At 39.2% G+C, this 72,089-nt stretch overlaps 1 protein-coding gene and 1 long non-coding RNA gene across 4 annotated transcripts; one reads left to right on the top strand and one right to left on the bottom strand.

The window, feature by feature from the left end:
• Positions 1 to 30,662: 30,662 nt before the first annotated feature.
• LOC126334065 (profilin) lies at positions 30,663 to 37,199 on the bottom strand. 2 transcript variants are annotated; one of them, XM_049996796.1, is made up of 4 exons: positions 36,152 to 37,199; positions 32,495 to 32,666; positions 32,255 to 32,354; positions 30,663 to 32,152 (listed from the first exon to the last, which is right to left on the bottom strand). In XM_049996796.1, exons 1-3 carry the CDS (start codon positions 36,260 to 36,262, stop codon positions 32,257 to 32,259), a joined length of 381 nt encoding a protein of 126 aa, XP_049852753.1. In that variant the 5' UTR covers positions 36,263 to 37,199; the 3' UTR covers positions 30,663 to 32,152; positions 32,255 to 32,256. The 2 variants fall into 2 exon arrangements, with proteins under 2 accessions (XP_049852753.1, XP_049852754.1); XM_049996797.1 differs by lacking the exon at positions 30,663 to 32,152 and having other exon boundaries at positions 32,252 to 32,354; positions 36,152 to 36,360.
• On the top strand, positions 36,577 to 69,388 carry LOC126334091 (uncharacterized). Of its 2 annotated transcripts, none has more exons than XR_007564557.1 (3): positions 36,577 to 36,622; positions 49,731 to 49,900; positions 68,827 to 69,388. It is a non-coding gene; the product is annotated as an uncharacterized LOC126334091 (long non-coding RNA). The 2 variants fall into 2 exon arrangements; XR_007564558.1 differs by lacking the exon at positions 68,827 to 69,388 and adding an exon at positions 67,405 to 67,471.
• The last annotated feature ends 2,701 nt before the right edge of the window (positions 69,389 to 72,089 follow it).

The following is a 72,089-nucleotide window of genomic DNA, read 5'->3' as shown; positions in this document are numbered from 1 at the left end:
CATAGTTAGCAAATGAAAGATTTTAATACAGGACAAACAACAGTCATAGCAGTTCATGACATCCATTCTTACAAATTTCAAAACTCCGCCATCTCTCTCCCCACATCCACCACTGCTGGCAGCTCACCTCCAACTGCGCAATGCTACGCGCTGTTCACAACCATCCGCCAAACGCTACAATGGCGAGTATTACAACAATGCCAACCAGCCACTGACTGCACGCAGCACAGCCAGTGATTTTTCATACAGAGCGCTATGTGGCGTTACCAATAAAAAACCCTGAACAGCCTACTTACATAGCCCCCATGCTCCCCACAAAAAAATTTACAAATTGATTTGGGCAGTGGCCAATACAGATTTGAAAATTTTTTTCATAATTACAATAACAAAGAAATGAAATGCACACACTTATCGATACAATGTTGGTCAAAAGCTAAAATTTTCTCACAGTCCATAAAGACAGTTCTGATCATTCATCGCAGTAAAATAGCAGTGTTTTTCTCAAAGACTGAGCAATAAAAGAAAATTCACTCAGAAGTAGTGGATTTCTAAGCAGCAGTCTTGAAAAAGTAGTGTTGTCCTTCCAACGGAAAGACAGTGCTGACTCTTGACATGCAGACAGGTAATGGGCCACAACAGAGCAAACCCACAGCAGAGTCAGTCGAAGTTGAAGACTATCGGTAGGTAGGTCATCACAGAGCAGACCCACTGTAGCCCTGGTAGAGATTGTGGTATTGGTGGGCCACCAGAGGTGAAGACCCACTGCAGTCCTTGTAGAAATAATGGTATTGGTGAGTCATCAAAGGTTTAGACCCACTGTAGTCCTTGTAGAGACGGCCAGCAGCCATCTGTTGCGATTGTGCAGGTGCACAATCAACATCGAAGAGTCTTGCAGAGAATATTGCAAGTCCATAAACCACCACTTGTGCACTCACAAAGTTTTGGAATTATCCTTAGAACCAGCAATGCTGTTAACCAGTCCCTTGCTGAATCGTCAACACACGTGCAAACACTATCAGTCCCTACTTCTCACATATTGTCCATATACTATGACCAACAGAAACGTGTGCAGTGAAATGTATTTACAAGTTACTTAATTTGATGAATTGGTGTCAATTACAATTTTATAACATAAGAATACAATAACAAAGGTACAAAATACATCATTAAAGAACATAACAGTACAGATAACATTTGTTGTAATACAGGCTTTACAAAAGAATCGAAATAACATATACATCAGTGTTACAGGAATTATGACATAAGTACATACATAAAAGATCAGAATAACTTTTGAAACATCAACTTCACACATGAGCATTAGAACAAAACTAAATAAATAATGTGTAAACATCTTCACAAAGTAAATAACATATTATTAATGCAAATTATATTTGAGGATAACAGTATTCCTCATCATAGTTCATGTAGCTGAGTATTAGAAAAATTCTGCAACATAAGTCTTATCAGATAAACATATAAAGACTGGAAGAACATTAACACACGGGTACACAAACACATAGTGGGATAACACAAGGAAAGGACAGGGTTTGTTTTCAATGTAACATTTGGTACTGCAGTCCAACCCAAAACTTTATTCCATAGATCTTTCGTCTTATTTCAACATTTGTTTCCACCAAAAAAATTCTGTCCAAGCATGCTTTTTGTATTTATATGTTCACATATTTCTTACCTAATTATTTATTTTCCATTATATTACCTCATCATTTATTTCCAAGAAAATTCTACCTAAACCTGTTGTCCCCAAACCCTACTTTTTTATTCCTATCCTCTTTCAAAATACTTTTTTGGCCAAACCATTTTCTTATAGCTTCTCAATGCATTCCTGCCAATTCATCGCAACTCATTCTCTTATATAGTCTACCCCCTCTTAAGCTAACTTAAATCTACTGAGCTCAGATGCTTAACTACGGGATGTGGCAATGCAGCAGCACAAAACAATTAATACAAACAGCAATGACAAAAAAATGCAAGTAAGCAAAGCAAGCAGCAATAAATGTAATAACTTATACCTAAACATGACAAACCCACAAGCAGAAAAAATATTACACTAAAGCCAACAACGCAGATAAGGGAAATGTATATTCACATCTTAATATCTATATAATTACAGTGGTGCACCACAAAAACTTATTCTATGGAATAAATTACTAAGTACTTGAAAAGAAAATTACGTATGCAGTTCCTGTGAAGGGAAATGTCTTTTTGTGCTCCCTCATTTTTTTGGAAGTATATCACATTATTATTATATACTGGATCTGTAGACAAAAAATATTTATATTAGTACATCTATAAAATTTTACTTTAACCAATGCTGCAGTGCATCTAGAAACTAGATATTAAACAAAATGGACAAAGCAAGGCGTGAAACGTCATTTATTAGCCATATGGCGTTTCATAGTGCAGTAAACAATCTTCCAACTAGCAAGACAATAGACATGAAACGTTTCTCATCATTTCATTTCAGTAAATATCATAAATTAAGAACTCTACAGTGTAATCATGTTTTCAAGTTTGAGGCTGTCGTATTTACGATGCTTTCTACAAAGGAATGTCAATAGCGAGGATAATGGCCTCTTTTTTTTCTCTCCACATTTGCCTCTGACAGGCACACACTAATGGCATTTTTCAAGGCATCTGTCGCGCAGCTGGGTGCCCACGACGCATTACTTGCACGTGGTCACTTAGCTTTCTTACCGAAATATTTACGACAGCAGTTTCCGCTACAGTGACAGTCTCATATAAAAATATTTCACAGGTTGAGAATTTGCGTTACAAATGTGTAGAAACAAAATCCTACAACAGTGTCCAAAAAATATTCGTCGGCATTGTAACACATTCATGCATATCCACACATTTCATAACTCTTAAAGTACGATTCTTGGTTTCCAACAACCTTCTTCACAAACCAGAGTCCCTAACCACTACTCATTATTCCTTACCTTATTCGTCGACACTTCTTCAATATTTCATCATAACAGATACGTAGCATAATCAAATTCCTCATATAGCATCAGCTTATTGATCATAAACATACCGCAACAGCATAATACACATCGTCATCATAACATCATAAAACCTCAGCCAAATCTCAAAATCGTCGTAGCTTCCTCCAATAATTTCAAAAGCTAAAAAAAATTCTCTGCTCAAGTCAAAAGCTTCATCAACCTCAAACGTACTTTAAAAATCATGATCCCATACCAAATACATCATTCAAAGCTCTCATAGTATCACAATGGTTCCGAAAAAATGTGAACATTTCACAAAGTACAGACAAAATACAATTTCATAAGTGTAAAGTTATCCAGCTGTGTAATTGCGTACACATCTGTCACTGACATAGTAAAAAAAATGTTTGTCTCTCTCAGTTAAATAATCAGATATCTGTGTAATTTATGTGTTAGAGAAATATGGTACCGATGTGTAAAGTTGTATAAGCAAATACCATATTAGCTAGGGCTCCTTGTGCTTGCCAAACACATGGTACACAAAGCAAGCGTGTACCCCCCTGAGGATTAATGTAATTATATTCTCAGGTGTTACAGATTACACCAATGGAATGAAATGTATCACGGAAAACTTTCTTTGTAATTGAAAACTCTTGAAAAATAAATTGTTTAAGTACAAAATTAATCACTCAAATGCGTGTCCTGTAGCGCTAAACTGTGCGTCGTGTTGTGAGATAATCTCTGTGGAAGTGTCGTAGTTATCGTCTTCCGAAAGATAAGTCCTGCAGAAGTCAATGTACTTACCTCATGATAAACAAAAGTGAAATGCTTTGCGTATAGATATCGTAGTTACTACGCTTATTGCTGTGATGAAGTAAGTACTGTACTGTAACGTATTGTTGTGCTACAGAAAAGGCTCTCTCATTGTAGCTATACCACAAAGTTACTACTGAAACATGTTTTCCTTTCCAGAAGAATTCAGAAAAACTGTGCAGATATAAAACAGATACACCGCAAAATCACAACGTAAATCGTGTCACACATTAGTAGTGTCGTGATATAATCGTGTAGCTATCAAAGAAACCAAAAGCTAAGTCATCTTTAATCTCACAGAAAGTACTTCAAATAAAGAATGTATTTTCAACTAAACCAAAATGTTGCATTAAAATCTCATTAACAGTATATGTTCTAAGTATGTAAGCCTTATAGTCGTTACGTAATCGTGCAACTAACAAGCAAGAATGTACAAGTACAACACTGTGTCGTCTGTTCACTATAACAATGCATTCGTAATTTCTGTTTAAATAAGTTCTCTTGGTTCTTGACTGGATATTTAACTTCAAACATTGTTGTATATTAACAATTTCTTAAGTGTGACAAAGCATACTAGTAATGTAAAGTGAAAAGTTATATGGCAAATACAAAGTTAAAAAGCAGATTATCTTTCAATAAACTGTTTTACATGTGAAATGTAGTACAATCCTTTACTCTTCCTAGTGCTCAGAGTTAACTTGAACGCAATTATCATGCGGTATACGTCGGTAAAGAATACTGGAATTTTTCTCAAGGTTAGCGTCTATGTTATTTTTCTCTGAGCCAGCCGGCACACGCGGCTGCCCGCGGTGCGAGTCATTGTCTGTCTCTTTGTTGGCGCGCGCCGTTATTGGGATTAGGAGACCCAACTTCTACAAATTCACCTTGCCGAGAGGGCCCAGCTCTGTTTGAATCCCGCCAGTTCTGATGAAATTCCGATCTGTCGTTATGATTATATCGTCTGTCGTCATGTCGGTAGTTCCCGTAGTTTCTTTCTTGTCGGTTAAGTGGTGGAGAATTTCTCCCTAAATTATCACTGCGCGGTGGACCCTTGCGTCTGAAATTATTCTGTCTCCCGTGATAGATAATAATAGTTCTGGTTGCCATATTGTCTGTTTCTATGATTGTCTGTGTAATATTCATTACTACGGAAATGCGATCTTTCTCTGTAACTATTACTCTGCTAGTGGTTGTCATATGGGTGGTGTCTGTTTAGGTCACGATTTGTGTTGTGAGAATAGCCTTGTCGTGTCCAGTTATTGTTTCTTTCATTGCGGAATTGCGACGGATGTGACCTGTAGTGTCGTGCTCTTGTTTTCGCGTTCCGAGATTGTCAGTGTCAATTTCTAATTCTTGTAAGAGCCCCTGAAAAGCTTCAGTGTCGTCCTTGCATCGTCCTGCTAAAATAATATGTCGTAAATGTTCCGGCAATTTGATTAAGCAAATGCGGATGAGTTCTGAGGGGCTGTATGAGTTTGAAAGTTGCTGATTCTTATGCAACATGTCTTCAAAATACTTCACAAGACTGGGGAACTCAGATTGTTCGAAATGTTTCATCATTATGATGCTATGTTTTATTCGGTCTTGTGTAGCTTGAGACCAATATGCTGAGAGGAAGGCATGATAAAATTCTCCTTCACTGTGACAATCGTGAATGACCGATCGCATTCTTGCAGCTGGTTCATTCTCCAAGTAGCCACACATAAATTCTAATCTGTGCTCTGATGACCAGTTGGGAGGAAAACAATGAGACAATTGATGGAGCCACGCTTGTGGATGAATGTCGTTGCCAGAATTCTTAAATGTTTTGAATTTACGTGCAGTAATGAACAGCTTATAGTCAAAATCATCGTGTCGGCGAGTAGCATATCGGTCATTGTTACGTTGTGTCGGCGGTTCCATCTCAAAATTCGGTGCACCTTGCCAATTTCTTTCATGATTTCCGAAATGCCCTGTGTTATTATTTTGTGGCTTTTCCGTATTTCTAAGTTTCTCTTCCCGTGTTGGAGTGCGAGTGTCCTCTGAAATATGTAATTTTGGTATTACCTGCGTCAACTGATCTTGTACTTCCCGGATTTCTCTTTTGTACTGTGTATTGATTTGATTTTGTTTGAATTTTCTAATTTTTTCATACTCTTCTGTGTCAGTGATGGCTACAGGTCTTGTGTCATTCAGATCATCATCTACCTTTGCAGATAAATTAGTGAACTGATCCGAAAGTTCGGCTACTTTCTCTGATAGTGAACACATTTCCTCAGTGTGTTTTTCTGAACCAAGTTTCAGAGTGTCCATTTGTGTTGAAATCGAATCTACTGTGTCCTTGAAGTTTTCCTGAGTTTTTGCAAGTTCCGTAACCGAATCGGTGGATGCAACTGAGTCCAGTTTAGCTTTCAAGGTGTTGTGATTTTCACGAACAATAGTTTGCAATTCTTTTACGGCTGCTTCGTGATTCTGTAATGCATTTTCATGACGCGGAAAAATAGGTTGGAAATGCTCACAAATTTGTGTTTTTACGTCATTACAGACTTTTTGACATTTCGATTCAATGTTATGGAACTCAGTAGTTAAATCTTCACATGTTTGTTTAAGTGTGGTGTCTAACTTTTGAAGCTTTTGCTGTGTTTGTCTCTGATTTTGTTCCATTGTGTCTAACTGTTGCTGCGTTTTTCTCTGGTGTTGTTCCATTGTGTCTAACTGTTGCTGTGTTTGTCTCTGGTGTTGTTCCACTGTGTCTAACTTCTGAAGATTTTGTTCCATTGTGTCTAACTTTTGAAGATTTAGTTTCATTGTGTCTAACTTTTGAAGCTTTTGCTGTGTTTGTCTCTGATTTTGTTCCATTGTGTCTAACTTTTGAAGATTTAGTTCCATTGTGTCTAACTTTTGAAGATTTTGTCCCATTTGTTTCTGATTTTGTTCAAGCTTTGTGTCTAACTTTTGTAGCCTTTGTCCCATTTGTTGCATTAACTGTAATAACAGTGCACTGGTGTCTGAAACATGTTCCTCAGTGCTATTTGGCAGTGCATTTGAACCGACAATATTCGCATTTTGAAAAGCAGAAAATGTTTCTTGACTTATTTGGGAAAACGGCGAGAACGCAAAACCTGAATCTACAGTGTTTGCAAGATTGTGTACTGTCATTTCGGATTCCTGAGGCGAGCTGTTGCCGACCGATCGATCGATAATGCTTCCCTGTTCACTAATTGTTTCATTGCTTACACCATTATTTTCAGCCCGCTCCATTTCCCTATGTACAATTACCTAATTACTACTTTGAAAATTAATTAATTCATTACTCGGTGGCGCTAACACACTGCTTTCGTCTTCACTGTCATTTCTCAGTTTACTTTGGATCCTAGTATTACGTTTTTCACACGCCATTATTGTCACAATATTTCACATGACAACACAGAAAAACACAATTTGAAGAGCAAAAATAAGAGAACACATTAACATAGCACTGAAAATAATATCTAGTTAATTGCAAGCGCAGCTGCGAAATACTTGGTGCAAATCTACATGCATGCCACAACTGTTTTACTGTACAACAATGAAAAACTACAACTACAAAGGAAATTCTCTCTATAATTACGCGCTAGCAATAAACAAAATCTACACTAATTACACAAACTACAAGAAAAAGTCAGAATATTCCAGTGAGGTATCCTCGGCTAAGGGTCGACATATGAAACGTCCCCTTATAAAAATTGTGCAAGACTGTGCTTAAACTGACACACAATATTTGTAGCGCAACGCAATCTGACTTTCAAAAATCCCTACAAGAGAATGGCCCTGACTAACATTGACCTATACGTTTCACAAATCACTTACCTCACAAAAATCTTCGTTACTCAAGCTACTGCAATACAGCGAGCGCCACTACTGCCAGCTAAATAAAAGATTCGAACTACTGAAGGCACTAACTACTGATAGGCATAGTTAGCAAATGAAAGATTTTAATACAGAACAAACAATGTATTTACCTTAATAGTGTTCAAAAGTGATAATATGTATAGCAGTTCATGACATCCATTCTTACAAATTTCAAAACTCCGCAATCTCTCTCCCCACATCCACCACTGCTGGCGGCTCACCTCCAACTGCGCAACGCTACGCGCCGCTAACAGCCAACTGCCCAACGCTACAATGGCGAGTATTACAACAATGCTAACCAGCCACTGACTGCACGCAGCACAGCCAGTGATTTTTCATACAGAGCGCTATGTGGCGTTACCAATAAAAAAAAACCTAAACAGACTACTTGCAAGAGGCGCATATTCGCATTTTTTGTGCTCTGACAGGAGCATATTTTAGCTGGTTCCCTTCTTCCCTGTTACAACAGAGGGTGTTGCATATATAAAACGAATTCTGTAGGTCAGGGAAGTTTTGACAGTTTATTTATGTACGAGATATATTGAAAAAAAATCCAGAACATTCGTAATATCACGCCAAAGGCGTGATGGAGCGAAACGCAGTTGGCATCCCTGCACACGCCTGTGTTTAATGTGTAAGTTTCATGGTTGTTCAGTGCTGTACTGAGTAGAAAGTTGTGTCGCACATTTTGCGAATTTCGAGGTGGCAGAGTTAGAGGACCAATGCGTCTGCACTAAATTTTGCGTGAAACTCAAGAAAACCTTCACAGAGACACACCAAATGATACAGAAAACCTATGGTGGTGAGTACTGAAGCGGTACTCTGTGTTACGAATGGTTCACACTGTTTAAAATGGCCAGGTGGAAGTAAAAGATGATCCTCGTTCAGGACGCCCCTCGCCGTCTATCAACGACACTCAAGTCAGGAACGTCAACGAAATTGTGCTTGTCAATCAAAGACTGATTGTCAAATGTTCAAATGTGTATGAAATCTTATGCGACTATGTCATCAGTCCCTAACCTTACACACTACTTAACCTAAATTATCCTAAGGACAAACACACACACCCATGCCCGAGGGAGGAGTCGAACCTCCGCCGGGACCAGCCTCACAGTCCATGACTGCAGCGCCTAAGACCGCTCGGCTAATCCCGCGCGGCGAGTGACTGACAGAAAGATTTAGGAAGACTGTAACATTTCAGTTGGATCGTGCAATGAAATCCTGTCACGGCATCTTTGAATGCATCGTGTTGCCGCCAAGTTCGCCCCACGGCTCATGAATCAAGACGAGAAAGACCTTCGACTCACAGTCTGTAAAGAACTTTTGGATCGCGCAAATGAAATAGAGATGTAGCTTAAGAGAATCATAACAGGTGATGAGACGTGGGTCTACGGTCATGATGTTGAGATCAATGTTCTGTCTTCACAATGGGTCGGGAAAGGTTCTCTAAGACGAAAAAAAGCTCGTCAGGTCAGGTCAAATGTCAAAGCCATGCTAATACTTTTCTTTGACTTTTAAAAGATTAGTTCAACATGAATTCGTTCCACAGGGACAAAAGTTAGAGGGTACTGTCAGTAAGTGTTGCGACGCCTGCGAAAAAATGTGAGAATGAAACGTTTTGAAATGACGCGATACAGTTCATGGCTCTTGCATGACAATAACGTACCCACACACACATCCCTGTTGGTGCGTGGCTATTGCACAAAAACCGAAACCATTGTGCTGCCTCATACTCCGTACTCTCCACACCTAGTCCATGTGGATTTTTTTGTTTCCAAAATTAAAAACCCTGTTGAAAGGACAAAGATTTACAACGACTGACGAAATAAAAGAAAATTCCCAGACGGCGCTTCGCGCGATTCACTACGAGGCGTAGCAAGACTGCCACCCAAAGTGGAAAGGGCGTTGGGTGGTGTGTATTAATTGCGGAGAAGAGCATTCCGAAGGACAACATGCACAATAAGTAAAAGGTAAGAGTAGAAAAATTTTGCGGACAAAGTTTCGGGAATTTTTTGAACAGATCTCGTACTTCGGCACAAAGCAAGTTCACTTTACTCTACTTTACGTAAAAACGCACAACATTTTTTTGGCTACATCTACGAAAAAGTGTACCAAAAATGCGTTGTTTGCTTTGAAAATACAAAGCATTTCGTATGACAAAATAATTTCTGCAAGGTTCTTACGCCGCCAGGTGGCACGATCGAATAATTTTCGGCTCAAACAAGCCTGTATAGGCATTACATATAAGTTATACCGAGACAGACCTCATTAAGTTTTATAGATAATAAATTGCAACTAAAAACTTAGTTTTGCGACATCAGAGCGGTTGCGATGACTCCAGAAGCCTCCCCACGTGTTCATTACGCCACTTAAAACTACATTTACCCCTCAGACCGTATTTTATGTGCATGTTTCACGTACAGAAGTACGATTAATTTGAATCCCTGAATTCCCCGAGAACATCATCTTAAGAACATAAGGTAAAAATATCGATGATTTACCATGAATAGAAATTGTAGAAGTGACCATCCCCACAAATTTCACTTTTGGTGCACAAAAATCGTGGTTTTTGGATATATCTTGATAACGAATAAATATTTCTGGAAAGGCAAATTGGCGCTCCTAGATAAATGTCTAAGGAGTGTAAGTTAAAATTTGGTCCATTTTGTATGCTTAATTATTCAGATAATTGCGATCCACGCTGCAAAAAACCGCTAATAACCCGTTGTTACTGTTTTGGAACCTACGGACCTCATTAATGTATAATGATATCGAAAAAATGTTCGGAGCTCCCTGATAATGCAAACTTAAGAACATACAGGGTATGGCAAAAAAATTCGACGAATTACCATGGCTGAAGTAGGCATCTACGCAACTGATACTTTTGGTGCTCAAAAATCCTGGTTTTCCGGGTTTTATCAGGACTCGCCCATAAACAAATGGTGATTTTATAAGCCTCTAAGGTGCACGCTAGAATACATCTAAGGCAAAAGAACCAACTGATTTTCTCAATTTACTTGTCTTGGAGGAAGTGTGTAATATTTAAAATTTGGCCCTGTATTGGAGGATAGCTATAGCATCCCCGTTATGCCGATAAATAAGCAAATAAGGTCAAGAACTATCTGAAACACTTCACCCCTCATCTCTGTGATCAATAGAACCTGAGATACGACTGCCTGTAAAATCGCATTTGCGCACGTAGCTTTTTGGAATAATATAATTACAGTTACAACATTAGGTCATAAAATCGTACAGATAATTTGTTAGAATTTGGTGATATATTTCTGAGGCAATTGCTCGATAAATTTTGATCGAGTGGGAGTGTATTGCCAGTCAGTGTGTTGAATGTATACACTTTTCGAGCAGTTGTTACCTTCAGATACGATTCATGTATTACCTACGTATATTCTACAGATTTCAAAACAGCTATGCTTATATTAAAATAAACATAGATGAAAAACTGTAGTACTATTGCCTGTGACATGAAGAATGTGTATGTGCATTTAAAAATCCTAACGTAAGGAAGGACGGAGGTTAATATATGACACTACAAAGTAAAAACGGAAGACTTTATTGCCTGCAAAAAAAATTCAGAGGGCGATAAACCCATAATTTGCTGCAGGACATAACCACAAATTCGATGTTTCTGTCACGACACTTTCAGCTTGTCACGTGAAGAAGCTGTGATACATGGAAGTTCTATTGCACCCTTTGTTGTACACACAAATACGATTTATTATATGACCAAGAAACACACTGAAATTTACCAACTTTGCCCAACGATTCCAGGAATGAAAGTAGTGGCCAAAAACCTCATGGCCAGTATGGTAGTGTGCAATCTTCGCCAAACTAAATCTCCAGATTAACACGATTTCCGTCACAGAAAAAATAACAATGAAATAATTACTGTTGAAGTTAGTAGTCTTATCATTTCCTCTTATTACAGGTATCCTAAGCTGATATTTTCATTTAATCCTCCTGCTGCTTTCGACAGTCAGAAAACATCTAGCCACGGCACCGTATGGGGTTACCCTCAAGACGATTCAAGTGGACATTCGAGAGTGGACAGAACTACATCAACTATCTTTGTCCATAATAACGAACTTCCGTTATCTTTTGACAGTGGCAGATGGCAAAGTGCATACGATCCTGATCTTGTTTTTGTGAGTGAAAAATTAGCAGAACAAAGAATAGAATGAGTTTGCACACGGATCGCTCACAAACAACACCTTCCAGTGTCAGTTAATACCAGCAATCCGCCCACATATCGTGAACTTCAGGGGGCATGAACAATTTCAAGAAGACAAACTGACAAAAAAATGGGATCCATCTCCAGAAATATACATAGAGTTGCTGGAAGTCGTCCAGTGTAGCCCAAGAAAAACTATTCCTATAAGCTGTACATCCATTTACATTCAAGATTTTATCTCTGGAATATCCACTCTATTAACTAATGAGGAGGTACTGAATAGAATTGGGGAGAAGAGGAACTTGTGGCAGAACTTGACTGGAGGAAGGGATCGGTAGGTGGGACATGTTCTGAGAAATCGAGGGATCACCAATTTAGTATTGGAGGGCAGCGTGGAGGGTAAAAATCGTAGGAGGAGACCAAGAGATGAATACTTTAAGCAGATTCATAAGGATGTAGGCTGCAGTAGGTACTGGGAGATGAAGATGGGACTTAATATCTATGGTCATCAGTCCCCTAGAACTTAGAACTACTTAAACCTAACTAACCTAAGGACATCACACACATCCATGCCCGAGGCAGGATTCGAACCTGCGACCGTAGCAGTCGCGCGGCTCCGGACTGAGCGCCTAAAACCGCTAGACCACCGCGGCCGGCAGCTGCATCAAACCAGTCTCAGGACTGAAGACCACAACAACATCCACTCTATTGGAAGAATATCGATGCCTATTCGAAAAGGACAACTCCAGCGACGAGACTGTCTCAAGTGGGCAGCATTTGCATATCTTCAACTGCTGAATTCAAACGCAAACATTCGATAAAATTAACGGCAGAGCTGTATACAGGGTGAGTCACTAACTATTGCCACCTAGAACAACTCCGAAAGTATGACAGGAGCTGAAAAGTTTGTGGGACAGATGTTGCATGGGACAACGAGGGACATAATATGACGTTGATATTTTGTTGCTAGGTGGGGTCGCGTCAGAGATATGAAGGTCAACTTTGTTTTTTTTAATGGGATGCTATAGTTTGTTACTTATTTTCTGATAGCGGCTATCGAGACTAATCCAATAATGTGTAACAGTAAGGTCTTTGCAGGTCAACGAAGCTCACAAAGGTGGCATGAACGTCCATTTACAGAAGGTCTTCGACGTGATGACCATAGGTATCATAAATGCAGTGCTTGCAATCTTCTTACCATGGATTGAGTGGCATTCCTTATCACTTCGGCATTTAAGGACGCAGGCATCTAAAAAATAGTATGTAATACTTGCAGATCCCTCTATATAGGCCAAACTGAGAGAGACTTCCATACAAGATATAATGAACACATAAATGCTTACCACACTAACAATTACAATAGATCAGCAATAGCCACCCACATAAAAGACACAGGCCACCCATTCCATGATATTGCGTATAATCTTCATATATCACATAAAAAGAATAAGGGACACCAAATGGACTTATGTGAAGAACTGGAAATCTTCGTTCATGGCACAGCACATTATTAAATGATTAGCTTGAAAGTAAAAATGTTGACTTCTCCAAAAACTTCAACATTATGTTTATTTCATTGACAGAATAGTTTTCATTAAGTATCCATGTAACAAAATCAAATGGCTCTAAGCACTATGGGATTTAACATCTGAGGTCATCAGTCCCCTAGACTTAGACTACTTAAACCTAACTAACCTAAGGACATCACACACATCCATGCCCGAGGCAGAATTAGAACTTGCGACCGTGGCAGCAGCGCAGTTTCGCACGGAAGCGCCTAGAACCGCTCGGCCACAGCGGCCGGCTCCATGTAACATTCTCCATATTGCCAATACATCTAGATAAAAGTTCTGATCTTCACTACAAGTATATATAATTGTGTTTGAAATTGTAAGTAGTTTAGCTTACATTTTATAACTTTCTGGAAAGATGTTAACTGTCTTTTAAATTGTAAGTAGTTTATCTTAGATTTTTAAAACTCTTTGGAAAGATGTAAATAGGTGTTTGTGAAAATACTAAGTTGTGATTTACCTGCTACTATGCTCTGTGTGCCAGAAAATGAAATCGCCAACAGAAATGTAAGTAAACGTATTAATATATTACCTAATCAAGCTATTTATATAATGTACAAACCGTAATTGATTTATCCTTCCACAAGATTTAGTTTTCGATTCTTAACCCCACTGGCACACACAGCTAATGTAACACCCTATCAGCTGATGTATAAGTAACTGTATAATGCACCTGTTGATGGCAGCATGCTGCCGAAATGCATTGTGCTAGTAAAATATTAGTAAAAAGTGACTGCAGCAGTATAAATTATTCCACATAATCTTATAATACAGTCGCAGACCTCAAACAACATCCACATAACATGGATAAATTTAAACTAGGCAGTTACTATCAAGAGAAATACCTGAAGCCGAATCCATCAAAAACAGGAGCCTACGCCAGCCATCCCACAAAAAAAAGACATGCAACAAGACAGCTGCACGTAATTTTGGAAAGTACACAACTCGAACACTGTTTTATTTCTGAACAACTAGTAGTAACTCTTGACAATGCACTCACCTACAGAGCACACAGTGAAACCAAAATAAAGGCATCAGCAAGGAACAATATTCTGGTACAATATGGCTGAGGCGCAGCCTTACATCCGAATATCTTCAGCTATAACCCTTTGTTATTCAGTTGCAAAATGTGCCTGCCCTTCCTGGTGCAGATCTAACCACACGAATCAAGTAGATGCTGCCTGCAGGTTGGATGATGGATGCCTTCTGGTAGCCCCCCCCCCCCCCCCCCCTCCTGGCCACGAGGAAAGTTGATCTTATGGAATACGCTCAATAGGCTACGTTCTGGAGTCGGTAAAACGAAGATCAACACGAGAAAGTGGGGATTTGCTTACGACCCTACATTATTCGGATATGGTGAAGAAGAGAGTATGAACCATCTGCAAGTTGTGGCCAACTACATGCTTTCTTCAGAACATGACTGATACTGCCAAGGAAGAATGTGAATTAGTTGCATACCAATCACACCCTATTTAATATGTATTTGTCCTGCATATAATTAGCCGAACCCATTATCTGTCAGCAAAAATGATAACGCTTATAGTACCAGTCTGGTTGAAACGTTGTTGTTGATATTGCTGATACCCTGTAAGCTACAGTGTATGCTTCTGACGCGCACAAATAAATAAAAATTTTAGAAAGCTATTTCCCAATGCCACCGAAGAATGATTATTAAAACAGAGACTCAGCAATACGACTAAGTGGAGCAAAAAGTCAAAAAACTAGCTTGGCTTTCCTTCCTTTTCCTATAGCAAAAAATAGGGACCTCTGAGTTGTGACACTTGCCGCAAACAAGCGGAGTGCCCTCCTTGTATTCATCTCTTCACAGCTTTAAGCCAAGTTCAGTCCAGGTATCGACAGTAAATGATTAAGGTGCTTATAAAACGCAAGTACAAAACGCACAGCACTTTGGAGCCAGATGCCTCTGTAATTGCAGAGCGCTTACGGGCGGATCTTACGCTGCTTAGTAGTCACGTAGCTTCTGCAGGCAGTGATGCTGGCGCAAAAATTCTATTCTTTGCATCTGAATGATCACTCTATAAATATTTTTACTCTATGGTAGTCCCTCATGATACGTAATTTCGAAGGCAGCCAATTCGAATCCCAGTTACAAAGAAATTTTCATATCTGGTGTCCGACTGATACAGAATACTCTTGAGTGAATTGCTTTGAATTACGTTCAGGGCAAGTCCTTAGAGGTTACAGGATAGGGAGCAGTACACATTAGTCATGGACACTTCTGTCGCACAACAGCGTTAAGCCTGGCGGCTCAACTCGACAGAACTGTCTTCGGGTGGTGTCGGAAAATAGTGCTGTCAGTCACCTAATCGACACACAACCAGACTTACGCGTCTTGTAGCTTCTGACGCAGAAGGTCACACGGCAGGAAAGAAATAGCCAAGTACAAACTTGGAACAAAATGGTTCAAATGGCTCTGACCACTAAGTGACTTAACTTCGAAGGTCATCAGTCCCCTAGAACTCAGAACTAATTAAACCTAACTAACCTAAGGTAATCACACACATCCATGCCCGGGGCAGGATTGGAACCTGCGACCGTAGCGGTCGCAAGGTTCCAGACTGTAGCGCCTAGAACCGCTCGGCTACTCCTGCCGGATCTTGGAACAGATATCTGATATGCCGAAAATATAATGTCACAAGCATCCAAATGCACACCATAAGATTTCCAGTCTGACAATAGCTGTTGTCAGGGCTAAGGAATAAAGGTGCCAATTTTTTTCGTGGTTTTCCTAGAACACTTAAGGCAAATGACAGAGTGGTTAATTTGTAAAGGACGCAGCCGATTTCCTTTCTTATCCTTCCCCAGCATCAGCTTGAGCTCAGGCTTCGACTTCGTCACAGACAGGATTTGAAACACTGTTCTGCCAGCCTTCCTTTGTTGCTCACCATAATCGTCGAAAGCCAAAGCAGAAAAAGTAGAGTGATACTGTGCATGATTAACGCCATGCAAGTGTACACTGGCGTGACAAAAGTCATCGGTTACTTCCTAATATCGTTTATGACTTCATTTTGCCCGGCATAGCGCAGCAACTCGACGTAGCATGGAGTCAACAAGTCGATGGAAGTCCCCTGTAGAAATATTGACCCATGCTGCTCTACAGCCGTCCATAATTGCGAAAGTGTTGCCGATGCAGGATTTTGCGGATGAACTGCATCTTGATTATGTCCAATAAATGTTCGATGAGATTCGCCTTGGGCAATGCGGATGGCCAAATCACTCGCTTGAACTGTCTAGAATGTTCTTCAAACTAGTCGTGAACAATTGTGGCCCAATGACATGGCGCATCGTCATCCATAAAAATTCCGTCGTTGTTTGGGAACATGATGTATATGAATTGCTGCAAATGGTCTCCGTGTCTTCCAGTCACTGAACCTTTTAGTTGCCCAGCGGACCCAGTCCATTACATGTAACCACAGTTCACACCATTACGGAGCCACCACCAGATTACACAGTGACTTGTTGACAACTAGGATCCACGGCTTCGTGGGATCTTCACAACACTCGAACCGTACCATCAGTTCTTACCAACTGAAATCGGAACTTATCCGTCCAGTTCACGGTTTTCCAGTCGTCTAGCGTCCACCCAATACGGTCACGAGCCCAGGAGACGCGTTGCAGGCGATGTATTGCTATTAGCAAAGGCACTCGCGTCGGTCGTCTGCTGCCATAGCCCATAAACGCTGAATTTCGCCGCACTGTCCTAACGGATACGTTCGTCGTATGTCCCACATTGATTTCTGCGGTTATTTCACTAATATTGCTTATCTGTCAGCACTGACAACTCTACGCAAATGCCGCTGCTCTGCCACGCGGGGTAGCCGCGCGGTCTAAGGGCTCCGTGCCACGGTTTACGCGGCTCACACCGCCGGACGTTCGAGTCCTCTCTCGGGCATGGGTGTGGGTGTTGTCCTTAGCGTAAGTTAGTTTAAGTAGTGTGTAAGCCTAGGGACTAACGACCTCAGCAGTTCGGTCCCATAGTAACTTAACCACCACTGCTGCTGCTGTCGGTTGTTAGGTGAAGACCGTCGGCCTTCAACATCATCTTCAACATTCTCGGAACACGCTTAGCTCCGTAGATCTCCGAATATTGAATTGGATAACGATTTCCGAAACTGAATGTCCCATGCATCTAGCACCAACCACCAGTCTGCGTTCAAAGTCTATTAATTTCTCTCGTGCGCCCATAAACACGTCGGACACCTTGTCACACGAATCACCAACCTACAAAAGATAGCTCCACCAAAGCAGTGCCCTTTTATACCTTGTCTACGCTGGTACTACCGTCGTGTGTAAATGTGCATATCGCTGTCACATGGCTTCTGTCACATGTAGGGTGACCAGATGCAACTGTTTAAAAAGGAGGACAAACAGCTTCAAAAAGGAGGACAAAAGAATAAAAAAAGAGGACACATCAAACGGGCCAACTGCAGGTCAGATTTGGGCAAGTCACGTGTCTGCCGGGAATTACCGGTAAAACTAGTGGCTGTCACTGACAGTCAGGTAGTGCTTAACTGAAAAATATTAAAAAAATTATAAACATTGATTGTGGTGACAGTGTGGCGTCAATTGCTTTGTTATGTCAACAACACGAAATTGTTTACAAAGCGAGAAACGTAAGACCATTCACATCCCTTCATTCGACGCACCGCTACCAACATCTACAATTCAAGCAGCAGCTGACGACATGTAAACCGCACTTTAACCTTCTGAATACAAATAAATTGAATGACTATGAAACGATGAAATAAAACCATGACACTTTATCTGTCGAGTTATTTCTTGCCTTTATTGGCCACTGAGACGTAGCCTACGTTCCAGCTCCACATATCTTACATTCCGTTTCAATTTCATTTCTCTCTTTCTTAAAGCCGGATATTTGCAGGAAACGACATCAGAAAATGTACACTTTCGTTTAGGCATAGCCAAATATTTTACGTAACTCACTCGCTTAAAAATTACACCGCAAATCACACGTGCACTACAGGAAGCCAAGCCACTACAAAGTGAAGAAACGAAAATTTTAAATAATCGATATTTGCATTCGATCACATCGACGATCCTGGTGCCACCTACTAACACCGCCTTCGTGCGAGTTTATCACTAAGGCTGTGCCTAGGGACTAATGACCTCAGCAGTTTGGTCCCATAGTAACTTAACCACCACTGCTGCTGCTCTCGGTTGTTAGGCGAAGACCGTCGGCCACTGGGACATCTGGCTTGGCTAGTGCTGTCCAAGTTAAATGCTAAGGTAAAGTTGTTGTCCCATATTACCGCAAGAAAAGAGCAATAGAACGGGACGAATTGTAAATTTAACTGTATTACGCTCAACTTTGCAAAAAAGCCGGACACTGTAAAAATACGCCCGGACCCCGGACAAAGAGCTAAAAAGGAGGACATGTCCGGATTAATCCGGATGTTTAGTCACATGGGGTGAAATCCCTGCAATACACTCTTATGTCACATACAGCTACCTGACAAAAATTACCCTGTGTTTAAGTCAGGAATTTCCATCACTCATGTTTTCCTATACAATGCTATGTTAGCTAAGAACGAGAACATTTATCTTTCCGCCTGGTCCTTAAGAAGCGTATTGCCGACGTTCTGCCGTATTTTATTTCACTCAGTTTACAAATGAAATGACTTTGAAACTATATTATTTCTCTGCTCGTTTCTTTCTTCGTCTTAGTTGCAACTGCTCACATCACTGCAGGATAGTTGGACCATCTGGCTTGGCCAGTGCTGTCCAAGTTAAAAGCTAAGGTAAAGTAGTTGTCCCATGTTACCGCTCATCCGTTAACGCACAGCATAAATCGTATCCTTATTATAGTGCTTAAGTGCACTCGAGACAGCTTGGTTTCCGCTCCACGTGAAACGAAATCCAATGAGTTTCCGGCAAATGCGGAAGAATACACCGTGTAATGTGCGTATCAGGTTTATTCCAATAAGAAACACAGTAGTGGGTAATTTTCCTGCTCCACAACAACGTATATCTTTCACAACACAGCGACATTCGGAATGTTTTCTGAAGCAATGCAGTAACATATTCGCCGTTTGTAAGTAGAGTAAAAATACGCATTTTCCTCCGTCAGTGGATGTATTCCCCTAAAAAGGCGAAAGGTTAGGACTCAGAAGTGCCATACTAGTAGTATTTTAACTTTCGTAAAAAAAAAAAAAACCTTTGCCGCATTGGTGTGCTAAACAACTTCACATCATCAGATTCCGTCCTCACGTTAACGGTAGCCAGCTAAGAAAGATTTTAGTATTTTGTTGGTCAGAAATGCAAGACCTACTTTATGTTCTATGCCAACATAAAATGTAATCAATTGTGCACTGCCCAATGTTGTCAGAAATCGACAGTAATTGGGAAATTAATACATGTAAAATGTAAATACTCGGCAGAAATATGTTCCGGGTGTCATGAGGGCCCTCCGCCCCCAAGGATTCGCTATCGTTTATTCCAGAAAATATTTAAAGACTGAAAAAGTTAATCACCCATAAATTTAGAACTACAGTCTTAATGTCATCATACATAGCACAAAGATAGACATTTGTATTGTGAAGTCCTATAAACTGTACAATTAATGAAACTTCCTTCGATATCTCAAGACTCTAGTTTCTAGCATTCTTTGTGCGGTGGTGTACGCTACTCTCCAGGAGTCTTAGATTATTTGTAACAGTCTATTTCACTTCTTTATTCTTTCTGCCGAGGCCATTGCGGTTCACTTACTTGACAAATAAGCTCACTGGACGAAATATTATTCTTCGTCCTAAACGGAATATGCTTGTCGCTTTAGGGCGCTGTAAATAGCGCGGAATTGGTATCAGGCGCTCATGTGACCCTCCACCGATGACGTAAGTCATGGTACTGAAGTGCTGTGTTATGTACCAGTCGGTTATGTGGAATAAGTGCAGCGTGATAGGTCGATGTGCAGACGTGACAGGACGGAGAGGACCTATCGTATTTGGGCGATAGACTGATTTGTCTGTGCATCAATTTGAACTGTCCAACTCTTCTACAAAAAGAGCTGGTGTACCACTCGTTGTCATGGAACAAGATGTAAGAGCAATGATCCTGAAAAGAACATAACCAACACGGGCCGTGGATGATTGTCACGCCTTGTCAACAACAAGCAGCATCAAACCCGAATGGAATGCCGGCGTTCGCGAATGCACACCCATCTCAATCAGTTACCACGCGAACGATGTGTAGGGAGCTGCATTCAATGATTATTAGGAGTTAGTTGCCTCGGAAAAGGCCTTTGCTCACAGCTGCACGTGCTAAACAGCTCAGAGACTTGACAGTACATGACTTTAGGAGTGTAGTGTGGCCTGATGGGTAGAATTTTACTTATTTCCAAACGAAGCAAGGTGTCGAGTGCACACTTGGCCAAATGAGGCGTTTAACATGCAGTGTGTGGAGGGTGTAGTTGAGGCTGGAGGTGGATCTGTAATGCTTTGTGGTGTATTTTGTACCATGATTTTGGTCTTTTCTTTCAGCTTACCGTGAACATGAACCACGATATTTTTATTGTAACGTGCTCGGTGACTAAGTATTGCCCTTTGCTCTACATCTTCATGATGACATCACTCATGTTTACAGGACTAAATGCATATGTTCTGCCGCGCAGGATTAGCCGAGCGGTGCAAGGCGCTGCAGTCATGGACTGTGCGGCTGGTCCTGGCGGAGGTTTGAGTCCTCCCTCGGGCATGGGTGTGTGTGTTTGTCCTTAGGATAATTTAGGTTAAGTAGTGTGTAAGCTTAGGGACTGATGACCATAAGATTTCACACACGTCTGTGTTCCTGGTTTCATGAATACTCACGTCCACAGCAGCACCTCGACTGGCCAAATAAATAAACAGACCTCTGTTCCACAGAAAGTATCTGAGACTATTTGGAAAAGCAGGTGAAACGTAGCAGCCATCATCTCCCCGATTCGGTAACTCTGCGGGATCTAACCAGCAATGAGTGGCTTCAGCTGTATAAGATTTTAAAGGCTTTCGTGGTCACTTGTTGACAAAATGCTTATGGCATCTGTCTTGGGTTCTTCAGCCGACGTTTGTTGCTGATTTCTCTGATGTTTCCCCAGCGCGAGTGGCCGAAATTGCCAGTGTTGGTGGTGGAGAGCAGTCTTGTGTTTTTTCTGACGTTTCGCCTGTACGAATGGCTGACATTGTCAGTGCTTAACCCCCCCCCCCCCCCCCCCCCCCGGCTAACTGCTGGTGGTGAACTGTAGTCCAGCTCGCGGTCGCCAGCTATGTGTACCTGGGCGCGCCAGCATTCAAGGGCTTTTCTGTGGTCATTTCTGCTGCAGCTCTCCCCTTACTACGTGCAGCGGTCGTTCACTGCAGCGCGGGAACTCAGAATCCGTTCACCCTGAGGCTTTTTTCTTTCTTGTTTAAGCTATTGTCATATTTGTGTGTCCAAACACTCGGCAAAGTGCCACATCGGAAAAAGAAACGTCGGGTACGGCCTTTCTGCCGTATGTTCCCACAGTGATGAACAGAATCGGCCGTACATTACGCAAACAGTGTTTAATAACTATCTATAAACCGACAAAGATGATGTTGAGTGTCTCTGATCGGCAAAAGAAAAAAGGGACTCACTTGCAATGTCGGGAATATCATGCATACCACGTACATGCGGGAAAGTCTTCGTTGGAAGAGTGGACGATCAATCAGCATCAGGATCATCGAACGTAAGGGGCATTGCAGGTTGGGGCAGGTGCAGAAATCGGCCGTGGCGGTGCAACCGCTGTGTGCGACCGACCACGTAGTAAAATTCGCCGGCACGGAAGTTCTTGCTGTAGAGAAAAGCTGCCACATCCGCTTGTTCAGAGAAGCTATAGAATTACACAAAAGTGACAACTGCTTCAATAAGAAAGTCGCAAGGTGAACGGCTCGTGGATTCTCGTGCTGCAGAGAACGACCGTTGCAGGTAGCAAGGGGAGAACCGCAGCTGAAATGATCACGGAAAAGCCTTTAGACGTAGGGACGCTTGTAATCAGCGGCCACGAGCTCAACTCCAATCCACCGCCAACAGTGGGGGGTGAAACTTCGACAATACCAGCCACTCGTACAGGCGAAACGTCAGAAAAATCATCAAACAAACGTCGCCGGAGAACTCGAGACACAAGACAGTTCGTTCAGCTGTAGACGCCATACTTACACAAACCTATAGACTGTCTTAATCGCCTAACAGAAGCGATTATATAGATTAGATGCGATGGTAATCAATATTACCGAGCTATCTCCTGGGGATATTAGTATTTGTGAATCAATTACTAACAAAGAGATAGAGGTGGTGGCCAGTACTTACCTCAGCTCAGTACAGCCGATAGAAACACAAAAAACAACCGAAAATTTCAGTTCCTAGCTTTCGGAATAAATGTTCCTTCATCCCTGATGAAGGAAATTTAAATTTTCGGTTGTTTTTTGTGTTTCTATCGGCTGTACTGAGCTGAGGTCAGTACTGGCCAGCCCCTCTATCTCTTTGTAAGTAATTGTTTCATATCTTTATATGAGATTTTCCATTAATTAGTTGGATATTAGTATTTGTCTGATATACTTACCTGTAAACTATGCAGTAACCATGTAACTTACGTACCACCGTTCTGTCATACACACTTAATGGTGAAGTTATAGAAACAGTTCAAGAATTTGTATTCAAGAGCGGAAAACAAAAAACAGGCACGCACATAAAAAAAGTAAATGAACAATGGGGTAAAAATGGCTGAGTTCACTTGAGGAACTGAATTGCTGTATTCATATTTAACTCCCAGTGTCTCGTGCTCGCGAAGCCTACAAGGATTAATAATGAATAAAAAAAGTAGAAGTGCGGGTAAGCTACTCGGGTAAGCTACTACAAACAGCATAGTGAACGCATTATTGTGGCCAAGGTAGACACGAAGTTCACGCCTGCTACAGTAGTACAAGTTTATATGCCAACTAGCTACGCAGATGACAAAGAGATTAGTGAAATGTATGATGAGATAAATGAAATTATTCAGGTAGGGAAGGGAGACGAAAATTTAATAGTCATGGGTGACTGGAATTCGAGAGTAGGAAAAGGGAGAGAAGGAAACATAGTGGGTGAATATGGATTGGGGGAGAGAAATGAAAGAGGAAGTCGTCTTGTAGAAGTTCGCACAGAGCATAAGTTAATCATAGCTAACACTTGGTTCAAGAATCATAAAAGAAGGTTGTATACATGGAAGAATCCTGGAGATACTAGAAGGTACGAGATAGATTATATAATGGTAAGACAGAGATTTAGGAACCAGGTTTTAAATTGTAAAACATTTCCAGGGGCAGATGTGGACTCTGACCACAATCTATTGGTTATGAACTGTAGATTAAAACTGAAGAAACTGCAACAAGGTGGGAATTTAAGGAGATGGTACCTGGATAGATTGACTAAACCAGAGGTTGTACAGAGTTTCAGGTAGAGCATAAGGGAACAATTGACAGGAATGGGGGAAAGAAATACAGTAGAAGAAGAATGGGTAGCTTTGAGGGATGAAATAGTGAAGGCAGCAGATGATCAAGTAGATAAAAAGACGAGAGCTAGTAGAAATCCTTGGGTAACAGAAGAAATATTGAATTTAATTGATGAAAGGAGAAAATATGAAAACGCAGTAAATGAAGCAGGCAAAAGGGAATACAAACGCCTCAAAAATGAGACTGACAGGAAGTGCAAAATGGCTAAGCAGGGATGGTTAGAGGATAAATGTAAGGACGTAGAGGCTTATCTCACTAGGGGTAAGATAGATACTGCCTACAGGAAAATTAAAGAGGCCTTTGGAGAAAAGAGAACCACTTGTATGAATATCAAGAGCTCAGATGGAAGCCCAGTTCTAAGCAAAGAAGGGAAAGCAGAAAGTAGAAGGAGTATATAGATGGTCTATACAAGGGTGATGTATTTGAGGACAATATTATGGAAATGGAAGAGGATGTTGATAAATATGAAATGGGAGATACAATACTGTGTGAAGAGTTTGACAGAGCACTGAAAGACCTGAGTCGAAATAAGGTAGACAACATTCCATTAGAACTACTGACAGCCTTGAGAGAGCCAGTCCTCACAAAACTCTACCATCTGGTGAGCAAGATTATTGAGACAGGCGAAATACCCTCAGACTTCAAGAAGAATGTAATAATCCCAATCCCAAAGAAAGCAGGTGTTGACAGATGTGAAAATTACGGTACTATCAGTTTAATAAGTTACAGCTGCAAAATACTAACACGAGTTCTTTACAGACGAATGGAAAAACTGGTAGAAGCCAACCACGGGGAAGATCAGTTTGGATTCCATAGCAATATTGGAACATGTGAGGCAATACTGACCTTACGTCTTATCTTACAAGAAATATTAAGGAAAGGCAAACCTACATTTCTAGCAATTGTAGACTTACAGAAATCTTTTGACAATGTTGACTGGAATACTCTCTTTCAAATTCTAAAGGTGGCAGTGGTAAAATACAGGGAGCGAAAGACTATTTACAATTTGTAACGAAACCAGATGGCAGTAATAAGAGTCGAGGGGCATGAAAGGGAAGCAGTGGTTGTGAAGGGAGTGAGACAGGGTTGTAGCCTCTCCGCAATGTTACTCAATCTGTATATTGAGCAAGCAGTAAAGGAAACGAAAGAAAAATTCGGAGTAGGTATTAAAATCCATGGAGAAGAAATAAACATTTTGAGGTTCGCCAATGACATTGTAACTCTGTCAGAGACAGCAAAGGACTTGGAAGAGCAGTTGAATGGAATGGACAGTGTCTTGAAATGAGGACTTAAGATGAACATCAACAAAAGTAAAACGAGATTAATTGAATGTAGCCGAACTAAGTCGGGTGATGCTGAGGGAATTAAATTAGGAAATGAGACACTTAAAGTAGTAAAGGAGTTTTGCTCTTTGGGGAGCAAAATAACGGATGATGGTCGAAGTAGAGAGGATATAAAATGTAGACTGGCAATGGCAAGGAAAGCGTTTCTGAAGAAGAGAAATTCGTTACCTTCGAGCATTGATTTAAGTGTCAGGAAGTCGTTTCTGAAAGTATTTGTATGGAGAGTAGCCATGTATGGAAGTGAAACATGGACAGTAACTAGTTTGGACAAGAAGAGAATAGAAGCTTTCGAAATGTGGTGCTACAGAAGAATGCTGAAGATTATATGGGTAGATCATATAACTAATGAGGAGATATTGAATAGAATTGGGGAGAAGAGTTTGTGGCACAACTTGACAAGAAGAAGGGACCTGTTGGTAGCACATATTCTGGGGCATCAAGGGCTCACAAATTTAGCATTGGAGGGCAGCATGGAGGGTAAAAATCGTAGAGGGAGACAAAGAGATGAATACACTAAGCAGATTCAGAAGGATGTAGGTTGCAGTAAGTACTGGGAGATGAAGCTTGCACAGAATAGAGTAGCATGGAGAGCTGCATCAAACCAGTCTCATGACTGAAGACCACAACAACAACAACAACAACTCTAAAAGTGGAACAATTACAGTAAATGCGCAAAAAACAAATCAGAAGATGAGGTTTCCCAAAGAGCAGACAAAGTATGCATGTTGGATGTAGCAAGAAGGCACAGAAAATAAACAAATGGATAGCTAAAAAAGTTTACGATGTGATAGCGACCATTACGAAACTGAAATGAAGGTGCGCTGGTCATGCTGTCAAAGAAATGATTCTTGCTGGTAAGAAAAGTGCTAAAGAACGATGTAACGGAAGATGAATTGACGACATAAAGAAACTTGCAGGCCAAACTTGAATGCGAAATGTTGAAAATTGTAATGTACGAAGAGTGGAAGAGACCTGTATGCAGCTGTTCATGATTAAAGGCTGATTAAGTTTTCAGAATCTCTGAAACCCAACTGGGTTTGTGTTTCAATGTTGAACCACCCTATCATGTTTCTCAGTGCAGTCACGGAAATAGTAACTTCCGTCATCGTCTTGCATCAAGATGAGTGTGTCCCATGCACAAAATGGGTCCGAAAGACTCCGCTCCGCAAAGGACGCCTTCTGTGACATCGGAGGCACGAAATGTCGAAACTGCAGACTTTTTTCTGCCAGAAAAGTCAGTGCGGACAACTGAGCTTGATTTGAACGTAACTGCTAGAGTCCACAAGTATAGGCAATTTATCGAAGATTTTCGCGAGCGTTAAAAGTGGATTCACTGTTAGTGGTCGTCGCGTAAAATTGAAAGGTCAGTAGTATTAAACTCAAGCTCCGGTACGTCCCATAAGCTACCACCTCTAAAGCATATTACATCTGGAACACCTCGTAACGAAGTCAGCGGGAGAAAGACCCGCAATAGCAATACAGCTTTTATAGTCGGCCAGCGATCGACAAACAAGTGACTGCACCAGTTCTGTGTGATATCTTTTATATAATCTTCGTATTTTTTATGACGCCTCATGTAGTGTTACGTATGAAATTTATTTTGTGTATGCAGTGCTTATGATGTGGGTACTAAAGTAATTTATCCTGAGAAGACTTACTTGATAACTTGCAATTGTTTGACGTACGACAAGTTTTACTTAATTTTAAACTTAGTTACTGGGTCACAAAACGTTTTCAACGAATCAGTTACATAAAAAAATTGCAATTTCAGAATTTTGCCCCCCCCCCCCCCATTATAAATTTCTACAGCCTCCCATGAACATAGGATTCATCCAACGCTAAAGAACTATTAATCTGTCGTAGCGGCATTGTAATTTCGTGGTCGTCTGATCTGAAGTTTTCTACTAGTTTGGCCACGGGAAAATAAACAATTTCCCTACAAAGTATTTACGTACCAATTAAGTCCCTCGCCAGGAAGCATAAAAAAATGTTGCCTTTAGGTTATAAAACTTAATGAAGACTTACCCAAATATTTAACTTTACGATATGCGCAAATCCCTAAAGTATCACAGGCCTTAAAAAGGTAAAAAACGGTTGTCTGGAAACTTCGCCACATTATTTTGTCAAAAGAGTAAGAAAAATAGTTCCACATTGACAGCACAACTATGGTCACAGCGGAAAAACTGTCTTGCAACATTTCACTGGACAGTGCCGTGTCTACAGACAGCTGCACTCAACTTGAAGGTTGGTCTATACGCCATAGTATTTTACTACGTGTCACCTCTCACGTAATTACGCTGAACAGCAAGCTGAGGCGTTGCATTTATTTAACAATGGTATGTGGTTGTAAGATTGTTCACATACATGTGCTTACCTTTGATGGAAAAATTGAGAATGGATGCAAAAGCGAAATAAACACTTAGATGCGAAATTGTGCAGTCGAGGTGTGCCAATACAAAGGTGGACACAGGCTTGGATGAATGTACCCGTTGAGAGCGCAAGCTCGTTTGAGGCTTCAACCAACAAAGGCGATCTGGTACTTCGCGATTTTTGATACCATGGTAAGTACAATGATTGTTTGCTCAGCATCTTCAGGCATAGAGTCACACAGCTAGAAAACAAGAACCCTAACATTTGCAACATACTGAAGTAACAACAAATAATAACCCTTGCAGGAAAAGCAGAGCTAACTATACTGCTCATGATGAGCCACGTGTTCTATGTATGTAAAACATACAAGCAACATAGGCATGTCCATTTACAATTACTATTTCTTATGTAGCAGTTGCTATAGTGTACAGCCTTGAACCAATAGAGGAATTTATTGCACCGGAAGAAAAATTTAAACTGACAACACAAATAGTGATGAACATTTCACCCCCAAGGCCAGGCCACAGTGTTAGGCTCTGCTGTGGCCACCAGATGTCCCACAGTAGTCAACATTTTATTAGAAGTCCTCACAAATCTTACACAGAACATACTAATATTGTAAGTACTAAGAGTACTTGATCTGGTTACAGAGATGAGTAAAGAATTTTACTGTTTCAATAACCACCCACATACTATAGAAACAAAAAATTAAAACCATGAATGTGGTTAACATTTTGGGCCCCAACTAAAAGTGTAATGCCTTTACCATCTTGCTTTATTCAGCAATATAGACAATGTTATAAAGAGATAATCACAAGTTCATTTCTATGTACTGTACAAAGTGCCGTATTTCTACAATTATAACTTGTCAGTCCCAGCAGAACTGTCATATGACATCTCACATGGTTACTATTCCCTCAGTCAACTGAATTGATGTTAATACAGTATGATGAAGTTATCACTTCATCTGGCAACAACACATTCCTAGATACAGCTTTCAGTAAACACACAACAGGAGTGGGGTAGATTTAAAACTGTGGTACATTTTTAAAGCAGTGTAGCAAATATTCATTCTCAGCCAAGTATGTACTTCAAGATGATTTAACAGTTATGTTCACCTCTACCTGCTTCTTGATTATCAACATCTGTTTGTACAATTTGAACACCTACATTCACTTTGTGGTATCAAAAGAATTCCCCCAATATCTCTTGAAGAGGTACTTTCACAATTATCCCATAACATCAGGTGTAAATGTCATGGTGTACACTGCTACTTTCAGGCATAACAATTATGAAAGCATTGAATATTGGGCTACACTTAGATGAGTCCTATTTTATTAGTGGCTACAATCATTCAGAACATTAACTGCACACACTGGTAATAAGAATGTTTCTATCCAGTGCACACTTCTACTTTTAACCAATTTTCAATGAAAAAACTGCCACAGGTATTTTATGTAGCCTTACTACAGGCAGCACTCTTATCAAATGCTTTCCTAAAATAATGAATAACGGCAATTTTAATGAAATGAAAAATGTCTACTTTTGGGAAGCACATGAGGTACAACCACAAAACGTACACACCACAATAACTAATGACCTATGTGACTCATAAAACATTGTTTAAATTTTTTCCTGGATTACTAAGCACCTGTTTTTCTAAGGCTTTATAAATTTGGTATTATAACAAATCTGAAATGAATAACAGCACAATACGCAGCCACAAAACATTCCTGCATGACCCCTTAATTCAGTACACGTCAGAAGAAATTACTGATTAACATCCAGACTAACAGCAACCCAGATTTCCATTCAAAGTTCTAAGAACAAGAAACAATATTCATCCCAATTTTCCACTGAAAAAACTTTTCTGTTAATGAAGATATATTCCTCCAAGGAGCTGTCAACAATTTATCACGTTCTGCATACCTGACTGGTCCCATTGCTTTCATAGCAAGAATTACACACTGGTAAAATACTACATGTTCATTTATAACAAAATGTCATAGGCAAATGCAGCCTGACAACCACTACTTTATAAACATATCAGTTATATCAAATCTTACAATGTTCCAACAGTACTACTAAAATTTGAACTTTTTCAACACATTTCCACTGAAACAGGCTGATTACTTCAACACAATTAACTGAATTTTAGTCATAGCAAAGGTTGAATTTTTTAGTTTGGTGTTACAACAGAAAACAACCACCTGTCATTTGATGCTCTATCCTTCCGACAGCAAATTAACACCATTTAGACATACTTCTGAATTATGGAAGCATCTTACTTCATGTTTTCAACCAAAAGTAATAACACAGCTAATAATTTCTCCCTACTTTGGGAAAAATCTAATGTGCTTAGCAGCTTTATGGTCTAGTAATTCCACAGCCTGTGCTCAGCACTACTGCACATGTTGATCCATCAATCATGCAGTCCCCAAAGTTGCCAAGCAGTAAATAAATCACAAACATTAACTGAAGCTTCCATCAAATCTTCAAACAAGGCTCCCAGCATTACAACATGGTGTAGATGAAGCTCTTTGCTTTGGAAAACATTTGAGAACTGAGCAACCATATCAAATTCCCGTTTATGAACCATTTATCACTCAGTGCCTGCAGTACAACTAATGGTTATATTCATTCCATTATTTCAATGGAATATTACGATTTTAGACAACCACAGCTCAAAGTTAAGAAGCCACATTACCTTATTTCTTACATCATTTCAGTGAAGATGCATCAAGGGATTTACATGCAGAACAGGTTTACTAAACATGACTTCAATATATCCATCTATGGAATGTCCATTAAACCAGACACTACTGGGCTTAGCATCATTAACAGCTCCCAGACATTTCAGGAAAATGTATTCAACAATTCTTTTGTTCAAAAAATAAAAACAAAGCATTTTATAAAGTCTTTGGAGTTACATTTATGTGATTTTGAAAATTATTTTCTCAACATTTCCACACAGGAGCACTTCATAATTATCATCAATAAGAAAATTGAAATAACAAAAATAAAAGTAAAAGTTTTTATACTTATGAAAAATTTATAACAATTACATTAAGTGTGGTGAAAGAAACAGCTAACAAAACAGACATGGCTTCTCTTACATGAGCAGAAAAATTTTATTTCAGAATCATGTTTAATGCATAAACAATTGAGTTCATATTGCACAAATATGTAAGTAAAAATAAAGAAATGCAAAAGTATACCCTGAACTACTGAGAACAATACTAAATTTGGAAGAGGTTTAACAAGAAAAATCTAGGTCTTGACTTAAATGAAATAAATACAACACACTTTTTGATTAATTTTTATTGGGGGCCCTGAAGGGGAACAGTACAATTCATAAGAATAACGAAAAATACTGGAATACAGTGGTCATTAAAATCAGTACAAAATGTATAAATCCAGCAGGAGACTAACCTGAAGTTGGTATACAATTGGCACACAATTGCTCTCGCCCCCTGAAGTAGAGCACAAAAGGCCGGGGCCAAGATAATTCCATTTTACAGACAAAAATATCTCTTTAAATTATAGGAAACAAGATATATAAACTTTGCTACACTAACGCTTTACATAAAAAAGATTACTGTAAAATTCATATTCCCCCAGTTTTCACATTAGCTGAAAAACTTTTACTTCAACAAAGTTGCAGTAAAAGTCATTCAACTGACTATGCCATACTTTTATACAAATTTGATTTTGGTAAATTTCTCAAATTCCATATTCAATTCTTTTACAAAGCTAATTATTGTTTAAATTAGACCGTAGTAAAAATCAAAGCCACCACAAATCCTTTCAGCAACATAGCACTAAAACGAGCTTTTATCCATTATATTTATAGTCTGCAAACCATCTTAAAATTACACCACAATCACAGTGCAGGCAGGAGACACTACGCACACTGCGCTAGCCCTCCTTCTGAGCTCCACCAATATTTGTCATTCAAGCTTCCGACTTTATTGGTTGTGATACATATAGACAAGGAATGAGTACACTGGGTTCTAAAGCATTGAAGACTTCGCCAATAAATTAATTTTCAACAAAATTTCACACGGCAAAGGGAAAGATATGGGGTAGAAAGAGCAGGACTAGAGATTATAAAAATCCTAATGACTCAGTATCAAATGCAATGGTCATACTAGTATCAGCTACAATTCTTCAATTTTCATTCCAGGCGAACTTCGAGGTACACCTTGGATTACTAGCCAAAGTGTACTTTGGAGAACGTTGCCAACAATTTGTCCACTTCCAAGAGCCCATGATATGCTCAATGCCTCATTCGCAAACTGAAGCAATATTTGCCACAAACATCCGGACACAAGGTACTGAGAAAAGAAAAATGCAGTTCAAGATTTTCACCATATGAGTTTAAACTCAAACTGAATTATTAGCCAGAACCATGATGCACATTACAGTTCGCTGTATAGAAAAAAACGACCATCTCTGTTGTTGCTGCTGCTGCTTCTTCATATCACCACATGAGAACAGTCTATTATACCTGGAAGAGAAAGAAGGGTTAGAATTTGTCAACTTAGAATAGAATAATAATAATAATAATAATAATAATAATAATAATAATAATCACTACAAAGCATCTTACCTCTAGTATCCACAGGACACTAAGTAATCCCCTAATTTTTCCACAACAGAGGCTGCCTGTTGTGGTTGAATGGGATCCTCATATAGTGAAACTACAACAGCTGTAATGGAAAACAAAATTAAAATAATGTATTTCACCACCAAGGATATTTCAGACATTTTATAACCAATATAACTAATAGGTAGCAACAAATAAAGCTACACACTTTAAGAAGTATGTCGAAGTTCACTCATAACTCACCTTGCTGTGTCTTCATGCAATGCACACCAACCTTTCCAAGTTTTGCCCTAATAACTCTATCAGTTCCAGACAGGTAAATATATCTGTTGCCAGCCAACGTGACACCAGAAGACGTCAAGATATCTTGTTTCTCAAAACCTTGCACCAACTTTGCAATTTCTTCTTTCGATACCTGATAAGAAACAAGTTCAAAATCAAATTAGTCCCAAAGTAACAACCATCAACTCAATTTAACATTAATGTCTTCATTGATGAACTCTGTATACTACATATAGCCTTAATAAAGGCCTGTCCTAACAAGAACACTAGGACTTACTGACATAGCTGCAGAGCAAAATTCCATTTGTATTTTGAATTGCAGGGTCTGTCAGCAAATTTTATTCATGAAATCTTTTTGTGACATTGAGTGGCAGGATCATCATCTTGTTACCTTCATACAAAACAATACCACAACTGTTGCCACTGTGCTGCTACTCCAAAAAATTTCAGGAATCGTTCTTATGGTTTAAGGTAATTGCAACGACCGAGAAAATCTCTGGGCTTACTATACTTTTATCTCCCACTGAAGATTTTAGTCTGGTTACAAATTTGTTTAAAAATTAATTTGGGTATAAATAGCTAAATTTTACAACTTTAAATGTGACAGCACCACATACTAAGTTGTAACATGAATCTATGACACTTCCATGTGTAACAGACAGTACCACTTATTTACATTGATTTTATCACATTCTTCAGAACACACAAACCTATATACTTACTAAATTTAGCTTTGGTGTTGTGACTTTCAGATCACTAACTTTGCTGTGGATGGAAAGTCTAATAAGCATTACTTGTGTTTTCTAGAAAACAAATTGTAGCAGCCAATAGTGTGCTGCCTTATCTCCTTATCCATTGAGCTAACAAGCTTTACACCGAATCAGTGTAGCATTAAAATTTTAAGAGAGGCAGAAACAGGGAAGTGCTGTAGCAAACTATGCAGTAAGTGTTGCTTTGATCCTCTCCCAAATTTTAGTACAAAAACTTACTACCTCTAATAATGACCAAAAGGTTTTAGAAAAACCATGAAATTCTACATTTAACAATAACCATCACAGAACAGCCACTGCAAATGAATAAACATACCAGACTAAAAACATCTCAAACTTGTCACACTGCCAACCACACAAAATTTACTAATATCAGCTGCTCAGAAATATGTTGCATTATCAGTGTATGACAGCAATTCCTTCACACTTCAAATGTCCACTTTAAACATAGTTTACAAACACAGAATAGAAGTACACATGATATCTCCTCGCCATTTACCCTCGCTTCCACTTACTGGCGAAAGATGTGTAAGAAAGTTTTTACATAATTCTCAATTCAAAAATGAAATATTTTATACATTAGACCAGTTTCATTCCAAACTTAAGAGAATAAGTTGGTCTATAAAATATCTTTAATGCAAATATGCACAGATTAACAAGTTAACTGTGAGCTTATCTTGTGCTGCAGACATTCTTAATTTGAATTAAACAAATTAGGAATTGTAAGCATACTTGTTTTTCGAACTATCCTAACACTATTGTCTAAAATGAAAGACATCATAATGTGTATTTATTTGTGACTGTCAGCCTCATGCCACACAGCAATTCTGTGGGTTTGGAGCCATCAGTAGAAATTCAGAAATATTTCAGGAAGCAGCCAGCAACGAGATTCTTACTATGAAGCAGTCTCCTTAGGTTGAGTAATCCCAACATCAGTATTTCATGCATTACAGTGTAAAACTGGCTCTCTAATGTACCACCACAATTTATTCACAGCATCTTTACTATGTGACAACTAAAAACTAAATGGATTGCTGTCTGAGAATATGAAAATTTGAACTATATTATGAATCCTAATTACCATCTCCATGGCTTACTGAAAAGATTTATATTCCATAAAACAGCTATGTCAGCTCCAAAACCTGTATCAAAAACAACTATTAACATTAAATGCTGTAATGTCACATCAGTATAACAGTCTCAATACTTTTTAACACCAAACCAAATTGAGAAGTTAAAGAGTGATCCAAACAGGATATAAAGCAGGAAATTTTTGGTGCAAGTACTAGCTGCACTAGCTCTAGTGCTGCTAATCCATAAATTACTGCTTTTGACAGCAAGACCAATACATACCTTTCTATGTAAAACTGTTTAGCACTGTTTTATGTACTTTTTGGTTTGCTCAATATGATTACAGAAGAAAGGTTACATTTATGTCAGTAGATTTCAATATGCCTTAAATTAGTTGCAAAGCTGCAACCGTTCATCGCTATCTTAGACAACTAATTGCAGCTCTCATAGCCAACTCACGATGAGGTATAATTGAGTAAACCAGATTGAGAAATTGATCTTGCAGAACAATGTGGAAAAATACCTAGTTGGGATTTTGTTTTAAAATATTACACCAATATGTTAAGGCAGTCTCCAAGAACACAAATGCTCCATAACAGCACCACAAAGTATGCTTCAGTGTAATGATACTGTACTTTCCTATGCCCTATGGCAATGGTTACTATTTTCCCAATCTTATTATTGCGATCTAAACATCTTTCATGGCCTTCCTATACAGCAGGCTACAGAAACTTTACAGGTTTAATTAAGAAACACCTAAAGCAAACTGAATATATCTAATGTACTAAGTTACTTGCACGTCTTCCACCTAGCATATACGACACGTAACACCAGACTCGAGATCTTCGACCAAACGAGGAATTTGTCACTCTGGAATGTTATAGGTTTACTTTGTGTACTATCAAGCCATCTTCAATTTTCTACTTGTGATTGACTTAAAATGCTTTCGCAGTTTCTAACAAACATTGTCCGAGACGGCGCTTACCTTGACGATCTTGAATCATACAGAAAGGTCGTTTAGGATACATTCTCACAGTTACAATAACCGGTCGCCAACATTTTCATAAATACGATTTTACCGATTGCTCAGATGGATCAAGGCTTTTACACAAAGCCGGCAAAGGAAATATCAAATCTGATAAACGATTTAGTGAGAATTCTCCAAAGGTAACTTATGACGCAAATAGTCAGGCACTGCGGAATACTTGCCTAAATGAAACAGCAACGATACGGGAGAAAACATTGTAAATCTGCTGACGAAGGTCCCAGACACTAAAGGCAATTTCACTCTACCTGCCATTCTTATAAGTAATTCGTTCAGGTAATATTTTCGAAGAATATACCAAAACATCGGGGCAGATTGTTAAATATTCACAGAGGTCAGAAGCAATTAAAAATCAAAATCCGTGCACATGTCGGTTAATTCTACGTGCCGCCATTTTGACATCTGAACAGCCTAATGTCTTGTTCATAAAACCGGTAAAATTTTAATTCACTTTAAGCACTGTTGGTATCACGCAATTATGTTGCAAAAATGACAAACAGAAACTCTGAAATCTTGGTAATAACCACAGTAAAGGCATTTGCTTTTATGAGCCATGTCGGATTCTGTTAACTCTTTTAGTCTTAACCATGTTATAGGTTATGTTATTGTATTAACTCAGTAACACCTATTTAAGTAATTTTGAAGTTTCACAGACGAAAATAAAAGGCTTGAACCTAAACGTTCATATCAATATGCTCTGAGCGAGCTAGCTCAGTGTGATAATATACTTACTTCAAATCCTTCCGATTTCGCCCAAACATTTCCGTCATGTCCAGCAATTGCTGCTTTAGTAACACATTTAGAAGCCAGCAACTGCTTGTCTACATAATCCTGCCAGCTCATGGTGCACACAAATTTACTCAAACCCTTGAACACGCACAAACTCAACCACACTAACTACACCCGATCACTACCTCTGTCTGAAAGAACTACCGAGCCCACGTATTCTTAAAGCATGTATCCTTCCGCGGTATGAATCATCTGCACACTCATACATTTTCAGCGTAATAAAACTTATTCTGAGAAGAGTAATGTAAAGAAATTTATGAATTTTGCAATTTATTTTGTTAAAAGTAACCGCTGGACCTACGTGAATAATTTTGTTTTAGGACTAATTTATGTGAACATCCGGTATGCCGCCACAGTTAATACGTGGAGAACTCGGCAGATGGCTCTAAGAGAGAGCGGGACAGATGAATTGAGGTAGTTTTACAATTTCAAACTGAAATGCTATCTAGACATAAATAATATGATATATGAACAGTTTTAGCTTAAAAGAGAACGCATAGCTATTTGTACTATCTTTACTTCGAAATAGTGGCGAACCAAGTGTGAACTTGTGGATAGGAATTCTGAAACTCCTAGTGTAGAGGCCTATACACAGAAATCGCAGTATTAAATACTATTCGACGTATCACAAGTATAATAGGAGCATAAAATAAAATAATGGAAAAAGAGAGCATGGAAATATGGTGTAATGCTGCTGCGTGTGACTATATTTCGATACAGTTATCCTTTTGTTTGAATAAAGTTTGACAGAACCGGTTCTCTTTATTTGCCCCTACCCGACTAAACATCTGGCCTATCTTCAAAGACAAGCATTTCAGCACAGGAACGGCCAATTGTTCCCATTTCGTGCGAAAGATAATCTCATTAATTTTTCGAATCAGTGAGCAGTATCAAATTTTCTGAAAACGGCAATCCTCCGCGAACCCTCCCAGGGCTTGATATGATTTCAGATGTTACCGATTAAGATACCAATTGTCCTGTTGGCATATGCCCAGTGATAGTGTAAACAAAATAATTTGCCATCTTCTCTGGTATTTGTCAAACTCACACCAAATGTGTGCCGTACACCTCATTCAATGTTTCAGCCATATTTCGTATCTAAAGAAAATGTATTTGTCATGATAATATATGTGCCGACATTCGAGAAATACAACACAAGCCATAATCAAGAGATGAAACCACATTAGGACAATTCTGTAAACTCTAGCTTCTTTTCCTAGGTACAGTAAGAACAGAAAATAAGTATTCAAGTCCAAAACAAAGACAAAAAACACCGTGCTTGTTAGATAATTTCTACTTTGTTCATAAATGTGGTGGCTCTCACAATTTCAACGTCAGATAAGTACCCTACATCACTACTACTGTTACGCAGTAATTCACAGAGTGATAGGTGAAACTAAATTTACAGTTATCTTATTTACCATAATCTTGGCTCTTTGCCACTGTAGCACCAGATATTTTAATTTAGTAAAGGTTTCTGTAACATGACTGAAGATGAGTATCCTCTGATCAGTTGTTCCCCACCTTTACTTCTCTGCTAATGATGTTCCTTGCCTTATGTATCCCATCAGTTAGTAGCCTGTTTCAAGAAGATAAAATACAAAATACATTTAGAATACAGAAAACAAACATCAGAGTGATAGAGCAAGCTAAATACAGGGAATCCTGTGAACTAGTATTTAACAACTAAAAATACTGCATCTACCTTGCCTGTGCATATCTTCAAACATAACTATCATTTCTACACTTAGGAAACTTGACAAAAGGTTAACAAGCATGTAAACTCAGAAAGCACAAATTTATACAAAAGGAGTGTATGTCATAGTGAAATTATATATGCATGTGGCTTCTTATTGAGAATGCATACCAACATTAAATACATTTAAAGTGAAACTGAAACAACTCTTGCTTGACCACTGCTTTTACTCTGTGTCCAAATTTTTGTAACATCATCATAAGTAAATCTGATTTATGTAATACTGTTAATTGTATTATGTAATGTGTATCGCACTTTATATTATACTTATACACTGATGCATTCTGGAACACCTTACTGAATGCTGTCAAAGTGATACTCCAATATTTCCATGCTTGTGGGATTCTTTGATTCAGATTTCAACCTTATGTGAGCTTCTTTACAGTACAGAAAGCATCCGTTTCTGCAGGTTACGAATTATATGGGTACATGGTGGCTATTGCACGTTTTCAACAAGGCAGAAATTTGTCTAGTGGAGATAGCAACACAACATGCTCAGAGTACATCTTATATCATCTTTCAGGCTCTGGAAAAGATCAGATGATTGACATGGTGGGCATGGGAGCACCATATCAACAGATTGTACAATCAACTGTAGTGCAATGGCTGCAGAATGGGAGGTGATGAGATGGACTCAGGACAGCAGTGTGGCGAGAAAAGGAGGCACGGGTTCTGTCAGGAGGACTGCACCACAAGGTGATCATAGGATTGTTCAACAGTTTCTGATTAATAGATGAATGACAAATAAATAAATAAACAGCTGAAATCAGGACAGAGGTTATGGGCAGTGGCATCCTGAGCCATCAGGTTACTGGAATCCAGTTTGAGATCTTGAATTGCCATGAATCGTTTATGACTGATATTGTACCACAGAAAAAGAAGGCTTCCATGATGTAGAGCCAGAGTGAGATGGGACATTGATTGACATCCACTTGTGATCAGCTATGAGTTTCACTTCTGTTTGGGATTGTCAGATCAGTGTGAATGTATCTGTAGACTACCTGGTGACAATTCACGGGAAACAGCAAGTGTCTAGGGCCGTAGCTCTCCAGCTAGTGGAATCTTGGTGTAGGGAGCTGTGAGATACAACAACAAAGCTGATTCTGTATTGTTGAAAGGACTCACTAATATATAGCAAGAATGGCAACTCTGTTATCACGATCAGGGTACCGAATAGCGTATTCCCACTGGATGCAAGAAATGAACAGACCATGGACTAGCATGCTTGGTCCCCTGATTCATCACTCATAGAGCATGTCTGTAATGTGACAGGAGATGTATATTTCCATACCAGCAAAATTCATAGTCAAGACAGCATTTGTTTCAGGTGTGGCAAGAAACTCTCCAAGATGATTTACAGAAAAAGAAGGTATCCACCCCTACAACGTTCGCATTTCCTACTCCTGTCGATGGTGGACATTAGTGCAAAACAAAATGAAAGTGTAATTGCTATGAACATCTTCACAAAATTTGATAAATTATGGACTGATACTTCATAGGGTAACAATTTCCATTTATGTCTCTGTATTATTATTTACTTTGATTGTGTTGAACTGATACTCACTTATTAACTAATAAAGGTAAAAATTAATTGTGTAAACCCTGACTCATCTGAATGATATGTATAAACAACCAACTAACATTAACATTGAAATTAAATAAATGTTACAAATTACCTTTGGGGGTGCCTGTAACACTGCAGCATACTCCAACTAAAATCTTCCAAGAGATACATAGGAATGATTCTTTGTACCCTTGCTCTCAACATTTCGTGCCTTCACTATCAAAAACATTATAGAGGATTGTATAGTTAAGTTGCACCAGTGCCGCTGCTCTCACTGTTGTCAGCACATACCCTGGGGGAAATTGCTGACACAGTATTACGACCATAGGTGGTAGTGCAAATTCAGCTGATGTGCGAAGTACTAACATTACATCTGCTAGATGAAGTGAATGTGTGCTTTACTAAAGTAAATAAGTGTATGGATAGCAGCAAGGGTGATTTAAGTGAGGTAGTGTATGGGTGATTATGGGTGTCATTTAGCAGCAGAGGAGCCGTGCCCAGATGTACAGGGATGCACATGTGCCAATGATTTTTGTGTCATGCAGAGTTGTGCTGCAGACAGTAACTTTGTTGTAGATTCTCTGGAGGATGCACAGGAAGTGGTTGATCATGCTGCAGATGTTGTGAGTAATGAACTGGTACAGATGAATTTCTTTCTTAAGGATGCAGATCTGTTGCCACCTGTGGTGGCATCGCCTCATCAGCAGCAGGAAGGGGGTAGGAGAAGAAAGAGAAAACATGTTTGTAAGGTTAATGATCAGGGCGACAAGGATGAATCTTTTGAGGAATGTGTACCTGAAGATCAGAAGGTTATGGAGCATCAAGCACTAGGTCACAACCATGAGAAGTAGCAGGAAGCACAGATTGCTGATGCAGTTTGCAAGCTATTTGCAATGCAGCTATAGTTCACTGTACACAATGGTTGTAATGTAGGTAAAAGGTACTGTGCAAGCCTAGGGTTAGATTTTCAATTCAATCAGCTTGCCATAATTGACGTTTGGCAATATGTGGTGAAATTTAGGTGGACAATGTTCCAGCTGGAGGAGCTGTCGCCAATTAAATATTGTGACAAGGTTTGTCTGTCTTGAGAGACAACCGGTTAAACTGTGGACAAAATCATTACAGCTTTATTTACATGATATCATGCCGCAAGGCACCAGGAACTTGCTTCGGTTGAACAGGGGTTTGAGAAAGCATAGCACTGTGAGAAGAATTCCTTATGTGATTGGCACTATCATGAGGGAAATAAGTGGAACTACCTGTCAGGTTATTGTGTTTGGCCGTACCATATGGAGATTTTGTGGGTGTGTAGTCTTTGAGGTGTGCTTTCTAGGGAAATGTGAGGAGAACTGTTGTCACAGAGACAGAGTCCTGAGAAACGTGGCCGAAGAAACCACTGAATAGACAAAAAGAGACACTGAGCATGAAAAAAACAGATGAGTTGGACTATTTACTATTAAAGGTGGTTTGTTAAAGATAATTTGTCAAGTGAGAAAGAGTTGTCCAGTATTATTTTTAGTTGCTCTATACTTGTTGGTGATGGTGTTAGAAAGGTGTTCTTTCATGCAAACATTTGTTGTGATTAATGGCAGTAATGTGGTTTTCAATTATTAAGATGTTTTATGAAGATGTTACAGATTTTTTCTTGTGCTGTAAGACACTGCTGAGACTAATGTCACAGTGTCCTTAAGCAATTTATTGATTGCTAGTTAGTGAGGAATGTTTTTGATTTATGGTATGTTGGAAATTTGCCAGTGGTTATGTGGACTATTAGGAGTCAGTGTAAACAACTGTATTCTGTTCTATGTATTTTTGTGAGGAATTTATTAAGCCATATATTGTTTAATAGTTGTTAAGCGACAATAAATAAAAGTGGGGAATTTGGTAACATTACCCTGTTAGTTTGTATGTAGTCATTGAGGGAAGTTACTGATCAAGCATAAAAATGAAAAGCCAGTGGGCTAATACTGTAGGTTAAATTCAAAGTCAATGAACCTTGTGGTTCAAACTGACTAGTCTTAAGAAAAATGTATGTATCAGTGTGAGAATGCATGTTGAGTCTTTGCAGAATTACCCTGAGCTAATATCCAGAGACTGGATGTAGCAGAGAGGGGAGTCGTGTAGTGCTGGCACTATTTTTTTGGTGCTGTTGTGTGCAATAGTGACGTTTCCATAGTTGTTGCAAATGGACATGGAAGCCAACAAATGCAGAACTAACCGAAGTGCTATTACATCAGATGCAGCAATTTCCACCTAGAGGCCCGAGCCAGGGGCACCAAGCTAGTAATGTTGATACAGCAACAAGACAGGGCTACTGCAGCTTCAGCAGTATAACACTTCTAAGCTCTGGGATTGTTTTGGTGTACATGGTTGGCTGTTGGCCAGTTGTTACATCAGTGCTGCTGTACTTGCTGTTGTCAGCACATGACCAGGCATGTGTGTTTCTGCCACGGACTGTCACTGCAAACATTGCAATTTGTTCTCCAGTACCTGCCACCATAGAGGTCATCCACCTTGGGAATAATATGGATTAATTTCTCCTAGCATGACATGCTTCAGCTTTTGATAATACAGGATGGTCCATTTGCAATGGACACAAATTTTTCCTCATGTCAGGGCATTGATTATTATGTGATGCCTGGCGTGAAAAAGATTTGTTTGTGCATGGTGACATGAGAACATAATACATTTGATTTGACATAGTGACTGAGATTCAGTCTAGCAAACTGTAAAGAAAAATAATTTGGGAGTGAAAGATGGATCAGAGGGAGGCAACGGGTGTATGGGATAGGAGTTTGGAAAGGAGAGGCAGCAGGTGCATGGAACTGGAATTCAACACACAAGCCCTTGAACCAGTGAGTCCACGCAGCAAACAGTGATGACGTGGTGGAAAGGGGAGGGGAGGTGAATTACAATGGTGTGATAGAAGAGAGGAAGGGGAGACCATTGAGTTGAGAGTGTGGGTGCAGTGGTTTATGAAAGACTGAGGCCAAGAGGACTGCAGGAGTGAAGAATGTGTGACAAGGATAACTCCAATCTACATAGTTCAGAAAATCTGATGCAGAGGGTGTATTCAGATGGTACAGATTTTGAAGCGGTCATTGAACTTGAGCACACTGTACTCAACAGCATGTTCCACCACTGGGTAGTCAACTATGCTCCTGGTCACAGTTTGGTGGTGGCCATTCGTTCTGATGGATGGCCAATTGATGGTCACACCCATAGAAAATGCTGTGCAGGAATTCCAGCAGAGCTGGTATATGACAGGTCTAGTTTCATGGGTGCCCTGTTTCTGAAGAGATAGGAGAAGCCTGTGACAAGACTACAGTAGAATGTGTTGGGTTGGTGAATCAAGCAGGTCTTGGAGTTGAGTCTTCCACGGGGACATAACCCATGTGGCAAGGTGTTGGGAGTGGGAGTGGGATAGGGATGAACCAGGATGTTGTGGAGGTTGGGTGGATGATGGAATACTGCTATAGGTTGGGGGAAGGACAGTGGGTAGGATGTCCCAAATTTACAGGCACACTGACCTTCAGCATACTTGGCAAGGTAATTCTTATCACCGCAGATATACCATCCACAGGTGTACATACAATATGTGAGTGATTTTTTGGGACAGCTGTAGAAATGCAGGCACTGCTGATAGGTAGTAGACTTGATAGGGACAAAGGTGTGGATGGAGCCATCAGAGAGGTGGAGGTCAATATCCAGGAAGATGGCATGTTGGACTGAGGAGGACCAAGTGAAACAAATAGGAGAAAAGATGTTGATGAAGTGGATAAATGAGGATTGGGTGCTTGGCCCTAATGTAGATCATGAAGATATCATCATTGAACCTGAACCACACAATGCCTTTGGAGTTTTTGAAGGCTAGAAAGGTTTCCTTTAGGAGGCCCATAAACAAATTGTCATAGGAGAGGATTGTCTGGGTGCTTGTGGACCTACAAATGTGTATCTTTATTGAATAAATAGTTTCTACAGCGAAACAGACTGACAGCCTGATCAAAACCAGTGATTTCACTCTCAGTAAAGCACTCAGCCAGCTAAGGTCACTATGTCAGGCAAGAGCAACTTCCACACCCAGCAGAGGCAGCAGATGCACTGAAGTTAGTGCCCAACATTCAGCATTCACAGTGCCCCACCACCTCTCCAACATGGCGCACAACCAGGTAGTAAAGGAAGGGGGCAGGAAGCGGTAATTGTGTAAAACAGATGTGATGTAGCGAGGATGCTCATTCTGCAGCTATCACAGAAGATGTCAGCTAGGCACACTGTCAAAATACAATGTTATATAAACATCTGTATCCAGCATGTCACCACAGTACAAAAAATTTGCCAGAAAAGATTAAGATCGCACATGTTCAAAGTCCATTAACTAAAAATTGGAAGATAAAGTCCAGGCTGAAGTCGTTGTCTACCACAATTTAAATTTGCCAGAATTTTCACAACAATGCATATTCTGCCTCAAACGGACATCTGCATTGTGGGAACAGGTTCAGGTTTGAATGTATTTAACCAAAGATATATTAATTTGCATTGGTATGTTCCAATCATGTTAGCCACTAATGTGTTAAGTCAGGGAGGAATACATAAAAGAACAATTGTGTCCAGTTCATGTACAAAGAAAATATCTAAACTTTTACTATAAGGAGTAGGCAGAGCAATAAGTTGTAATTATGCTGTAAACAGTCAAGTATGAAACCAATTTAACCATTATTTAATATAACAGTAGGCAGTGAATTCAATGAAGAAATACATTCTTGAACAATTGAGTTAGAAACACCTCCCTGGTAGCATGTGGCACCCCATTTTTGCCCTGATGGCATCAAAAGCCAGAGAGCCACCCTGATGCATGACCACTCAGTCACTATCTACAGCTCACAGAGATTGGCAGGAGCTGAGCCCAAAGCATGCACCTCTTAGTCAATAGCAACCAAGGTGTGCCTAATAGGAATGAGATCAGGTAACCTAGAGGACAATGGAGCACTTTCATGCCAGTGGAGATTTCTTCAAATCATTTTTACACAGTCTGAGGTAAAGTGGTAATGTGTTCTCTTTTTGAATGCACAGATCAACTGCAGGGCACTGTTGATAAGAAAATGGATGCACACTGTCACTGGTGTGCAATAATGTGTGTACTATTGACAACACACATACTCTAAAACACATATGAAAATCTGATATGTGTCATTCCTAAGATTTCAGACTGGAGAAGGCGCATGAAGTTTTGAGGTGGAATGACATTCAGAAATATCGTAATATTGCAGTGTTCAGTAAAGTGATTTCATAGTTTGGTGGTGTAGCTGACAAACTGATTAGCAACTACACTATGGTAGGACTTGGACTGAATTTCTCTTTTGGAAATTGTTTTTTGTTTTTCTTTGTTAATTTATTTATCTAAAAAAATGAAATTAACAGAACAAACAATTCTTGAGTCTTAATGATATTTTTTTTGTAACTCAAAAGGGCACTGTTTGTTGTTTCTTTACAACTTAACACATGATCCAAAGACTTTCCATTTCAGTGACCATCTTCCTCTTGCAAGAAAGGGAGTCCATGAGGTGAGTAATGAATCTCTCATTTTCTGTCATCTCTTCACAGACAGCAAGATCGATGTCCCAAAGGCCATTGGAGGTTCCTGACACAGTGTCAGCCCAGTTTTTTTACATGGTCTTTTTTGTGTCCACCCATATGTTTTCAATGAGGCCGAGGTCTGGTGCAGAAGGAGAAGAGAGACTCATTCGGTTCTGCCAAGCACTCCTGCACCACAGCTGATATGTGTGTTGGAAACTGATCCTAATCAAAACCATTTAACACTTTCCCCATAGTTTTCACACAGATTGGATGTCCATCTACATCTACATGACTACTCTGCAATTCACATTTAAGTACTTGGCACTACCATTCCACTCCCTAACAGCGCGCGGGACCTGAAGACTTGGCCGTATCAAGCAATTTGAGTTGCTTCACAACCCCTAAGGTATCTACTTTTAAGAAACTCATGCTAGCAGCTGTTCGTGTTTCAAATCCTGGAACATTCCATTCGTGATCCCTGATGAATGAATTTCGGAAAACTGCGTTCAATAACTCCACTTTAGCGGCACAGTCGTCGGTAACAGTACCATCGGCACTGCACAGCGAAGATATTGACTGTGTCTTGCCACTTTTGTACTTTACATACGACCAGAATATCTTCGGATTTTCTACCTAATTTCGAGACAATGTTTCATTGTGGAACCTATTAAAGGCATCTCGCATTGAAGTCTGTGCCAAATTTTGCGCATTTGTAAATTTTAGCCAATCTTCGGGATTTTGCATTCTTCTGAACTTCGCATGCTTTTTCTGTTGCCTCTGCAACAGCGTTCGGACCTGTTTTGTGTACCACGGGGGATCTGTTCCATCTGTTACCAATTTATGAGGTATGATTCTCTCAATTGCTGTTGCTACTATATCTTTGAATTTGAGCCACATCTCGTCTACATTTGCATAGTCAGTTCGGAAGGAATGGAGATTGTCTCTTAGGAAAGCTTCTAGTGACACTTTATCCACTTTTTTAAATAAAATTATTTTGCGTTTGTTTCTAGTGGATTTCGAAGAAACGGTATTGAGCCTAGCTACAACGACCTTGTGATCACTAATCCCTGTATCAGTCATGATGCTCTCTATCAGCTCTGGATTGTTTGTGGCTAAGAGGTCAAGTGTGTTTTCACAACCATTTACAATTCATGTGGGTTCGTGGACCAACTGCTCGAAATATTTTTCGGAGAAAGCATTTACGACAATCTCGGAAGATGTTTTCTGCCTGTTTTGAACAAGTGTTTTTGCCAACATATTGAGGGGAGATTGAAGTCCCCACCAACTATAACCGTATGAGTGGGGTATTTATTTGTTGCGAGACTCAAATTTTCTCTGCACTGTTCTGCAACTATATCATCGGAGTCTGGAGGTTGGTAGAAGGAGCCAATTATTAACTTAGTTCGGCTGTTAAGTATAACCTCCACCCACACCAATTCGCACCAAGTATCTACTTCGACTTCACTACAGCCAATTATTAACTTAGTTTGGCTGTTAAGTATAGCCTCCACCCATACCAATTCGCACGGAGTATCTACTTTGACTTCACTACAAGATAAACCACTACTGACAGACACAAACACTCCACCACCAATTCTGCCTAATCTATCTTTCCTGAACACCGTCTGAGACTTTGTAAAAATTTCTGCAGAACTTATTTCAGGCTTTAGCCAGCTTTCTGTACCTTTAACGATTTCAGCTTCTGTGCTTTCTATTAGCGCTTGAAGCTCAGTGACTTTCCCAGCACAACTACAACAATTTACAACTACAATTCCGACTGTTCCTTGATCCAAGCACATCCTGTATTTGCCATGCACACTTTGAGATTGCAGCCCACCCCATACTTTCCCCGAGGCCTTCTAACCTAAAAAACCGCCCGGTCCACGCCACACAGCCTCCGCTACCCATGTAGTCGCCAGCTGAGTGTAGTGAACTCCTGACCTATTCAGTGGAACCCAAAACCCCACCACCCTATGGCGCAAGTCAAGGAATCTGCAGCCAACACGGTCGCAAAACTGTCTGAGCCTCTGATTCAGACCCTCCACCCGGCTCTGCACCAAAGGTCCGCGGTAGGTTCTGTCGACGATGCTGCAGATGGTGAGCTCTGCCTTCATCTCGTAAGCAAGACCGGCAGCCTTCACCAAATCAGATAGCCGCTGGAATCCAGAGAGAATTTCCTCAGATCCAAAGTGACACACATCATTAGTGCCGACATGTGCCACCACCTGCAGCTGGCTGCACCCTGTGCTCTTCATGGCATCTGGAAGGACCCTATCCACATCAGGAATGACTCCACCCGGAATGCACACGGAGTGCACACTGGATTTCTTACCCTCCTTAGCCGCCATATCCCTAAGGGGCGCCATTACGTGCCTAACATTGGAGCTCCCAACTACCAATAAGCCCACCCTCTGTGATTGCCCGGACCTTGAAGGCTGAGAATGATCCTCTGAAACAGGGCAGTCAGTGCCTGAAACCTGTTTGTCAGACACACCGGGGAGACTTTCTGATCAGCCTCCAGGGACGTCTTTCGTTGCCTGCCACACCTTGGAACGGCCTCCCAATCAACCACAGGCGAGGGCTCAGCCCCACTGCGGGCAGCAGCCGGGGCAACCACAGTGGCAGACCAATTTGGGGACAGACGGGATGAGGTTGATATCCCTGTGATACCCAAGTCCGGCTCCCCACAGTGGTGCCCATTGGCAACAGCCTCAAGTTGCGCGACCGAAGTCAGCTCCGCTTGCAGCTGTGAGCGAAGTGATGCCAACTCAGCCCTCATCCGAACACAGCAATCGCAGTCCCTGTCCATTCTAATCGATGTTGAACAACAGTTACTGAAACACGAGTCCATGCCTAGATAACGCAAGCGAAATATGCCAAGAATATATTAACTAACCTGTACAAATGCCTAACGACTGCACTACAATCTGCCTGAATTTACGATTATAGTAACTAAAACTCGAAATTACACCTCCTATACGAAACTCACATGCAATTTAAGTAAGAATCTGCGAAGTAAACACTAAAGCATGATGCTACAACTCTCAAATACTATAATACACCCGAAATTTATGAATTAAACAATGCAAGTATCCAAAAACACGCAAAGAAATTAAGAATTAAACTATGTAACAAATAAGTAAGCTAGGGGTATACGACTTGCTGCTGGCAGCTGCTTATCCAACAGCGGCAGGGAGCACATACGATGCCCATACGATGAGTATAGAGAACAGCATTAAGTTGCTCATGTACCCTGAAATATCCCAAGCCCACAGGAACATAACCTGTCCACAAGCTGACACCGTCACATAGACAATGTGAGATGACTTGCTGGACATACTGGTCCATCATTTGCTGTGGAAAATACTGATTTGTCAGAAAATGTTACAGTCCGCCTGTCACAATAGACACTAACTGGTAGAGGTGATGATCATCGTGGAGCTTCCTCTTGATGACCATATTTCCTTATTTGTAGTCCAGTTTCCTGCAGTTGGTGCCAAACCATGTCAACTGCCATAGGAAACACAACTGTAAAAAGAGAATTTTCTCTTGAGGTGTTTACAAGTTAATTATCCTAGATCAGTTATTAAACACCAACATCCAGTTCCCACACACTACTAGATTCTCCAGTGTCACGCCGTCATTTTATCCATTGTTATGCAGTGTAGTCAACAATTCTATACCATGTCCCTGGCTTTAATGCCTTCTTGTTCTCTTCCTCCACAAAGCAATGATGCAGTCATGAATAGACAGTAGACAATGAGTCAGAATACATGGCTAAGGAGGCTGGACTTGAAGTGAGGGGTTTAGGCATCTTACCTAGAATCATGTTCTGTCAGTGCCCATTTATATAATAAATAATGGTGTGATAATAGGCATGACTCAGGCCTCAGTCTTTGAAAAAACAGGTTCAACAGGTATCATACTTCAGCTGGACAGTTGGTGCAATGTTTAGTGCAATTACTTACCAACCAGAACATTTAGGGTTCAAAGTCCTGCAATTACTCATACTTTTTTTTCACTTGGATAGTTAAAAGTATTTAATAAAATTAACTGTACTTTTTGCAATAATTGTAGGGTAATATAATATTATAGGTATGAATAATACAGTAAGCAGTTATAGGTAATTGTATGGCATATAATTTCATATTATTATTCAGGCAGGCTCTTTCCATTAACTAATTACATAAAGAAGCATTTTCATGAATATAATCCAGGTTTCTTTTCTGACAACTGTTAAGAAAAAGAAATGGACATGTGCCAAAGTGTCTTTTATTCATTGTGCATGGTGCAGAAGATCTGTGCATTTTTAATTCTTGTATGACATTTATTAGCCAATGCATTGTCAATGCAAACTTAAGCAAGAGACAGCACTAATTATACTATGAAACAATAAATACAGTCATACGAAAATCTCATGTTTGTACTGTTACTGTTGCATAGACTGAAAAATCAAGTTTTGATAATCTAGCTCTATACTCCACAAACCACTGTGAGGTGCATGGCAGAGGTTACATTCCATTATACCATTTATTAGGTTTTCTTCCTGTTGCATTCACATAGGTATACATCAATTAAATAGTCACCTCAAGAACAAGCAGGCAATGAAACAAAATGCATTCCCACAGGTACATCGCAATGAAAGCTACAGAGGTGTATTCATCCACATGGGGATGAACTCGCTGTGAAACAGCAGAGAAGAAGAGATGGTAATGAACCAAGAAGTCCAAAACGGACGGCGAAAAACATGTACCCAGCATCAAAGTTAATTATTAGTAGTATCCTGCACAAAAGATCGGTAAGTGATAAATACAGAGACAGGATAAACATTCACATCAGAGAGCAGTGCAACACACTTAGAGCAGTTTTCGTGGATTCAAATAAATTTATTAGTGATAAATGTCTAGGACAAGATGGACTGCATCTGAACAGGCTAGGATCAGCAACATTCAGCAATATGTATAGTGATATATGTAAGATCATACTTAATAAGAGAAACTAGAATGCAAAGATGGGGGTGTAAAAATTGATAACGAAGTTGAAACAAAAATACACAAACAGCGTTTCAAACCAGACACCATTAGGAATATTCAAAAAAGTAACAATACATTTGTAATGCATTTGAACATAAATGGGTTAAGTTCAAATTACACAAAAGGCAGAAAAACAAAACTTAATGAATTGCAAATCATTTTGTCAGAAATACCAAATATCAAGATTGTATGCTTGAATGAACACTGGCTTACAAAGGATAGTATCAAAATCTTAAATAACCTTGATAATTTTTACGTTGCCAGCAGCTTTTGTAGAAGTAATGTAACTCAAGGAGGATCATGCATACTAGTGGAAAGATCAATGGAATATAAAGCAAGACTCGATTTCAATTCCCTTAATGAAGAATGTATATTTGAAAGCTGCTGCATAGACTTAGGGCACAATATTGTAATTTTATCTGTGTACATAATTCTCGATGCAGAAATAACGAAATATTTTTTGTCAAAATTCCAGTGTCTATTGCAAAAACTTCAAAAATAAACCAAGAAAAGAGTAAAAATAACCACTGATTTCAACATAGATCTAGCCAGTGAAGCCAATAACTCAACAAAATTCATTGATATGATTCAAATATTGGGCTTCAGTGCAAATTTCACTCGAGTTAATGAAGTGTGTGCAACCTGTATAGATAATATTTTAACCAATTACACTTATAATGAGGCAAATAAGTTTTGTTTAGACTTAGGACTTCCTAATGATTGTGCTCTTTTTATGGAGTTACCTAAAACAATAGAACCTTGCTCGAAAAAAACCTACACCAAACGCCAGTTCAGCAAAGAAAATATAAACTTATTCTGTCATAGATAAAATAAGTTGGGGTGGTCTATAGATAATAGTATTTCATGCTTTGAAAATTTTGCTACTTTCTTGGAAAAATTCCTGCTCTTTTTTAATCAAACTTTCCCTCTTACTGTACATCACATTGTATTGTATTGTACATTTATTGGTCCTGTGAATCATACGCTGTACAGGGGTACATAATGATATAGGACAAGTCAAATAATTTGCAATAAAGTTTAACAGAAAAAAGCTGTTGTATGGTTTTCAGTATATAGCAATATAACTCTAACATATGGGAATAACATTTCACAAATAAATTTTACATGCACACATTTCATACTTTTGGCCTTGATTATACAGACACACACATATATGTAATAGACCACATATAATACACAGATAAATTTAATGTACACATTTCTTATTTTGGCCTTAATTGTATAAACTATTTAAATTTTTCACATATTTACATTGTAGATAAAAATTCATCAACACTATAGTAACAATTCTGCAGCAAGTAGTCACTCACTGCAGTTTTGAATTTAAGCATGCCAGTTATTGCCTTAATTTCTTTAGGTAGTCTGTTATACAGTTTTTTCCTGCTTGCAAGGGTCCTTTTTGTTTTAGTGTTGTATGTGAAAACTGCATATGTAAATCTTGATTATTTCTTGTGTTGTATGAATGGATATTTTGGTTTTTTGGAGCAATCTTGTTATTTTCATCTATGATTTTCCTTATAAACATTATTGTTTCTAGGATATATAGGCATGGTAATGGAAGAATATGAAGCTTTTTAAATGAGGGTTTGCATGAAGATCGAGGGCTAAGCCTTCCATGGCTCTTATAATTCTTTTTTGTGCAATAAAACAGCTTTTGCTGGGTGGTGAATTTCTCCAGCAAATTACACCATATCTTAGTAATCATTCTGCTTGGGCATAGTACACATTTTTTTATGGCTTGCATAGATGTGCATCCAGCAAGAATTTTTATACTATAACAAATGGTATTTAATTTACTACATAGGTGTTGTGCGGGTTTCTGTCATCTTAGGTCATCTTGGATCCAAACTCCCAAAAATTTGGTGCTATTTACAATTTCAAGTCTTTCGCCTAACAGTTCTATGGTTGCAGTTAAAGGCTGTTTATTCTGCACTGTGTGTAGATTCATAGTGTTTGTTTTATGTGTGTTTATTATTAAGTTGTTCATTGCGAACCATTTTGATACATGTGTAGTGCTGTTTTTTATTTCATTTTGGAGCTCTTCTTGGGTCTTTCCTTTGATAAGTATAATTGTATCATCGGCATATTTAATGTACTTATAGTTAGGGCTGGATGGTTCCAGGTCATTTACAAACAGCAAGAACAGGATTGGTCCCAGTACGGAACCCTGCAGCACACCGTATTTAACACACTGTTTTTTTGATTGATAAAGAGTTAAATTTTTTCCTTCTTTGTACAAGACTTCAACTATTTGGTGTCTGTTTTGTAGATATAACTTTACCCATTCATAGGCTGGGCCTCGGACCCCAACATTTTCTAGTTTTATAAGCAAAAGACCATGGTTAATGATGTCAAATGCTTTTGAAAGACCTAAGAATATTGCTGCTATGTGTTCTTTTTTATCTAATGCATTTAAAGCTTCATTTAAGAAATCGATAATAGCTGTCTCAGTGGATTTACATTTTCAGAAACCATGCTGTGTAGCTGAGAAAAGTTTATGTTTTTCAATTAAATCTAAGAGTGTTTTATAAAAGATTTTTTCAATTATTTTAGAAAAAACAGATAGCAGAGAGACTGGCCTATAATTTGTTATATCTGTTTTTCCCCCCTTTTTGAACAATGGTTTCACTTTAGCTATTTTTAGCTTTCTGGGAAGATTCCCTGAGAAAGTGAACTATTGCATATGTCTACCATGGGCTTAACTACTAAGGGTGCACATTTTTTAATGATATTATCTGGTATGTTGTCAGTACCAGAGGAAAATTTTGATTTTAGGTCCCCTATTGTATTTAGCATTTCCTGTTCATCTGTTTGGTGTAGGAAGAGAGACTTGTTACTAGGGATAGTTTTAATCTGATTTGCAGTGACAGCATTTTGAAAGTTTTGCTTCACCAGAATCTCAGCTGCCTCAGAGAAACATGAGTTAAAATTATTTGCTATCTGCTGGGATCAGATATTACAGAAATGTCTTCATTCAGCTTGATATTATGGTAGTCTCTCCATTTTACTCCTGTTTCATGCCTTACAATCTCCCATATGGCTTTCATTTTATTTTGTGCACTTGCTATGAAGGAACTATTTGCCATTTTTTTGCTTCTTTTATGCCTTTAGTTAAAATCTTTTTGTAATTCTTAAAATAGGAATCAAATTCTGTGGATGTGGTGTGCTGTCTAGATATTTCATGAAGTAGTCTCTTTTTATTCACAGATATTTGTATCCCTGTTGTGACCCATTTTATTTTCAGATCCTTTTTTGTGACTGTCTTTTTATGGAGTGAAAAGCAAAGTTCAAAATAATAGGTAAAACTATTTAGGAATTTATTGAACTTATCATTTGTACTTTCACATTCATAGATGTCTTCCCAAGTTTCTTTACGCAAATAGTTAAGGAAATGTATATTCCGGTCATTATATTTCCTAGATGTAGTAGTTAGACATTCAGTTGAACTAAGTGGTTGTCCTAATCTTATACTAATTTCTTGGGCTGTGTGGTCCCCTAAACTTGTATTGTGGGTTTGTGTTGTATGTTTCAAGGGCACATTTTTAAATATTTGATAAAGGATTGTGGCTGTGGTTTTTGTGATGTGTGTTGGCGTTTCTATAGTAGCCTTTAAATCAAAAGTTTCTAAGAGGTTCAGTAAAGCAGTTTTTTGATTAGACTCACTTGCAAAGTCAGTGTTTTCTATTTTTTTGTGTAGTCTTGTGTAAGATATTTTCAAGGTTCTTTAACATAATGTTAATATTGCTAGTTGGCAGCCTGTATAGACAAATTACAGCAATTTTTTCGTCTGTGATTGCAATTCCATTTACCTCAATATCTTTCTCTATGGATAATTTTTCTACATACGGCATACATTTAAAATTTATGCTATTTTTAACAGAAATGCAATTACCACCATGTTTATACAATTTACGACAAAAATAACTACCCAATACAAAATTTGGAATGCATAGCATATGAAGTTTCTCTTTGTCAAGCCAATGTTCAGTAAAACATAATACAGAGGTGTTTTCCATGCCACTTTCCAACAAAATTTGAAATTCATTTACTTTGTTGGATAGGGATTGTACATTTTGATGAAATACCATCAGGTTTGGAGTTAAACATGAGTTCTGAAAACTTACTACCCTTAGTATATTGGAATTTCTGCCTGGATGATATTTTTTATTTTCAATTTTCACCCCCTCCACACGGTATCAGTTTCCCTTGCTCTTGATGATTTTACAGATGTCTGTAACCATTTTACTGAAATTCATTGAGCCTAGTCTGTTTAAATGCACGCCATCCTTTCCTAAGCAGTTGTCACTAAAAAATTTGTTGGGGTCAACGAATATTGTCCCGAGTTTGTCGCACTTTTACCTGACAGCACTGTTTATATTGCTTATATAAGAACTGCTTACTGACCTTCTGTGCAGAATTCCACTTAAAACCAGTCTTGAGTTTGTGTACAATGCTTTGGCTGAAAGAATGATGTTTCTCATCTCACTTACAATTTCTCCCTGACTGCTGCTTCGCATTGAATTCGTCCCAGAATGAATAAAAACACCTTCGTAATTGGTCTTTGGACCATTTCCATTTTTAGTTGTAGACTGTTTTGTACCTAAGAGATTTTTAAAATGTTTGTTGAGCTGATGAGGTCAGATATCAGGGCGAACCATAAAAAACTAGGAAATAAAGTAAAGTGGATTACTGAAGGAATAAAAATCTTGAGTGCAAAAAAAGATGACTATATAGGGAACTAAAACATAATAAAAGTTCTGATTTTGATACCAAAGATTACAAAAATATTTATAAAAAAGTTGTAAAGGCAGCCAAAGAACTGGCAAATAATAGATTTATATTGCATAGCGAAAACAGATGAAAGACATTATGGTCAGTGATCAAAGCTGACACAGGTGCCACAGGTAGAGGCCACAACATTTCCAAAATCAAGATAGAGGATAAAACTGTTGTAAATCTTGCTCATATTTCGGAACTGCTAATGAATTCTTTAGAAATGTAAACAAATCTAATGTCAATGTAGCAGAGTATCCAGACACAGTAAATTTCTTCAATGGTGTACAACGTGATGGTGAATTTTTCAGTACATTTACAGAAACTACAGTAAAAGATATAGAAAATGTGATAGTCACTAAAAAGTAAAACATCAGCAGGATGGGATAGGATATCAACAAAAGTGTTGAAAACAGTCTCTAAAATAATTGTGCAGCCACTAACTACAATAGCTAACCAGTCCCTTCAAGAAGGTTATTTTCCAGGAACACTGAAGTATGCAGTAGTTAAGCCACTATTCAAAAAAGGCACAAAAAAACACATGGGAAACTATTGTCCAGTCTCTCTTCTTTCATCACTGTCAAAAATATTTGAGAAGATAGTCACCATACAAATTCAAAATTTCATAGAAAAATTAGAAATAATCCCAAAAAATCGGTATGGATTTCAAAAAGGCAAAACCACAATATCTGCTATAAATAATTTTGTTAATAAAATTAGCTCGTCTCTAGACAACTCACTGCATGCCACAGGAATTTTTTGTGACCTATCAAAGGCCTTTGATAATGTGAATCACTCCTTGCTTCACTGTAAACTGAAAAGTGTGGAATTAGGGACACAATATTAGAACGGTTTAAATCCTGTCCAACCAACCGAAGACAAAGAGTGGTTATAAAATCAGATAGAGGAACTTATACTTCAAAATGGAAAACCATTTCACAAGGATTACCCCAAGGTTTCGTCTTAGGTACCATTCTATTTTTGTTTTACATAAATGATCTGCCACTTAATATTGAGTGTCCCTCAGTTTCATTTGCAGATGACACATCTTTAATCACTGAAAGCCACAAATTCCACAAACTGTATTAAATACTTTAGAAAACTTAGATACCTATTTTGATTTAAACAGGTTTAAATGAAACATAGAAAAGACTCAGTTAATGCAATGTAAAAGAAAACAAGCAAAATTAAATGATATTCAGGTCAGTCACAAAAACCAGGATTTGCAGAAAGTTAGCTGTATGAAATTTCTAGGAATGCAACTAGATAAAAATCTATCATGGGGATCACACATACAGTACCTAGCCAATAAATTAAATAATCTAGCATATGCAATGAGAATATTGTACAATGCTACCAGTATGGGCATAAGAAAAGTAGTATATCATAGCTACTTTGAGTCAGTAATAAGGTATGGAATTATGTTTTGGGGTACTTCAGACCGTATGTGTTGAATACTAAAACTTCAGAAAGCCATCATCAGAAATACGCACAATGTAGGGCGAAGAAAATCATGTTGCCCACTCCTAAAACATCTGAGTAAACTAAGTGTTCCCTCACTATACATATATGAGCCGATTATCTTTGTAGACAGTATCCCTGATTTATTTGTAGCAAATCATTTTCAACATGATTACAACACCAGAAATGAAAATAATTTTAGGGTGCCCACCCACCATTTAAAACTCTATGCTCAAACTCCACATTACATGGGTATGAAAATTTATAACAAAGTGAAAGGAAGAGAATTGCTCAGCATAAATTTAGAAACACTGAAAAAAATCCTTATATGAGAAACTAGTGCAGAAATGTTACTATTCAGTAAAAGAATCCATAAATGACAACCTGAAAATTTGAGCAGGAGAGAGAAAGTACTTAGGACTATTAATCTTAAAAGTTTGTTACTTTTGAAGAAAACGTATTAATTGCTCATCATCATCATCATCATCATTTAAGACTGATTATGCCTTTCAGTGTTCAGTCTGGAGCATAGCCCCCTTATCAAATTCCTCCATGATCCCCTATCCAGTGCTAACATTGGTGCCTCTTCTGATGTTAAACCTATTACTTCAAGATCATTCTTAACCGAATCCAGGTACCTTCTCCTTGGTCTGCCCCGACTCCTCCTACCCTCTACTACTGAACCCATGAGTCTCTTGGGTAACCTTGCTTCTCCCATGCGTGTAACATGACCCCACCATCTAAGCCTGTTCGCCCTGACTGCTACATCTATAGAGTTCATTCCCAGTTTTTCTTTGATTTCCTCGTTGTGGTCACCCTCCTGCCATTGTTCCCATCTACTAGTACTTGCAATCATCCTAGATACTTTCATATCCGTAACCTCAACCTTGTTGATAAGGTAACCTAATCTACCCAGCTTTCGCTCCCATACATCAAAGTTGGTCAAAAGACTGAGCGGTGCACAGATAACTTAGTTTTGGTACTGACTTGCTTCTTGCAGAAGAGAGTGGATCATAGCTGAGCGCTCACTGCGTTAGCTTTGCTACACCTTGCTTCCAGTTCTTTCACTATGTTGCCATCCTGTGAGAATATGCATTCTAAGTACTTGAAACCGTCCACCTGTTCTAACTTTGTTCCTCCTATTTGGCACTCAATCCATTTATATTTCTTTCCCACTGACATTACTTTCGTTTTGGAGATGCTAATCTTCATACCATAGTCCTTACATTTCTGATCTAGCTCTGAAATATTATTTTGCAAACTTTCAATCGAATCTGCTATCACAACTAAGTCATTCGCATATGCAAGACTGCTTATTTTGTGTTCACATATCTTAATCTCGCCCAGCCAGTCTATTGTTTTCAACATATGATCCATAAATAATATGAACAACAGTGGAGACAGGTTGCAGCCTTGTCTTACCCTGAAACTACTATGAACCATGAACTCAATTTACCGTCAACTCTAACTGCTGCCTGACTATCCATGTAAAGACCTTTAATTGCTTGCAAAAGTTTGCCTCCTAGTCCATAATCTCGTAGAACAGACAATAACTTCCTCCTAGGAACTCGGTCATATGCCTTTTCTAGACCTATAAAGCATAAATACAATTCCCTGTTCCACTCATAACACTTCTCCATTCTTTCCCGTAAGCTAAAGATCTGGTCCTGACAACCTCTAAGAGGCCTAAACCCACACTGATTTTCATCCAATTGGTCCTCAACTAATACTCGCACTTTCCTTTCAACAATACCTGAGAAGATTTTACCCACAACGCTGATTAAAGAGATACCTCTGAAGTTGTTACAATCTTTTCTGTCTCCATGTTTAAAAATTGGTGAGATTACTGCTTTTGTCCAGTCTGATGGAACCTGTCCCGACTCCCAGGCCATTTCAATTATCCTGTGTAGCCATTTAAGACCTGATATTCCACTGTATTTGATGAGTTCCGACTTAATTTCATCCACCCCAGCTGCTTCATTGCACTGCAATCGACTGACCATTTTCTCCACTTCCTCAAATGTGATCCCATTTCCATCATCATTCCTATCCCGTTCTACCTCGAAATCTGAAACATTACTGTTCGTATTTTCACCTACATTGAGCAACTCTTCAAAATATTTCCTCCATCTGTCCAAGGCATCCACAGGATTCACCAGCAGTTTTCCTGACCTGTCCAAAATACTTGTCATTTCCTTCTTACCTTCCTTTTGATGACTGCTAATTACACTCCAGAATGGTTTTCCAGCAGCTTGACCCATAGTCTCCAACCTGTTTCCAAAGTCTTCCCAAGATTTCTTCTTGGATGCTGCAATTATCTGTTTGGCTTTGTTTCTTTCTTCAACATAACTTTCTCTGTCTAGCTGAGTTCTAGTATGTAGCCACTTTTGATACGCCTTCTTTTTCCTTTTACAGGCTGCCTTGACTGTGTCATTCCACCAAGCTGTTTGCTTCATCCTACTTTTACACACTACTGTCCCAAGACATTCTTTAGCCACTTCTAGTACTGTGTACCTGTACCTTGTCCACTCCTTTTCCAATGACTGTAATTGACTGCACTCAACTAACTGGTACCTTTCTGAGATCGCTGTTACGTACTTGTGCCTGATTTCCTTATCCTGAAGTTTCTCCACTCTTATCCTCCTACATATGGACCTGACCTCCTTCACTTTCGGCCTCACAATCCCAATTTGCAGATTAAATAATGATCAGTGTCATCAAAGAATCCCCTGAATACACGTGTGTCCCTCACAGCCTTCCTTAATTCCTGATCTGTTATTATATAGTCAATGACAGATCTGGTTCCCCTGCCTTTCTAAGTATACCGGTGAATGTTCTTATGTTTAAAAAAGGAGTTTGTGATTACTAAGCCCATACTGGCACAGAAATCCAAGAGTTGTTTCCCGTTCCTGTTGGCCTTGCTTAATTAAGTAATTATTCAGTACTGTATATTATATTACTGGTATTATAAGGAAAATTGTAAATCAGTTTTTGTGTTTTGACGAGTCTTCTGTACTTTTAAGCCAATGGCTTGAAATGGTATGTTATGAGACAGTAAACTTCTACTTCTACTACATAGGGAGCACTGGAAGAATGATTGTTTGAATGCATATGTGCATGCAGTAATTATTCTAATCCTATCCTCATGATCCCTATGTGCACGATACTTAAGGGTTTTAGTTCATCCGTAGAGTAATCATTTAAAGCCAGCTCTCGAAACTTTGCTACTAGACTTTTTCGGAATAGTTTTTGTCTTTCTTCAGGAGTCTGCAAGTTTGGTCCCTTCAGTATGTCTGTGACACTCCCATGGATTAAACACACCTGACACCATCCGTGCTGCCCTTCTCTGTACATATTCAATAGCCCCTATTAGTCCTATCTGGTACGGGTCTCATACACCTGAGCAATATTCTGTAACTGGTCACATGAGTGACTTGAAAGGAATCTCTTTTGTAGACTGAAACTGTGTGCCGGACCGAGACTCAAACTTGGGACCATTGCCTTTCGCGGGCAAGTGCTCTACCATCTGAGGTACCCAAGCACGGCTCACTCTCCATCCTCACAGCTTTACTTCTGCCAGTACCTTGTCTCCTACATTCCAAACTTTACAGAAAATCTCCTGTGAACCTTGCAGAACTAGCACTTCTGAAAGAAAGGATATCGTGGAGACATGGCTGAGCCACAGCCTGGGGGATGTTTCCAGAATGAGATTTTCACTCTGCAGTGAAGTGTGCACTGATATGAAACTTCCTGGCAGATTAAAACTTTGTGCCGGGCCGAGACTCGAACTCGGGACCTTTGCCTTTCGCGGGCAAGTGCTCTACCGCCTGAGCTACCCAAGCACGACTCACGCCCCATCCCCTCAGCTTTACTTCTGCCAGTACCTCATCTCCTACCTTCCAAACTTTACAGAAGCCCTCCTGCGAACCTTTCAGAACTAGACTGATTGCATTTCCCCAGTATTCTACCAATAAACCAAAGTCTACCACTTGCTCTGCCCATGACTGAACCTATGTGATCATTCCATTTTATATCCCCACAAAGTGCTATACCCAGGTATTTGTATGATTTGCCAAATTTAGCAGTGACACATTGATATTATAGTCAGAGGATACCACATTTTTGTGTTTTGTGAAATGCAAAATTTTGCATTACTGAAAATTTAAAGCAAGATGAAATTTTACCAAGCTCTGACTTAACATTTATGCAGTTTCTCTCAGATAGTACTTCATAGATAACTGCACCATCTGCAAAAAGTCTGATTTTGCTGTTAATATTGTCTGTGCAAGGTCATTGATAAACAATATGAACAGCACACCCGAAGCTGCTTCTACGTCTGATGATGACTCTCCATCAAAGATAACATGCTGTGTCCTCCCTAGCAAAAAGTCCTCAATCCAGTCGCAAATTTCACTAAATACCATACGTGATCATTCTTTTGATAAGTGTAGGTGTGGTACTGAGTCAAATGCTTTTGGGAAATCAAGAAACACTGCATCCACCTTGTTGTCTTGATCCAAAGCTTTCAGGATGTCATGTGAGAAAAGTGCAAGATGGGTTTCATGTAACTGAGTTTTTTGAAATCCATACTGGTTGGTGTTGAAGTTATTATTTTCAAGGTACCTCATTATGTTTGAGCTCAGAATATGTTCTAAGATTCTACAACAAATCAATGTGAAGGATATTGGATGGTAGTCTTGTGGATCACTTCTACCACCCTTCAAGCAATGGAAAATCCAGGATGGAATGTAACAATATTAGAGAAGGAAAGTTGCTACTCAGCATATAGCGGAGATGCTGAGTCGCAATAGGCACAACAAAAAGATTCACGCAATTGTAGTTTTCGGCCATTAAGGCCTTTGTCAGCAATAGACACACACACACACACACACACACACACACACACACACACACACACACAACTTGCACACGTCTGCAATATCAGGTAACTGAAACCACACTCAAGAGAAAAATGCAAGTTAGGTTTCAAGTGGTTGATGTTTTTGAAATCCATATTGGCTGGAGTGTGGTTTCAGTTATCTGAGACTGCAGACATGTGTGCAAGTTGCATTTGTGTGTGTGTGTGTCTATTGCTGACAAAGGCTTTAATGACCGAAAGCTATAATTGTGTGAATCTTTTAGCTGTGCCTATTGCGACTCAGCATTACCATCCTTCTTGTAAACATGTGTGACCTGTGCCTTTTTCCATGAATTGGACAAAGTTTCTTGTTTGAGAGATAGTTAGATGAGAGGCTAAGTCAGCTGCAAATTCAGTATAGAATCTGTCAGGGATTCTATCAGGGTCTGGAGCTTTGCTCATTTTGAATTATTTCACTGTTTACCAACAGCACTGACACTAATACTCACTTCATTCATCTTTTCAGGGTATGAGGTTTAAATTTGGGCAATTCTCCTGGATATTCCTTTGTAAAGAAACATTTGAAAAAGGAGTTAAGCATTTCAGCTTTTGCATTGCTACCCTCAGTTCCTGTCTCATTCGCTAGGGACTGGACACTAACTTTGGTGCCACAAACGACATTATATTCTGCTACGGTAGTCGCTGAAGGCATCAAACCCTGCTCTCTTGACAGTCAAACTCTTTTCATTCAGCTTCTCTCTACCTATAGTGATCCACTTTGTTTCACACCTATTATACAGTAATCTGTGTTTCTTTAGAAGTTTCTTTACAATGACTATGTACCAGGGAGGTTCCCTCCCATTATGAACTGTTCTACTGGGTACATATCTATCGAGTGTATGGTCAACCATTCTTTTACACTTGAACCAGAGTTCCTCTACATGTTCCTGCCCTGTGCTGAAAATTTAAAATTCCTCACTGAGATATGACTCTAATGATTTTTTATATAGTTTATTGAACATATATACTTTCTGCTTATTTTAGTTGTCCACTCTACTTTGGTAATCATTGTTGCCCCAATCATGTCATAGTCACTGATACCAGTTTCCTCAAAGAGGTCAGGTCTGTTTGTTGCCATTAAATCCAATGTATTTCCATCATAAGTGGGGTTCCTAACTATCTGTTTCAGGTAGTTTTCAGAGATGGCATTTAGTAATGTTGCACAAGATGTCTTATCACATCTGCCATTAACAAAACTGTAATTTTCCTGATTAATTGTTGGATGATTAAAACCTCCACTGATTATTACTGTATGATTGGGGAACTTACGAACAAGTGAACTGTGGTTTTCTCTAAAGTTCTTGTTTACATCAGGAGATGAATCAGGTGGGCAATAAGGATCCAATTACCATTTTATGCTCACCCCTGATACTGAGTCTTGTCTAAACAATTTCACATGCAGCTTCAATTTCGACCTTGGTGAATTTTAGTTTCTTGTCTACTGCAACAAATACACCACCTCCATTTCCCATTTGTCTGTCATTTCAATAAACACTTACATTTTCCCCAAAAATCTCACTGCTATCAATTTCAGGCTTCAACCAGCTTTCTGTATCTAGTATCTACATCTACATCTACATCCATACTCTGCAAACCACCTGACTGTGTGTGTGGCGGAGGGTACCTTGAGTACCTGTATCGGTTCCCCCTTCTTTTCCAGTCTCGTATTGTTCGTGGAAAGAAAGATTGTTGGTATGACTCTGTGTGGGCTCTAATCTCTTTGATTTTATCCTCATGGTCTCTTTGCAAGATATACATAGGAGGTAGCAAATATACTGCTTGACTCCTTGGTGAAGGCACATTCTCGAAACTTCAACAAAAGCCCATACCGAGCTACTGAGCGTCTCTCTTGCAGCGTGTTCCACTGGAGTTTATCTATCATCTCCGTAATGCTTTTGTGATTACTACAGGAGCCTGTAACAAAGCATGCTGCTCTCCAGTGGATCTTCTCTGTCTGTTCTATCAACCCCATCTGGTACAGATCCCACATCGGTGGGCAGTACTCAAGCAGTGGGCGAACAAGTGTACTGTAACCTACTTCCTTTTTTTCGGGCTGCATTTCCTTAGGATTCTTCCAATGAATCTCAGTCTGGCATCTGCTTTACCGACGATTAATTTTATACGGTCATTCCATTTTAAATAACTCCTAATGCCTACTCCCAGATAATTTATGGAGTTAACTGCTTCTAGTTGCTGACCTGCTATATTGTAGCTAAATGATAAAGCATTACACTTGTCTACATTGAGATTCAATAGCCATTCCCTACACCATGTGTCAATTTGTTGCAGATCCTACTGCATTTCAGTACAAATTTCCATTGTATTATGTAAACTTTACTGCTTTTCATCAGCACTTCAAACTCTATTATTGCAAATGCTTCAGTAATGTACCATTAGGATTTTAATACCCTCACCTGTGGGAAGCATTTCTTTTGATCTTCGTCTAATACTTCTGGCTTTCCTACAACTATCATTATTTGGATTGGATGCAGAGTCATATAATCTAAAAATCTCCTGTATGCTACCTGAGTGGCAGTCTCTGATACATAGTGCTCATCTGACCTATTTAGGGGGACCCTACAGGTCTCAACTCTAAGGTGCAGGTCCAGGAAGTTGCAGCCTAGCTTGTCACAAAACCTACAAAGTCTCTGGTTCAGTTCTTCCACTCAGCTCAGAACAAGAGGGCCATGATCAGTTCTGGGAACAATGCAGCAAATTGTGAGTTTTGTTGAAACTTTGCATGCAAGGATGGTCTTCTCAATCTTCTCTACCAGTCATTGGAATGACCCAAGAAAGACCGCAGAGCCCAACAACAGGAATCATTTGTTCCAACATATGCGACAATCCGCAGTTGGTTGCATCCTGTTCCCTCAATGGCTGCCAGAATAGCCTCTTCAACATGTTGAACGAGGCACCCAGGCATACACACTGAGCGCACCTAGTGTCCCTTGCACCATTTTCCTAAGCAGTACCACCATTCGCCACACGTTTGAACTGCCAATGATTAATAGACCCCTACCTTTTGAGTTTGTCTCCACCTGACACCGGGCAAAGTAGGTTTCCCCAAAAGAGGTGAAGTGATTCCTAGTGGCTCAGTTTCTGTTTCAATTATAGTCTGGACTCTTGTTCCTGTGTTGGGGTCAGGCTATTAATTTTGGGTGATGAGTTATCTGTGAAAATCTAGGGATGAACAAGAGCATCAGTTGTATGTTAAATCAATTCTTTCCCAAAATCTTGGTGACAACTATTCATCCTGGTTCAGGAAGAATTAAATTTTGTTTTTGTGTATCAGATATCGGTGCTAAATCCTTCTCTGTTGTAGCAGCAGCAGCAGTAGTATTAGTAGTAGTAGTAGTAGTAGTAGTAGTAACAGAAAGTCTGGAAACTGAGAATGATGGGCAGTGAACTGCTAAGTGGTCAGCACTCTGACATAAAGTAAATGGAGATGAATATGATTAAAATCAATTAAAACTGCAGTAAGCTTTAAAACAGTTACAAAAAAACAAACGCGACAGGGCTTAAAGTAAATAAGTTCATAAAAACAAGAGGAACACAAGTAAAAATAGTGGTGAATAATTGTCATTAACACCCATAAAATACTAGAACAAAAAAAGTTAGTAGGAGCCAGATTATGGTGGCCTGATGACCCCCTAGCCACTCTGCAACCCACTAAACTCGCTCGCAATATTTAGGGAAGGAGGCCACACAACAAGCTGAACTTTGAATCCTATACCATGATCATCTCAGTATCGTATAAAATAATGGGCACGTTCTGTGAAAGATACAGTCCAACACTCAAATGAGAAATAAAACACACCAAATTAACATATGATGTATTAAAAACAGTGTTCTGCAAATTCCACACACTGCTGGGTTCTTCCACAGTAGGAGAAAACTATATTTCAGGGGACATTGTCCCACTCTTAGTCATGCAAGAACTACTTCTCTTGGTTGTGATGGTGTTGAATGGAAGTAAGTCATAATTTCATTTTAGACTTCACTGAGTACAACTTATTGCTCCTCTCTTCCAGTCATTGAACGTCCTCGTAGTGATTGCTCACAGGGGAACTTAATAAGGGGTAATATCAAAATGGCAATGCCTGAATATTTTTATAACACCTATAGGAATATCTTATCAAAATATCTCAAACAAAACCCAAAAAATTCTCATATGGATATGGTGTTTGTTCTTTCAGACATGTCCGAAAGAACAGACACCATTGATAACCTGCAGCCGTACAGAACGAAATTAGAATAATATTAATACCTTTAGCTGCTAACGGGCATTGATATGTATCAACAGGGATGGGTGAAAATGTGTGCCCGACCAGGACTCAAACCCGGGATCTCCTGCTTACATGGCAGACACAATATCCATCTGAGCCACCAAGGGCACAGAGGATAGCACAACTGCAGGGACTGTCTCGCACATGCCTCCCACAAGACCCACATTCTCACCTTGTATGTCCACACACTACATTCGTAGTGTCCCACCCCAACACACTCATTGCTCGTGGAAGACATTCTTACCAAGTCCCGTAAGAGTTCGGGAAATATGTATGCATCCACACAGAAGAAGAAGATCGTGGCCGGTGTTGCCAAAACTACATACTTATATGGATATAGTGTCTGTTCTTTTGGACATTTCCAATAGGACAGACACCATACCCATATAAGTACATAGTTCTGGCAACACTGGCCATGACCTTCTTCCCCGAACTCTTACGGGACTTGGTAAGAATGTCTTCCACGAGTAATGAGTGTGTTGGGGTGGGACACTATGAATGTAGTGTGTGGCCTTGATGGCCAAAAGCTTTTTTGTGACAGTCTTTTTGTTGTGCCTATCTGCAACTCAGCATCTCTGCCATATGATGAGAAGTATCTTTCCTTTGATAATGTTATTACATTCATTTCTGCTGTGTACCAGCACACATGCAGACCTGGGGAAATGACCTCACGGACGCTGGCACCAAGGATTCTTGTTTTTCCAATCTGCTCTGCATCTATGTACACTCTGCGAGCCAACGTGAAGTGCTCGGCAAATGGTACTTCCCATTGTACCACACGTTAGAGTTTCTTCCCATTCCATTCACACATGGTGTGTGGAATGAATGATTGCTTAAATATCTGTGTGTCTGTTTTAATTGTGCTAATCTTATCTTCACAGTCTCTAGTGTAGCAATAGGTAGAGGTTCTAGTATATTCCTAGATTCCTCAAATATAATACTGGATCTTCAATCTTTATCTCAACTTTTGTGGGATAGTTGGCGACTATCTTCATGTGTCTGCCAATTCAGGTTTTTTCACATCTCCATAATGCTCTCCCTTGCGTCAAACAAACCTACTGGTTTGCATCATGGCTTCCGGTGTGTGTGTGTGTGTGTGTGTGTGTGTGTGTGTGTGTGTGTGTGTGTGTGTGTGTGTGTTGTCTTACGTGTGTGTATCATCTACTTTCGACGAAGGCCTTGCTGGCCGAAACCTTATTTGCGACAGTCTTTTTGTTGTGCCTATCTGTGACTCAGCATCTCCTCTATATGGCGAGTAGCAACTTTTCTTTCATAATATTGTTTCATTTCATCCTGGATTTTCCATTGTTGGGTTACATGATGGTCAGACTTAGTTTTCAAAATTGTATATTTGGTTGTAAGGTGTAACAAGGAGCAGATACAGACTCTGATCACAATCTGATAAAGATGAAGAGTAGACTGAAGTGTAAGAGAATTGTTTGAAAGAATCAATGTGGAAGGAAATGGAATAGTGAAAATCTGAGGAATAATAGATGTTCTACGGCTGTAGATACTATGATAAGGAATGCCATAATTGGCAGCTCAGTTGAATGGAAATGGACGTCTCTAAAAAAGGCCAATCACAGAAGTTGGACAGATAAATAGAGGTACAAGGAAGGCAACTGCACAGAAAAAGCAGTCAGGAAAAATGGTGAAAGATGTTTGAAATTCTCTGGAAAATAGGTGTAAGATATAGGGAAAGATGGGTAATATACAGTGTACAAGAACTTATTGTAGCAGCAAAAAATAAGAATTGAAGAGCAGGAAAAAAGTTCTCAGATTATAAAACAGATTTATTCTTTTCCTCTAGTCTTCAATCTAAACTTTGAAGAAACATTGGTGGAAATAAAAGGATGGTTCAAGAATGGGATTAAGGTTCAATGCAAAAGGATATCAATGATAAGATTTGCTGATGGCATCACTATTCTCATTCACTACATATGTTCAAGAAGACTTCAAAAAGTAAGCTACGCATGTCATCCCATTAAGTATGTTAATAGCAACTATTGTTAATGTGTAAAGAAGAAGCAAACTGCAATGTTATGACAATGAAGTTTTTTGCGCTGAAGTCCTTCCATAAAAACTTTCAACTTTAATTGCTGCTGTGGTTACCGGGTGTCTCAGAAGAACTTGGCATTTGCCGGCTAACAGCAACTATACCTACATCTAGACCTACTACCACACAGTTCTCATTTCCTCCACTAGCATGTGTGTGTTTCAGCAATCTAAGCATATCCATGTGGATGGCCACTGAAATTTTTTGTAGATTCACCATGCCTACCATTTTCTGCTCTGATAGTAACACATCATGTTATTCTTCTACTCTGATCTTTGGATCTATTAACTTTGCTTTGATAGTCAGAGCGTCCACTTGATCTCAAGGCCTGAAAGTTGAGGTATTGCTTTTTTGATGTGTGATGTACAACCAAATTAGGTGTGGTCTCATGATAATGTGCTTGACTGGAAATGAAGAGTTGTGGGATCGAATCCTGGTCAGACTTTTGGTTTTTCAGTCTGTCCTTTAATCTAGCCTTCACCTCTCAATGTTGTGAAGAGTCACATAGAAATGACATGTGTTTCTGATTCCATGTTGCACTATAGATCCCCTTTCCCCAGTTGAATAACTGGTGTAAGTTAGGGACAAACAAGTGACATTAGCACCATCCAGCTGAGAGACTCGCACCAAGCCAGTGAGCCACACAAAAATATTATTGTTATCATTAACAACATAGGGAAGTAGATTCCTACCTACCGTAAAGAAGACATGTCAAGTTGGAGATAGGAGTAATTAAAAGACACTCACATAAAGCTTTCAGCCACAGCCTTCATCAGTAAAAGAGACACACACCATTCACACACATGAGCAAGCACACCTCATGCACACATGACCGCCAACTCCAGCATCTGGTCCGGGAGTTGGCAGTCATGTGTGTGTGAGGTGTGCTTGCTTGTGTTTGTGAATGGTATGTGTCTCTCTTTTACTGATGTAGACTGTGGCTGAAAGATTTATGTATGTGTCTTTTAATTGTGCCTGTCTGCAACTTGACATGTCTTCTTTACAGTAAGCAGCAATCTGTCTTTTCCTATGTTGTTGATATTCCTACGTGGAGTTTCCATAGTTTTATTATTATTATTACTGTTATTGTTATTATTATAATATTATTATTACTGTTATTATTATATGGTTATTGTTGTTGTTATTATTATTTGATATTATTGATAAACTTTACAGCAAAGCTGAAGGCCATGAAGTAGATAGTGTGAAGGAATTCTGACACCTTGAAAGCAAAATAACACGTAGCAGATGAAATAAGGAGAAAGTATAAAACATAAAGGTAGACTAGTCTAAGGTAATCATTTCTGGCCAAAGGAAGTCTGCTAGTATCAGTTCTGAGTGAGTATGTGTGGAGTGCAGTGTTATATGGAAATGAATCATGGGCTGTGGGAAAACTGGTGTTTGAGGTAGGGTGCTATAGAAAGATATTAGATGGAGTGATAAGATTAAAACATGAGAAGGTTGCCTGGAGAACTGGTGAGGAGAGGAACATGTGGCAAACACTGACAGCAAGAAGGTATAAGATGGTGGGACCTGTGTTAAGACATCCAACAAATCATTGAGGACAATTGGTGTTAAGTGCCACTTTGAGATGAAGAAGTTGATACAGGAGAGGAATTTTGCAGCAGGTCACACATCAAACCTCTCAAAAGACCGATGTCTCATCTGCTTCCTGCAAAGAACAGAAGGTCCCTACAATTTCTGACATACAGGTATTTGTAAGAGTTGTCTGGTTCCAGTTGTGACTCATTAAACTTCTAAACAGAGTAAACTGCTTTTGTTTCATTTTGTGAAGCACAACATTTTAATTTGTGAACATTTAAAGCAGATTATCAATCTGTTTATCACTTTGAAACCTTATAAATATCTTGCTGGTTATTTTTGCAGATTTTTTGATTGGTAACCAACTGCATCACCTGCAAAAGGTCTGAAGTTACAATTAACACTATCTGCTGGGTCAATAACACTATTACCAATGGTCACAATACACTTCCATGGGGGAAGTCTGAAGTTACTGCTACTTCTGTTCATGACTCTTCATCCAAGACAACGTGTTATACCTTCTGTAGCAACAAAATATGAATCCAGTTATCAGATCACACACACACACACACACACACACACACACACACACACACAGACAGACAGACAGACAGACAGACAGACAGAGAGAGAGAGAGATTTAAGTTATCATTCATTCCACACACCAAATGTGAATGGAATGGGAAAAAGCTCTAATGTGCGGTACAATGGGAAGTACCATTGCCGTACACTTTAATGGAAAGAAGGGCACTTGGCGAATTGGAGCTGACGAGGAATTCATTATGAAATTGTTGGTTCATCTCTTCCATTACCCTTGGGGTAGCAACAAATACTGCATTGTAGATAGAAAACCACATCCTGAGGCAACTATCAAGGAACAGGGCTTCTGGGGTCCTTTAGTCTGAACACTAATAAAATCTGTGTGGTGAAACCATGAAATTTATTTTTAAATATGCCTTCATGCATCTCATGAATTCTAAAATTAACCTGGGCCCACTTATTAGCCAAGGGAGCCCCTACTTGACCCCAGGCTTTGGATCTTAATTATTCTACCAATGTGCAAGATAAACGACTCCCTGACATGCAGCCCTAATCCTAATGGCGTTGTTGGCCATCGACAAATGTTGAGTAAATGTTCCAGTCACAATCAGGCAATGGAGTATATGCCAAAACAATGTTGAAAGAGATGAGACCCTATATGTTTGGCATACCAAAAATAGGTACCAACGTGCAGCTCACCACCCTCTGCGTACAAGATAGGAGTTAGGATTGCATGGTAAGCCCCCATCAATAGCACTAATTTCAAAAGCCCCCCCCCCCCCATCCATAACCCTAATTTCCACATGTTACACTGCATCCAACATTTTAAGGCATGAAGGCTTTGATGATCCACAAATCTGACATTTATATTCCAGTTAAGACTAAACAAAGGCTTCATACAGTTGGAGCAGTCTCCCTCAGGAGCTACAATCAGTGTATTGTAAGAAATTTAAAGCCTTGAGGAATATTAATTTCAGTCTCTGAGGTAGTGCAGCTATCATAATCTTTCATCAGAGACAAGACTCAAAAATTTAAATTTTCTTTAAAATTGAGACAGGCATCTCACAGCTCTAAAAATGAGTAAATTAAAATGAGAATGAGGGTGATTACAAAGGACACAAACAGAAGAGAATTCTAAACCTGTGTAGTTAGTCCATTCCTCCAGCTACTTGATCATTGTTTACAACTGACAAGTCATTTTTGTGAGTCCGAATGACAGACAGAAGATGGAGAAATACACAAGTAAGGAACACTGAAAGGGAAATAATATGGTTCATCACAATGACTAATGCTTAAAATGTTAAGGCAGGAAATACTTGACTCTGTACCTCAAGAATATTTCTGGGACTATACGAAGATAAGGCAATGTTCCCAAAATCACCCACTTGTGGACTGTAGCATAGTATATGTTGTCATATCATGACTAAGTGCAGTCTCATGAGCTCCAGACAATGCAGAATCCACTTCCTACAGAGAAAAGGGGTGGTTATATTCCTCAGTGTTGATGAAACAGAAATCATAACCATCTCTCTCCTGTGTCACCTGATAGACAGACAATTGAAGCCTAGTTATAATGAGCCGTAATGTCTTTACAAAATTTAGCCACCGTTTGGTTGGTGTTGCCTGGTGGTGTTAGGAGACAGCCCTGATCTTGTACAGTTACCATTGATGGTCATGAGTGACACCTAAAAGTCCTCCTAATGGCTTACCTCATTTTCTTTCATATCTGGATCTGTTTATGGGATTCAGTAACTCTTGTTGGTCTTCTTAATTCTTCTTCTTTCCACTGACAATCCAAAACATGGTTACACTTTTGCTGTGGGGCACAACTTGAACCTTTCCATAGCTTCATGCCTGTCCCTGGGTGCAAAATTACACTTGTTCTTCCACCTAGAACAGGCAACTTCCTAGGTTTTCCTGACGAATTTAGCATGGATATATCAGTGACCTGGTGGATCTCAGTTACATGATCCTCCAGTCCTTCACATTTTAATGCTGTTTAAAAGTTGCCAACTGACAAAATTGCCAATTGGTCATTCCTAGCAACCATAACAGCAGCCATCAGCCAGGATCTGCTCTGTCTGGCAGATGGATCCAAATGAGGACACGTCACTCCATGCAGTTCATGGTCAATGTCTCACTGAGCAGTGTCAGTAGGGATACACAAGCAGAATAGCTACAGACAATCCTACAACAGTTCTGAAATAAGTGAAAAGCATTATGATGTCCTCAGTTTGTGTGAGGCCCTCAATTAGTTCATGTTGTAGCTCACGGTATAGAATCTAATCATGCACAAAGTGTATTGGAATCCCCTAAAAGGAGAAATGCATGAAGGAGTTCAATAATCTACATCAACA

Source organism: Schistocerca gregaria, chromosome 2 (genome assembly GCF_023897955.1).
Source record: "Schistocerca gregaria isolate iqSchGreg1 chromosome 2, iqSchGreg1.2, whole genome shotgun sequence".
In the NCBI taxonomy this organism is placed as follows: domain Eukaryota; kingdom Metazoa; phylum Arthropoda; class Insecta; order Orthoptera; family Acrididae; genus Schistocerca; species Schistocerca gregaria.
This window is presented reverse-complemented; position numbering and strand designations above follow the sequence as displayed.

What these genes read in the sequence shown, in the direction of transcription:
- LOC126334065 (XM_049996796.1), bottom strand. Translation starts at nt 36,262, where the DNA reads ATGAGCTGGCAGGATTATGTAGACAAGCAGTTGCTGGCTTCTAAATGT. An exon ending in CGAAATCGGAAGGATTTGAA is followed by an intron (nt 32,667 to 36,151) that starts GTAAGTATATTA and finishes GTTTCTTATCAG; the next exon opens with GTATCGAAAGAAGAAATTGC. An exon ending in TTGCATGAAGACACAGCAAG is followed by an intron (nt 32,355 to 32,494) that starts GTGAGTTATGAG and finishes TTTCCATTACAG; the next exon opens with CTGTTGTAGTTTCACTATAT.